This window comes from Gossypium hirsutum, chromosome A01 (genome assembly GCF_007990345.1).
Source record: "Gossypium hirsutum isolate 1008001.06 chromosome A01, Gossypium_hirsutum_v2.1, whole genome shotgun sequence".
Lineage (NCBI taxonomy): Eukaryota > Viridiplantae > Streptophyta > Magnoliopsida > Malvales > Malvaceae > Gossypium > Gossypium hirsutum.
The window spans coordinates 33,313,858-33,385,946 of NC_053424.1; the positions used below are offsets into that span (position 1 = coordinate 33,313,858).

Here is a 72,089-nt window from a genome sequence, read left to right on the forward strand (position 1 = left end):
GATTCGGCTATGATATGTATATATTAATATGAATTATGTTTGTTATGTTACCTTTGGTTAAACTGATTTGATTATGTTTTATATGTGTTAGTAATGATTTAAAATTTAGTTAAAGGTACATTTGAATAAATGTCGAAATGAGTTAAGGAATACATTTGAAAATTGATGAATATGTATAAACGAATTATATTAGTCGAATAGATAAGAAAAATGAAATGAATTTTATATATAACCTTTGGAAATGTTGGTTTTGCTTTTGAGTTTGAGTTATTAATTTGTACAAATATGATATGAATTATTTGAGTGTAATAATACTGATTAATTAAATAAGGTACTTGTTTGATCCGTAGTTACAATTTTGAATACCATAATTATTAAATAACCATATGAGTCGATTGTTAATAATCATGGAGTATGCACAAATTGATGTTAGTATATGCATGAGCAATAGCTATAAAATTGTTTTGATACTCAGATAATAAGTGAATTGATTGATATATGCTTGGTATATGATATATATTTCTAATAATAATAAAAAATCTGAAGTCATTAATAAGATGAGAGTATTCATGTGATCAATTTACGTAGTATAAATTGTTTAATTGTCGGTTTGAGTTGTGTTTCGATCGGTAATGCTTCGTAACCCTAATCTAGCAACGAATTCAGGTTAGGGGGTGTTACAGTGACATACCCCTAAAGATGGCTATAGAGGAGCATACTGGTTGCTATGTCGCGATACAGGTCTTGGTGTGTCGTAACATCGACTTTGGGATGGAAATTAAGCATGAAGTAGAGGTATCTTGGTCCACACAATCAAACTTAAAGCTCAAGAATGTCGGCTGACCTAGGGTTAAGGACGACGACCACCTGAAGGCAATAAATAGGCTCCTTTGGCACATGTTATAGAGACCTTTTCATTAACCTAGTTTCTTTCTTTAGATTTAGTTTCTTTTTGTTTCTTAAGTTTCTAAAGTTTAGTTTGTTTTTTCGTTGTTTTCTTTCAAGAGATCAGGATTGTGGAATCATTCAACTCTATGGATTTACGTTTAATATCAATACAATCAGGCTCTTTTATTTACTTTATCTTGTCGATTTAATTAGCATGCTTTCTCTTTACATCAATTATATATATTGTTTATAAACGCCATGAGGAACTAATCCTTCTCTAGGGGATTCGTGAGTGAAGGTAAGATCTGTTAACTATTTTGTAGGGTTACTCAACAGATTAACTATTTGAGAAAGGGAGAACATGAGACAAACCCCAAGCCTGATGACTCCAAGAAGTTATCAAGGTAGGAATTAACCCAAAATTGCTATTACCAATTCATGAACCCCTTAACCCGAAACCAGTTTGGACTGTGAGGTCGAAAAATAAATAGTTCTTGCTGATTTATTATGTTAGTGGAAGACCGAAAGATCCTGCTAAGGTAGCGACTAGTTGATTGACAAGGAATCCAAAACCATAGTTGATAGAGATTACTAAAATGAGCTAATCACCCATAATTAGATTTGATTTGTTCTTCCTCTTTTAATATATTGAATTTTATCTTTTTATGTTGTTTTTAGTTTTATCATTATAAAAACCCAAAAAATATTTTTATTTTATATTCTTCGTACTATAACTGAATTTAAAGTAATAATTAGATCTTTTAATGCTTAGGTTCGAATTGATCTAGCAACGCCTCCTGTGGGTATCGGAGTACTTACCCACTCAGTTGTAAAACTATATTACAACTAGACCTGTATACTTGCGAATATCGCCTCATAATTCTATATTTTAGCTCAGTATTCACACTCTTAACGTAGTACGTCCGGAGGAAGTCAAGTTGTTGGCATCATTGCCGAGGAGGTAAAGTCACTAGGTTAATTTTAATTTTCATACTTAATTAGAATAATTAGGAAATTTTTAAGTTATAGGTACGATTCACACATAGGTTATTAACAACATGTAGGTTCTGGGGACATTATTTGATGTAAATTAGCTAAGGTCTAGCATTTCCTGGCCTGTTATTTATAGTCTACATTTTGAATTAAGTCCTACTCTACTAACATGGATCTCTAATAATGTCAGGTTTTCCAATCACGTCAATGAAGATCCTATCACGTTCTTGAGGAAATTTAACCTTATATGCAGTATTGTTAGTTATGTGGGAATTCTATCTGAGACTATAAAGTTATTATTAATTCTATTTGCATAAGATGGAAAGGCAAAAATGTGGCTAGAAGCACTTCTTCCAGACACTATCACAATATGGAATAATTTCATACAATTATTCCTTCGTTGGGTGTTGCCTATGACTAAGGTATTAAGTAGTTACACTCAGTTATTTTATTTCTAGTAGGGCATCACTAAAACTTTGGGACAAGGGTGAGAAATATTCAAGGCAATCTTGAGTTCTATATTAGGTGGAGGAATACATTTTGTAGTTCAAATACATCATTTTTATTACGAGTTGGATAGCCAGAGTAGAGGAAAAATTTGATATCATGACGGGGGGAAGTATTTGGACAAAAAACCAGGAGGAAGTAATGGAGATACTAGAAAGATACAACACCAATGAATCAACCTAGGAAGAATATCTTAAAATACGAAATCAAGGATTGAAATCCATGGAACATAGAGAGCAAGAATGCAATCAATTGGAGTTCAATGCGCAAGAATCAATGAGTTATGAAACAGAAGAGGAAGAGGACAGTGAAGAACAAGAGAATCACTGCATGGTAACTCAATTGGACTGGTGGAGACAGAATAAGGAACAACAGGAGCAAATTATCCCAAACTCAGTGAAGATGGTAACATCTATTGTCAAGCCTCCATAGTTAAAACTAAAGCCCTTACCCAATCATTTAAAGTATGGATATTTGGGGAAACAAAATACCTTACCAGTAATTATTGTCGCAAGTCTAGAAGCAAAACAGAAAGAAGCTTTATTAAATGTCTTGAAAATGTATAAAAAAGTAATAGGATGGATAATTGTTAATATTAAAGGAATCAATCATGCATTTTGTCAACACAAGATTAGATTAGAGGAGGGAAAAAGACCTGTGGTAGACTCTTAGCAAAGATTTAATCCAGCCATGAAATAGTAGGTCAAAAAGAAATTGCTTAAATGGCTAGATGCATGAATTGTTTACACTGTTTCTGATAGTGAATGGGTTAGCCCAACCCGGCGTATTCCAAAGAAGGGAGGTTTAATTGTAGTCGAGAACGATAATAATGAGTTAATTCCCACATGGATAGTTACAGGTTGGAGAGTGTGCATTGATTATCTGAAGTTGAATGATGAAACAAAAAAAGACCATTTTTTTCCCTTTATAGACCAAATACTTGATCGGCTAGTAGGAAATGACTATTACTGCTTCCTTGATAGGTACTCAGGGTATTATCTAATCTTAATTCATCCCGATTATCAACAGAAAACCATATTCATCTACCCTTTTGGTACGTATGCCTTTAAGAGAATGTCTTTTGGCTTATGTAATGCTCCAGCAACTTTCATGAGACGCATGACCGCGATCTTTACTGATATGTTAGAAAACGGGTTAGATGTATTTATGGATGATTTTTCCATATATGGGGAACTTTTTCAAGAATGCCTGGCTAACCTTAAAAAAGTGTTAAAAAGATGTGAGGAAACGAACTTGGTACTCAATTGGGAAAAATGTCATTTCATGGTGAAAAAGGACTGTTCTTAGGGCATCAAACATTTGGAAAAAGTTTGGAAGTAGATAAAGCCAAAATTGAATTTATCAAGCATCTTCCAAACCCGACGAATGTTAAAAATGTGCGAAATTTTTTAGGCCATGTAGGATTTTATCGAAGATTTATAAAAGATTTTGCTCATATTTCTAAACCCCTAAATCAACTTCTCTAAAAAGAGACACATTTTATATTTGACCAAAGTTGTGTCAGAGTTTTTGAGGTAATAAAAGAAAAAATCGTATATGCTCCTATAATTATCACCTCAAATTGGTTGGAACCTTTTATTATTATGTGTGATACTAGTGATTATGTAGTATGTGTAGTGTTGGGACAAAAGTGAAATAATTTATTCAGCGCTATTCATTATTCTAGCAAAACATTGAATTCCCTCACAGTGCAACTACACTAAAACTGAGAAACAAATGTTGGTAGTAGTGTTTGCGTGTGAAAAATTTAGGACCTACTTAATAGCGAATCGAGTATATGTGTATACTGATCACTCTGCACTAAAATACGTCATGAAGAACAAAAGAAACAAAAGCCAGACTAATGAGAGGGTTTTCTTACTTTAGGAATTTGATTTATAGATAATGGACAGGAAGGGGACTGGGAATCAAATTGTAGATCACTTATCCATAATTGAAAACCATCTACAAGAGGAAGAAATTGAAGACATTAATGAAACCTTTGCAAATGAACAATTATTCAGAGTAGACATTGACCAATCAAAACCAGGTAAGCATCTAACACTATGGTATGCAGATTATGTTAATTACATTGCAAGGGGGTCTTCCCAGCACAGACGTCTTGGCAACAGAAAAAACAAATAGTTCATGAATCAAAAAATTACGTTTAGGAGGAACCATATGTGTTCCGACAATGTATAGATCAATTAGTCCGACGATGTGTAGTAGAGGAAGAGATATAAGATATTTTTCAAGGTTATCACACATCTCCTTGTGGAAGGCATTTTGGTGGAAAAATGACAGCTTAAAAAATACTACAATCAGGGTTTTATTGGCCAAAAATGAATAAAGACGCTTATGGCTGCGTCCAAGGATATGATAGTTGTCAGAGAATTAGGAATATATCTAAAAGGGATGAAATACCACAAACAGTAATAATTGAGGTCGAAGTGTTTGATGTCTAGGGAATTGTTGCTTTCATGAGACCTTTTATGAGTTCTTTTAGGAATCAATATATTCTCCTGGTTGTAGATTATGTCTTAAAGTAGGTCGAAGCTGTCGTACTACCTACTAATGATACAAAATCTATAGTAAGATTCCTCAAGAAAAACATATTTTCCAAGTTTGGTAATCTACAAGCACTGGTCAGTGACGAACGATCTTATTTTTGTAGCAAGCAGTTTGAAGCAGCATTGGCTATGTACAGCATAAGACATAGGATAACAACGACGTATCACCCACAGGCTAATGGGCAAGTAGAAGTATCTAACCGATAAATAAAGTAGATTTTAAAGGAAACAATAATCCCAAGTTAAAAAGATTGGGCAGCCAAATTAGACGATGCATTGTGGGCTTACAGAACAACATGAAGACTCCATTAGTCATGTCCCTATATAAGCTAGTTTATGGTAAGAACTGTCACCTACAAATGAATTGGGGAGGAAGGCATATTGGGCAATCAATGAGTTAAATTTGGATCTAGATTAAACTAGTTTTCACACTTAAAGAGCCTGAATACAAGCATTTTTATTATATTTTAGTTAAGTTTCTTTAGTTTCACTTACATTCAATAAAAGTGCAAATTGAGTCTTTTATTGACCTTAAGGGTCGAATTAGGCCTAAGGGAGAGCTAACATACTTTGTAAGTGTGCAAGAGACCATTAGAAGGCATTTTAGGTTGATACTGGATGCTATGTCACAACAGGGAGGTCTGATGTCGCAACATAAGAAACAGAATGAAGAAAACTTAAGTCTGCCTTCGATGTCACAACACAGATTAAGGGTGTCGCGACATACGTTTAAAGATGGCTATAGAGGAGTGCTATATAGTGACATATGCCCTGGTGTGTCGCGACAACGAATCTGGGGTAGAAATTAAACACGAAGTAAGGGTATTTTGGTCCACACAATCAAACTTAAAGCTCGAGAATGTCAATTGACCTAGGGTTAAGGATGACGGCCACCTGAATGCTATAAATATACTATTTTGGCACATGTTATAGGGACCTTTTCATTTAACCTAATTTTTTTCTTTAGATTTAGTTTCGTTTTCTTTCTTAGGTTTTTAGAGTTTAGTTTATTTGTTCGTTGTTTTCTTTCAAGAGATAAGGATTGTGGAATCATTCAACTCTGTGGATTTACATTTAATATCAATATAATTAGGCTCTTTCATTTACTCTATCTTGTCAATTTAATTAGCAAGCTTTCTCTTTACATCGATTATATATATTGTTTATGAACGCCATGAGGAACTAATATTTCTATAGGGGATTAGTGAGTGGAGGTGAGATCTGTTAACTTGTAGGGTTACTCAACAGATCAACTGTTTGGCAAAGGGAGAACGTGAAACAAACCCCAAGCCTAAAAACCCCAAGAAGTCATCAAGGTGGGAATTAACCCAAAATTGGTATTTCCCATCTGTGAACACCTTAAACCTAAACCAGTCTGGGCTGTGAGGTCAGAAGATAAGTAGTTTTTTTTTATTCGTTATGTTAGTGGAAGATCAAAAGATCTTGCTAGGGTAGTGACTAGTTGATTGACGAGGAACCCCAAACAACAGTTAATGGAGATTACCAAAACGAGCTAATCACCCATAATCAATTTAATTTATTCTTCATTTTTTAATCTATTGAATTTTATCTTTTTATGTTGTTTTAGTTTTATTATTATAAAAACCCAAAAAATCTTTTATTTTCTATTCTTCATACTATAACTGAATTTAAGGTATTAATTAGATCTTTTAATGCTTAGGTTAGAATTGATCTAAAAACTGCCTCCATTGGGTATGATCCTCGGAGTACTCACCCACTCCGTTGTAAAACTATATTACAACTAGACCCGTATACTTGCAAATACTGCCTCATAATTCTATATTTAGTGCAATATTCACACTCTGGACGTAGTACGTCCGAAGGCGGTAACCCCTATTTCTAAATGAGACAAATTTAATCTTACTCAATGCCCTAAAATTAACCTTGAAATTCAGGAAATGAAAAAGATTCCCTATGCATCAGTTGTTGGGAGTCTTATGTATGTTCAAATATGTACGCGTCCAAATATTGTGTACATTGTTGGGATATTACGTAGATATTTAAACAACCCTGGTATGGACCATTGAATGGCAACCAAGAGGGTTATGAGGTATTTTCATAGAACGAAAGATTACATGATCACATATTGGAGGTCTGATAAGTTAAAGATCATTAGGTATACAAACTCCGTTTTGATGGAATATGGATACGATATTTTGTCACTAATATGCAAATTGTGAAAACAAATTGCAGCTTTTTATTCCAATAACAATAGGAGCACATCAAACTCAAAACACGTAAACTTTAAATTCTTGGTTGTTAAAGTAAGAGTTTAGAGTGACCATGTGTTCATAAAGCATATTGGGACAAACTTCATGATTGTGGATCCGCTTACTAAGGGACTACCACCCAAGGTTTTTCATGAGCACACTGCTCATATGGGTGTAATGTCATTTAAGGATATGTGGTTTAGTGTGAGTTTGTATTTTTAAATTATTTTATGTTATAGACACATTTTCAGTTATTTCAGTTTGTGAATATTAAGTTTATTTTCTGTAGAAATAAAGTTTATTTGATTTATTCACACTTTGATTTTGGTAAAGTTTGATCTCACTAAGATTAAGGAGGACCAGTTGGAAATAGACGTGTTTGGGTCATATTGCATGTAATTTTCATGCTACACATTCATACTTGATTTATGTCATTTGTTGTATTAAATAAATGATGGGTTTAGTTACGATATATGTAAAAAAAAAGTCGCATTGGTTCTATGTTAACATAATTAATGGATGAGATTGTTCAAAATACCTTTCAAATATGGTAGCAAAGTTTTGAGCTCATAAAGTTATATAGTGACTTGTGATTATAGAGTAATTAGTATATATATGCGGTCCAAGTGGGAGATTCTTCAAAATTATGGACATCACATATGTAATAAGAGTAATTAGAAGTTATTATTTACTATAAGAGTAATTACAAGTTATTATTTACTATCATAAAAAAAATTAGCCCAAATTAAAAGTAATCTAATTTGACTAAGGTTTATTGGGTTTTAGTTATTAAATAAACTATTGGTTAAATATTTGTAGATATTCTTGTAACTAATTTCTAATTGATGATGGGCTGATTAAAAATTAGTTTTAATGTGTATATATTAGGGTATGGTCTCTAAATTACACATACGTAACTTTTCTAATATTCCATCTTTAGAAAAAATAGACACTTTTTTCTGAATTATTTGTGTACTAATTTAGAAGATCAAAACCACAAAATCGAATATTCCAAAAAAATCAATAGATTCAAATACGTCTCCACTTTTAATTTTGTTCTTGATAATTTTACATGATAAATTTTAATTGATTAAATTTTGTATAAGAATTGTACCATACCAACAAAAAGAGATAATCCCTTGATGCTTAATCACGAGAGTATTGTGCCGGTAGGAAAGGTGGGTAGCTCATAAAGTTTATGAATGGTGCAGTAGGGCGGTTATATTAATTTGCAAATGCAATTATTTGGATACTATGATAACCACCTTGCATGGTTATGAAAATGGGAAGAGACTAATTTAGTTTTTTTAGTAGGTTTTGCGGACTTAAAAAAATAGGGCTTCCTTGCTTTTAATACACAGCGAAAAGGAAACTAGACACAATACTCAATTATCGTTTTTTGGTTTGGGAAGATAGTGCTGTGAACGTGTGGATAATGAATGTCCTTCCAGATCAATATATCAAGCCATAAATCTAAATCGATCCCGTAATGTCTTAGATATATGTTTAAAATGAATTATCACTGAGTATTCTTAACTGAGGGTTAGTTCAAATGAGTCGAGTTTTGAATAAGGGTGGACTTGAATTCATATTAAGGCTCCTCTAAACAAATAATTCCCGGATCACCATTTAAGCCGACACTTGGCGCATATATGGAAGGAAGAATATTTGGAATATTTTGGGTAAAGTTTAGTAAGAGTGTCTTATAATCTTGTTAGAGAAGTAAGGCATGAAATAGTGGGGGACATATTGGGTGGCCTGCGACTAGGTAAACATAAACAAACACACATCTGATGATGGGTCTTTATCTTAATTTCTATTATTATGAAAATATTGTCTCCTTTGATTTTCTATTGCCTCGAATTCACAATAATTGCTTAGCCATCTGATCATGCCCCTTCTCCCTTTAATTAATCACCACCCTTTTGGTGTTTTAACATTGAAAACAAAGTGATTGATTATGATGACTTATACTCAATGATTTTAAGTTAGTTTTGCTTTATAGTCAGTGTCAAAAAGGTGTGGATTTAAAGGAAAATCAGAAGAAAAGTGCAGGAAAAAAAAAAAAAAGAGGAATTGTTATTCTCTTTTATATTCTCCTATGTAATCCCCACTTTTCCATGCGATTCCACGTACGTAATCCATTTTATGAACCTTTTGCAGTGTATTCTTGGCTGTTGGTGGGATGGATGGGTTTTATTTTGCTATTTCTGGTTTTTTTTAGTTATTTTTATTGATTATGATAATACTCATTATATTTGTAATTTTGATAATAAAAAACGTTAAAAAAGAGGGAGAGAAATTAGAGAGTTTTTGTTATGAATGGTCAACCTATGAGGACATCATTCATAACCCAGATTCGTTAGTACTCTATTCATTTCCTTTTGATTAGTAATATAATTCATTCCACAGTCCCCTAAAATTAACACTTCATCTCCTCCATTTCTCTTTGAAGAAAACCCTTCTTTTCTTGGTCTCCTTAGCAGCTTTTGAGCAACACAATGGGATTTGATGATATTTGCAGCAGTGGTCTTGGTCTTGGTCTAGGTTGGAATGTTAAACGAGAAAACTTTTCACAATCGGATCATCAACAAAAGAAGAGGAAATCGTTGGTGAGAGATGAGCATTTTTTCCCATCTCTGACGTTAGGTCCATCATCAGATGATGATGCTCGTAAAGCACATGGCGACGACCAGCAAGCCTCTTCTGTCACTGCACTGTCTTCGTTTTCCAACTCCAGTGTCAAGAAAGAGGGAGATGTGGAATTCGACAGGGTTTCTTCAAGGGTTGGTGATGAAGATTATGAAGGTTGCCATAGAAAGAAACTTCGGCTTACCAAACACCAATCTGCAATCTTAGAAGATAGCTTCAAAGAGCACACCACTCTCTGTCCAGTAAGTATATCTTTATATTCATTGTTTATACACTTATTATTCAAATATTCAATGCTCTTATTTGGTATTTACTTTTTTTTTTTTTTGTAAACAGAAACAGAAGCAAGCTTTAGCCGCTAAGTTGGATCTAAGGCCAAGGCAAGTTGAAGTATGGTTCCAAAATAGGAGAGCCAGGACAAAGCTGAAACAGACTGAAGTAGATTGTGAATTACTGAAGAAATGTTGTGAAACGCTAACAGAAGAGAACAAGAGGTTGCAGGAGGAATTACAAGAGCTTAAATCATGGAAACTAACAGCATCGTATTGCATGCAGCTGCCTGCAGCAGCCACCCTCACCATGTGCCCTTCCTGTGAGAGAGTTGCCAACGGCGGCCATGGCCCTCCGGCGACGACAACGTCCATCCCTTTTACAATCGGACCCAAATCTCACTTCATCAATTCCTTATCTCACCCTTCAGCTGCCTGCTAGCCATGAAAATTAACACTGCTACCTCTTCTATTCATGGCTTATGTGTTAATTGTAGATCGTTTCATGTTTATATATATATATATATATATATGCATGTATGTAATTATGTATGGATGCATATATAAATTGAATATTAGTATATATAGTTAGCAAAATCTGAGAAGGTTTTGTCCTTCTCACCATCTCTCAAGCTATCTGAAAATTTAGTTAATTAATTAGGTCAAATTTTGTTACTAGTCATTATACTTTGCGAAAGTTGTAAATTTAGTCCTTATACTTTATTTGATCAATTTTAGTCCTGTGCTTTTCAAATTGGTCACTTTTAGTCCTTATACTTTCAAAAATTAAATTTTTAGTTCTAACCCAGACAATAGCAATTCAATTTGTTTAGTTAAAAATTTAATTATTAGTCATGTACTATGCATACAATTATAGATTTAGTCTATTTTCTCTAGGATTATTCTGAGTCTTTATACTTTTCGAATTTTGAAATTTCAATCTTGACGCAAATGATAGTCGTTAATCCATTAACTAGATTTTTAGTGAGGAATATGTAAAAAAAATAAGCTAAAATAAATTACACATATAATAATATGTTTGACGCATCAGATTTTAAAAATAGCAAAATTTTACTCAATAAATTTAACAGTTCCTATTTGGTGAGGACTAAAATTTTAAAATTTGAAAATTTGAAAAGTACAAGAAGTAAAAATGATTGAATAAAAGTATAAAAATTAAATTTATGTTATAAAATAAATAGACAAAGAGTAAAGAACAAAGAACATGGGAAAGCAAAAGAGAGAGCATATTTTATTGATCAACCGGAATGTATACAATGCTTTTCCAAAGTCTCTATTTATTGGCATAAGAAATATAAATGAAGCAGAGATATACTTCTAATGACTATTAGAATTTAAAGTATATCAAAATTTATCTAGATCTTGATGGATATCCACTTAATAAGATATTCATAACACTCCCCCTTGGATGTCTATTTGTACATAATGCATCTGGTTAAAACCTTATTAAGATAAAAAAACTTGTGGAAAAAAAAAAGAGTACACATATCTATAATACGCATAATATGCTGCCTCATTAAAAATCTTACTAGGAAAACCCAATGGGACAAAATCTCGGTTAAGGGAAAAAGAATATAGCGCATATTTACTTCCCCTTATGAAAATATCACATACTTTCTCATATTCTATGTATTCAATCTTGAATACTAGCTTTTCAAATGGCCATTTGAACATATTTGCTAAGTATTTATATCAAAATTCATATTTGCTAAGCATTTATATCAACATTCTTTTGACAGTCATAAGTGAGGAAAAATTTTGGGGGAAATATATTTTGATCTCTTCAAAAGTTTCAACAATAATCATAGCAAACTTTAATTATGATTCTTTTATAAAAACACAAATAAGTATTTTGGATTATCTTATATTCCTCTTTCAACTACTATTTACTGTGTCAAATTTACCATATATGTTCAAATTATTTCAAATCATATAAATGAACAATATCCCGAGAATTTCAATATGCTTCTGGCATACTAAATCCTTCAAAGATTTTAATATAAACTTTACTATATAGTGATTCATAAAAGGTTGTAACAACAACCATTAGACGCAAATTAAAACTTTTATGAACTTTCAATTTAATAATATATCTAAAGGTTATTACATCCACCATAAAAGAATATTATATCTTTTCACAATCATTGCCAAAGCTTAGTGAAAAACTTCATATTTTTATTCTGCTTTTGCAAAACTTCATATCTTTTCACAATCACTGGCTTTATACCTTTAGATATTTGGACTACTAGGCCAAAAACTCCACGAATTTAATTGTACTTGAGTTGTGTCTTTCTATTTTGACAAATTTATTTCATATTTATATTTCTCAATAGATTTATTCAAGATCCTCATTTTATTTCATTATTTCAACAATAATATTGGATACAAAACCATTATCGACAACTTTTATTATCGGTTTCACATTTTCTCAAATTGACATAACGTATCGAGATTTCTTTATTTTCACTATTTTAATCTTTAGTTTCAGGTACCTAAATCTCTTATGGAGTTTTACTTATTAGTTATGTCTTAGGTCTTTTCTGGAGCATCCACTATATAATCATCTAGAAAAATTATTTTTGTTTATGAGAATTTTCATATTTGGAACTTGTAACGATTTATCCTTGTTAAACTTCTGGTTCAAATTACTCTCCCCCTAACTCATTACAAGTTATATATTATTTCTCTCCCCCTAATGTCGGGAAAACTATTGAATCAAAATAGTAATCACAAATCATATCATAATTGAATCTCCAATACATTTAAAACATATAATAATACAAGGAGACTCGTAATTAATATATATTCCCAACTTGCTTTGAGTATTCACTCATCTTTGTTGTGGTGGAGCAATTAGAATATATACGCACATACACAAATTCAAAGATGAGACTCTTGACCTAAAATCAATTGTAATTGAGAGTATTTATAACTTATTGACTTGATATGTACAACACATAAATCAACATAATCTCATGTTGAAATAGAAAGTTTAGTTATCATAAGTAATGGTTTAGACATTAGCCAAAGGCGTTCAATCAATAATTTCTCTAAGCAATTATGCGCATAAATAACAAACCTTTACAAAAGTTTTTCAAACTCAATCAATAAAAGATTGATATATAAACTCATTAGTATTAGCAAGATGAATGTCCTAATTGCATGATCTAAAATTAATTATATAAACAAGCAATCTTGCAAATGATAGGTTGCAAGTTTATAACATATATGTGATTATTTTGTAGATGCATCTACTAAAATCATATAATATCAAAATAATCCACATGATGGATGAATAGGCCCATATTCATTTCAGAAATGCAAGACATTAAATATCAACTTTAGCTAGTGAGTTTCTAGTAATCAATTTTCATTGAGAACAAGCAGCAAATGAGAATTCTTCAAATTAAAGAATCTTCTGGTTCATTAATGAATGTCCATATAAATTCTTGATTAATTTTTGCATCATATATGATCCAGGATGGTCTAACTAGTCACGCCAAGTAGTAAATGCATTTGTATCAGTAAACTTCTTGTAACACCCCAACCCCAGCCTGGATATTATGGCCGAATCTGGCGATGTCAGATGGTAGTGTGTTTAAAAACTGCAGCTGGAGTTGAAAAACCATAACTTAGCTTAAAACATTTCCCGTTAGAACTCGTCATTATCTTTTATTAATTCCAAAGTCGTGGTTTTTATTCAGTCATTAGTTTTCAAAACATTATATGTTTCGGAAGCTTTTAAAAACAGTTTGTGTCCTTGTAGGTATTTTGCTAAAACACATGCATTTAAAAAAACTCGTGTTTTACCTATCTCTAGAAGATATAAAACATAAAGCAGTATAAAATCCAAATTTAAAGCAAAAACCCATAGAGGCCAATATTACAGAAAAATACCCCAAATAAAACTTTTTAAAATCTAATTAAGTACGAAACAGTGTAAAAAGGGGTCGTGTGGCCACCGTTGAGTCCACCGCCACTCTAATTCATCTAAGCCTGGGATTACCTGAATAGATAAAACAGAAGAGTGAGTTTATGAAAACTCAGTGCCTAATTCCCATATAAACAAGCAGACAGAATGCAATCATAGTCTGGGCCTAAGCCCATTTCAGTAACAATTTCAGTTTCAGTTAGGGCCTTAGCCCATTACAATACAGAAGCAGTCATGCATTTGGGCCTTGGCCCATTATAGTATCAATATTTAGTACAGTAATAGATATACAGTATCAAATCCTACCGGGCCAGCCTCTACACTCTAACTTCATCCAACCCTACACTCAATGTGGGGATATAATCAACCCACCCATCCCTACACTCCAAAAAGTACCGAATGCGACACTAAACAGTAGCTGGCAATTGAGCTGCCAGTGAATTAGGCTCGAGCCCTTTCAGTACACTTCCTCCGATTAATATAAACCCCCAACCCAATGTAATGCAATATATAAATATAACATGCTATAACATAATATCATGAATGTAATTAGGGCGTACAATATCAAATCAGTGGGATATCATCATACTTTTTCCATATCAGTCATACAGTCATTTTAGCCAATTAGGGGTCTAGGTAAGCTTACCGACCCTACAGTAGGTTCACAGTCGACTTGGGTGACCCGTGCAACCTTAGCAATCTAACAATAAAAATGGGCCCAAAAGCCCATGTTGTTTGCCCGTGGGGGCCCATAAACCAGTGTGGCCTACACGGCTCAAAATGTCCTTGGCCGTGTGGATCACACAGCCTGGCCCTAAATATCCCACACGCCAGTGTGGTTCGCCCGTTTGGTTCACCCATGTGGTCTCACACGCCCGTGTTGTCCATACGGCCCAATTTGGTTTGACCCATATATCACATGCGACCAGCCTCGTTAATCACAAGCCCGTGTTCGATCACACGGCCTACCACAAGGGTGGCCACACGCCCTTGTGGCGTCGACAGTCACAGTTTTCAGTTTTTCGCCAATTTCCACTTTCAGAGTTGTGTTTACACACTTGAACCGTTTTCAATGCGATTACACTCCTGAGCACTCCAATACCTATCAATTGATCGATAAACACTAGATTAATCCCTTGATATGCATTCAAACTGAATTGAATTCGAAGCATTCATCTTATTACACAATATCCAAACTTACCCTCGACACTTCGAACGCTTCGACTAAGGTTCCACTCGCGACTAGTCTCTTTCTCCAAGATCCACTACTACCTAACAAGATAAAAGAATACTAATTAGAACCCTAACAAATAAAATTTTACCAAACACCAAAAACTTGCTTACTAAAACCATGCGAAGAATCGTCAAGGAAAAGGCAGAAAGTACTATTGTTGTGGGATGGGGAGATAAATTTGAGAATGGGAGAAGATAAAGAACAAAAAGGAAAATTTTGGCACTCAGTAATACAGAACAATATCTCGAGAGCACTTTAGGAAGGGGCGTCCAAGCAGAGCAAAGAAGTAGCTACCAAAATTTAGAAAGAAAACAAATAAGACTCGGCTAAAGAAAAATATGAGAAAAACGTTCAAGATTTTTAACAAGGGGAAGAAAGAATACCAATTGGAATTTCGGCAGCAACAAAGAGGTTGAGGGAGAAAAACGACACAGAAAGTTGGGAGTATGAGAGGAGGAGAGCCGAAACTTGCCACTACCCAAATTGGGATGATTTGAAACTTATCCATCCCTTATTTTTCTCCCCAAATCACTCCAACACCTCCTCACAACCGTCCACTACAATCCCCTCAACAACTGAATTCAAACCCCACTTAAACATTATAGAATTTCAGTCCAACTACAACACTCATACGGCACAAGCAGTAAAAATAAATCTCTTGTTTGCGCAAGGACTCAAACTTCAAACCTCCTACTCATTTGCTCTCTACTTAACCACCAGATCAATAAGCTTATTTTTACATATTTTACCCACATTTAATTATAAGCCTACTGATTAAAGATAGGGCTTTATTCATAAAAATACCAAAATTTGCCCAAACTAAGGCTTGAACTTAAGACCCCTCAGACACTTTCTAGAACACTTAACCACTGTGGTAGACATATATTTATGTCACAAACATACAAAAATAAATATATAAGAGATTTTGGGGCGTTACAACTCTACCCTCTAAAAGAAAATTTTGGCCTCGAAATTTTACCTGATCTGAACAAATGAGAATACTGCTGACGCATCGCGTCCTCAGGCTCCCGCGTGGCCTCTTCAGTGTTATAATTACGCCATATAACTTTAACCAGTAGAATGGATTTTCTTCTTAGAATCTTTACGTCACGATCCAAAATCTGAATTAGCTCTTCCTCGAAATTTAGATCTGGCCTAACCTCGATCTCTTCAATAGGAACAATATGCATGGGATCCTAACGGTAGTACCTCAACATCGAGACATGGAGCACGTTGTGAATCTGATCCAATTCTGGAGGTAACTCCAATTGGTAGGCAACTGGTCCCACTCATTTCAGTACGCGATAGGGTCTGATAAATCTAGGGCTCAGCTTGCCCTTACGACCAAACCTCAGAACCTTCTTCTATGGCTAGACTTTAAGAAAAATAAAGTTTCCCATAGAATACTTGATTTCACATCGTTTCAAATCTGCATAGGAATTTTGTCTATCTAATGCCGCTTTTAGTCGATCTCGAATTAACCTAAATTTATCCTCGGTATCAGAAACTAGATTAGGGCCCAAAACACACCGCTCACCTAACTCAGTCCAACATGAAGGTGTGCGACACTTACGACCATATAATGCCTCGTAAGGTGCCATTTGTATGCTAGACTAATAGTTATTGCTATAAGCAAGCTCTACTAGTGGCAGGTAATCCTTCCAACTGCCTCAGAAGTCAATGAGACAGATCCTCAACATATCTTCCAGTATTTGAATCACCCTCTCAGATTGACCATCTGTTTGAGGATGAAACGCAGTACTGAAGTCTAACCTTGTACCCAGAGCTTCATGTAGCTTCTTCCAAAATCGAGACGTGAAGCAAGGATCCCTATCAGAGATGACTGAAACAGGTACCCCATTTAGTCTCACTGTCTCAGACACATACAGTTTAGCTAGCTTCTGTAGAGAGTAGTCAATATGAACTGGTATGAAATAGGCGGACTTGGTCAACTGATCCACTATAACCCGCACTGAATCCTTCTTAATGGTGTGAGGGGCAACACACTAACGAAGTCCGTAGTCATTCTCTCCCACTTCCAAAGTGGAATCTTAACTGGTTGTAACAAACCCAAAGGTAACTGATGCTCAGCCTTAACCTACTACCATGTTAGGCACTTAGCCACAAATTCGGTAACTTCTCATTTAAGACCTAGCCACCAGTATAACTCACGTAGGTCACGGTACATCTTATTTCCGCCAGGATGCATAGCATAAAAGCTACTATATGCCTCTCTCAATATCGATTGCCTTAATTCAGTATCTTTCGATACACAGATTTTCCCACGAAAATAGAGTACCCCTTCGCTATTCAGTCCAAAATCCACAGTATTCCCACTCTCAACCTGTCGGAAGTAAAGGCCCAAAGACTCGTCCTCTATCGATTTACCCTTAATTTGTTCTATCCATGTCGGTTTAACCTGAAGTTCGGCCAATAGACTACCATCTTCAAATAAACTGAGGCAAGCAAACATTACCCTCATATCAGTCATAACCCTACAGCTCAGTGCGTCGGCCACCACATTGACCTTACCAGGGTGGTATTCAATCATACAATCATAATCTTTAAGCAGCTTAATCCATCTACGCTGCCTAAGATTCAGTTCCTTCTGAGTGAAGAGGTGCTTGAGGCTCTTATGATCAATGTAGATGATACACTTCTCACCATACAAGTAATGCCTTCAGATTTTCAGTGTGAATACCACAACAGCCAACTCCAAGTCATGCGTTAGATAATTTGCCTCATGCGTCTTAAGCTGACGAGACGCATACGCTACCACCTTACCCTCTTGCATCAACACACATCCTAAACTGACATGTGATACATCACTGTAAATAGTAAACTCTTTTTCAGACTCTGGCTGTATCAAAACAAGGCCTTAGTTAGTACAGTCTTAAACTTCTCAAAGCTCTCTTGTTGTGCAACAGTCTAGTTAAATGGCATACCCTTATGTAGCAGCTTATTCAAGAGTGCTGCAATCAGTGAAAAACCCTCTACAAATTGTTGATTATACCCTGCCAGTCCCAAAAAACTGCGAATCTCAGATACAGTCTTAAGCTGCTTCTAATCCAAGACAGCCTCAACCTTTTAAGGATTAACTCTAATCCCTTCAGCAGAAACCACATATCCTAGAAATGTTACTTCACGTAACTAGAACTCACATTTATTGAACTTGGCATACAGTTGTTTCTCTCGCAGAATTTGTAGAACCACTCTGAGATGTTCATCATGTTCATCCTCGATCTTCAAATAAACTAGTATGTCATCAATAAATACCACCACGAATTGATCTAGATAGGGATGGAAAACTCAGTTCATCAGATCTATAAAAGCTACCGGTGCATTAGTTAGTCCAAATGGCATTACTAGGAACTCGAAGTGACCATAACAAGTCTTAAACGCTGTCTTATGCACATCAGCCTCTTTAAGTCTCAACTGGTGATACCCTGATCAGAGATCAATTTTAGAAAAAAATCGAAGCTCTTCAGAACTGGTCAAACATATCATCTATCCTTGGTAGAGGGTATTTATTCTTTATGGTCATCTTGTTTGGTTACTGGTAACCAATACACATTCGCATGGATTCATCCTTCTTTTTCATGAATAGAATCGGTGCTCCCCACGAAGACACACTAGGATAGATGAACCTACGATCCAGAAGCTCTTGAATCTAAGCCTTAAGCTCTACGAGCTCCTTCAGTGCCATTCTATAAGGGACGATGGACACTGGAGATGTATCAGGAAGGAGCTCAATCCTAAATTCTACTTCACGATTCGGAGGTAACTCAGGTAGCTCTTCAGGAAAAGCATCCGGAAAGTCCTTAACTATCCTGATATCCTTAAACTGATGTAGACCAAATACGCCTCACATCCCTTATGAACCAACTTTTTCACCCTCAGTGCAGAAATCACATTCGATAAGTAGTTTCGATGTTCCCCAATTACGACTACCTCGCTATCCTCTCTGTTCTTAGTACAACCCTTTTTGTGGTACAATCTAAGCTCACTCGGTGCTTGGCCAACCAATCCATTCCTAGTATCAGATCAAGCTCTCCAAAAGGCAGTTCTATCAAATCAGCCAGAAAGATAGCCCATTGAACCTCTAGAGGAACATCTCTAAATAGTTTGTTAACCCTTATTGACTACCTCAATAAACTCAGTACAGTGACCTCACTCGTAGTGCTCTCAACCAGTATACCTACGTTTTCAGATGTGGTACAAGCTATATAGAAGTGAGTGGATCCTATATCTATTAGTGCAATATAAGGTACATTATAAATAAAGAACGTATCCGTAATGACATTCGGAGCATCTCCATCCACTCGGCGACGTGCAGCATTAACTAGAGTCGACTGCCTTACCTTAGTATGTGCAGCACCTCTTCTCGGTGCTTTCTAAACACGGCCCAAACCATTCCCACCTCTGGCATGACCACAACATCTCTGTGGCTGCTGAACTACCCTCGGTGGTGGTACAGTATCCATGCCAGAAGCTTGCATCTGATCGAACCTTTGCAGACACTCTCTAATATAGTGCTCTAATAAACTGCACCTCAAACAAACCCCAGTTCTTTTCCAACACTCGCCCTGATGGCGTCTACTACAATCAATACGTGGCGGCTGTCCAGTAGCAACAATAGGAGCCCCAACTCTTATTGGCCCATCAACCCTGGTCTTTTTCTTAGGCCTTTGAACAAAACTTGAAAGCTCCTACTCCCTCTTGCTTCTACCTCTCTCTCGGTTCTGGCGCTTAGCACACTTCGCTTCATCGACGATCTTTACTTTATCAACCAGTGCAGCAAAGTCTCGCTCCCTCTATAGAGCTATCAAAACCCTCAGATTATCCGCTATGAGGCCGAATTTCTAAGACTAAGCCGCTATGCGCGAGGTATGGTGGCGATTGAGTATGAGCGATGTGTTCGCTTCGAGGATGGCTTCAGGGATAATCTGAGGGTTTTTAAGCCCGAACGACTGGCACCCACATACTTTCCCTGGAAAGCGGTCTTAAAATATTACCAGGACAGTCGTTCGGGCTGAGTGCCCTTCTTAACAGTAAGTCACCACTAATATGCCTCATCATGTAGCAGCGATTTATCACCCTTTAATTTTTGCTCGAGGGTGCAGTCCAAATCGTCCATAATCCTCTCTGTGGCCTCTATTTAATACTCAGCCACTTTAGGGGCAACTCTAACAATACCCTTGAAAAGCTCAGCTCTATTAGACCGGAGTCGTTCCGTAACTGACTCGCAGCCTCCAGCTCCAGTATTAAGCCCAGCGACCCTCTCTAAGATCCTTGACATAGCCTGGGACAGTGCTTCGTCCCTAACCGCTCGATCATGAGACTTAGTCTCGGTCATAGGTAAAATCGGCATCTCATTAGTATCCAAATTAAGCAGGTTTTCAGAAGATGAGGACCCTGCTCGAGCCTCTCTACGGCTTCTACCATGGCCTCTTGTACTACGTTCGCGAGTACCTCTGGTGCATCTAATTGCATTTTATCTGTATTAATAGTTTTATGTATCAATTTACAGTTCCATTATTTATTAACAAATATTTTATGAAAATAGTATATGAAGTGTATAGTTTGTTTCATACATCACAGTGTCAATCTATGTCCATCAGTCTTACTACAGTATCAGTATACACTAACTTAAGTGTTTTCAGTACAATCAATCTATAGTAGTTTCGGTACATACTATCTACAGCATTTTCAGTTTATAAATAGATAACGGTTCAGAGAACTTACGGGATCAATGCTGGAGACTCGATGTATCACACATTCGGTAAAAACATTTCAAATCATTAGAAATTAGTTTTTAAAAAATTTAACCTTAAAAACCCAAATCTACAGCTGAGTTTTGCAAACCTGGCTCTGATACCACTAAATGTAACACCGCAAACCTAACCTGAATGTTATGGCCGAATCTGGCGATGTCACATAGTAGTGTGTTTAAAAATTGTAGCTGGAGTTGAAAAATCGTAACTTGGCTTAAAATATTTCCTGTTAGAACTCGTCATTATCTTTTATTAATTCCAAAGTTGTAGTTTTTATTCAGTCGTTAGTTTTCAAAACATTATACGTTACGGAAGCTTTTAAAAACAGTTTGTGTCCTTGTTGGTATTTTGCTAAAACACATGAATTAAAAAAAACCTGTGTTTTACCTATGTCTGGCAGATATAAAACATCAAGCAATATAAAATCCAAATTTAAAGAAAAAACCCATAGAGGCCAATCTTATAGTAAAATATCCCAAATAAAACTTTTAAAAATCTAATTAAGTACGAAACAGTGTAAAAAGGGGTCGTGTAGCCACCGCTGAGTCCTTCCTGCTCCGATACGCCTAAGTCTAGGGATTACCTAAACAGATAAAATAAAAGGGTGAGTTTATGAAAACTCAGTGTGTAATTCCCATAGAAACAAGCAGACAAAATGCAATTATAGTCTGGGCCTAAATCCATTTCAGTGACAGTTTCAATTTCAGTGAAGGCCTTAGCCCATTACAATACAAAAGCAGTCATGCATTTGAGCCTTAGCCTATTACAGTATCAATATTCAGTATAATAATAGATATACAGTATCAAATCCTACCCAGCCAGCCTCTACACTCCAACTCCGTCCAACCCCATACTCCATGTGGGGATATAATCAACCCACCCATCCCTACACTCTAAAAAGTATTGAACACGGCACTAAACAATAGCTAGCAGCTGAGTTGCCAGTGAATTAGGCTCGAGGCCTTTCAGTACACTTCCTCCAATTAATATAAACCCCTAACCCAATGCAATGCAATATATAAGTATAACATGCTATAACATAATATCATGAATGTAATCAGGGCATACAGTATGAAATCAATGGGACATCATCATACTTTTTCCATATCAGTCATACAGTTATTTCAGTCAATTAGGGGTCTAGGTAAGTTTACCGACCCTACAGTAAGTCCCCAATCAACTCGGGCGACCCATGCAACCTTAGCAATCTAACAGTAAAAATGGGCCCACAAGCCCATGTTGTTTGCCCGTGTGGCCCACACGGCCCAAAATGGCCTAGGTCGTGTGGATCACACAGTCTGGCCCCAAAGATCCCACATGTCTGTGTAGTCTACACGGCCCAATTCGGTCTGACCCATGTATCACTCACAGCCAACCTCGTCGATCACACACTCGTGTTCGGTCACAAGGCCTACCACACGGGCGGCCACACGCCTGTGTGGCGTCAACAGTCATATTTTTCGGCTTTTTATTGATTTCCACTTTTGAAGTTATGTGTACACACCTGAACCGTTTTCGATGCGATTGCACTCCTGAGCACTCCAATACCTATCAATTGATTGATAAACACTAGATTAATCCTTTGATACGCATTCAAACCAAATTGAATTGAAGCATTCTTCTTATTACCTAACATCCAAACTTACCCTCGACACTTCGAATGCTTCGACTAAGGTTCCACTCGCGACTGGTCTCTTTCTCTAAGATCTGCTGCTACCCAACAAGATAAATGAATACTAATTAGAACCTTAACGAATAAAATTTTACCAAACACCAGAAACTTGATTACTGAAACCACGCGAAGAATCGTCAAGGAAGAGGCAGAAAATACTATTTTCGTGGGATGGGGAGATAAATTTCAGAGGGGAAGAAGATAAAGAACAAAAAGGGAAATTTTGGCACTCAGTAATACATAACAATATCTCGAGAGTACTTTAGGAAGGGGCATCCAAGCAGAGAAAAGAAGTAGCAGCCAAAATTTAGGAAGAAAACAAATAAGATTCGGCTAAAGAAAAAGATGAGAAAAACGTTCAAGATTTTCAGCAAAGGGAAGAAAAAATACCAATTAGAATTTCGACAACAACAATGAGGTTGAGGGAGAAAAACGACAGTAAGTGGGGAAGAAAAGCAAAAGAAAACAGCAGAGACGATATGGGAAAAACACTCGGCAGAGAAAACAAGGAAGTAGAAGGGAAATCTGACAGAAAGTTGGGAGTTTGAGAGGAGGAAAGCCGAAACTTGCCACTACCCAAATTGGGATGATTTGAAATTCATCTATCCTTTATTTTTCTCCCCAAATCACTCCAACACCACCCCCCAACCGTCTACCACATTCCCCTCAACAACTGAATTCAAACCCCACTCAAACACTACAGAATTTCGGTCAAACTACAACACCCACACGGCACAAGTAGTAAAAATAAACCCCTTATTTGGGCAAGGACTCAAACTCCAGACCTCCTGCTCCTTTGCTCTCCATTTAACCACTAGACCAATAGGCTTATTTTTACATATTTTACCCACATTTAATTATAAGCCTACTGATCAGAGATAGGACTCTATTCATAAAAATACTAAAATTTGCCCAAACTAAGGCTTGAACTTAAGACCCTTCAGACACTTCCCCAAACACTTAACCACTGAGGCAGACATATATTTATGTCACAAACATACGAAAATAAATATATAAGAGATTTTTGGCGTTACACTTCTAGTTTATTTTAACATGCATTTCAATTGTACTAATAATGTCAATATAAATTTGACAAAGTGATACTTTTACTATCATTCATTTTACTTTGTATCCATATATAAGTACTATTATGACATTTACTACTAGAAATGTCAAATGTGAAGTTTATAATGCCACTAAGTCAACAAAATAAATATAATTTCCAAACAATTATATGCAATATTCACTTCAGGGAATATGCCAAAATCTTTAAATGTCTAAAAGTAATAATTATAAAATTTATTATATTTATTGTAGACATTCACTTCAAAGAATGTGCAAAAAGCAATTTAGACAATAATATAAGCATATATCATATTTTTTACCAATAAGATTATATAGATATGATTTGCTTCAAGGAATGATAAATTAGTATAAAGCATTGAGCATTCTGTACTAAGAATAAATGTTTGGCACCATTTTGAATCATCCATCTTCTTCTTATCTATTTTTCAATAATGACAATAAGATAAATTTTCATAATTGTTATGAATTGCTACATTCACTTCAGGGAATGGAGCAAAACTGGTGAAACAAATAACTCATTAATTTGTTTATCCATAATGAAATATGAGATCAATTCAAAATACTTTTAATGCCCTTTTAACAAGAGTTTTGCATAATCAATTAACTAACAAGAATAACTGCCTAGGTCATGTATAGAAACAAGCCTAAATTAAATATATCCATAAAAATCACATCTCAAATATAAAAATATGATATAATTAAAAACTAGCAATTTTTTTCTTTCATAATCATCATCATAAACATGCATGAAATTTAATTTAAAATCCAACCATTCATGCTCATAGAACTTTTCATTTACAATTGCTCATGTCATTTTTCTAAATAATTAACACATGGAATAATATAAAACGTATGAACTTACTACCTTTAACAATTCTTTGAACTAAATCAAATCCAAATAATCATAAAACTCATTGGTTTATTAACACAAATTTGCATACTAGATATGTTTTAATCAAATGTATTATTTAATTATAAAACCTACTATAGTGACATAAACAAATTAGTTAATATTCATTTTCATGAACAAATAAGATGCTTAAAACAATATGTAACTCATGTAATCAAAACTTAAAAAGAAGACCATATCAAATATTTAAACCATATATCAAGTAGATTTAATATTTAGAGATGTGCCTTTTTTTTTTTTTTTTGCCTTGAGTCTTGACGATTTTATCAAGAAGTTAGAAAATTAAACTCTAGTAGTAGATTTGGAATCCAATCAAAATCTATTAATACCAAACTTTGAGAGTGGATCTTATTTTCCAGGTGTCCAACAGGTACATAACCAATGACTTTTCACAAATAAGTTTTCTATCTTGCAAGTTCTCATCAGTAATATTTTTCCACGTAATTTTAATTGAGAACTTATTCTGAATATTGTAGAGTTATACTTACAGTTTAAAAAAAATTGCAACTTCAGGTGCATCCAACCATAACAAGCTTTAGATAGAATTAACATATTCTATTGCTCATAAGTAGATCTTTCACAGTCAAATATTTTATTTTCAATCTCTTAATGGGGATGATGACAAAAGAATATCACAAAGATAGTCACAGTCAATTCAATTTAATAACAAGAGTAATCAATAACTCAATCCTCCTTTTTTTTCATCCTTTCAAAATAGATATTTATAGCAATAGTGATTCATATGAAATATAATATTTTCTTCATTTACAATCTCAATATGATATACATTATAATGAATATTTTTTAAAAGTAATGTATTAACCATCACAAATTTTGTGTTTTTTAGATATTGGTATATTAGCTCTTCTAGGGCTTTCAACTATTTTGTACTATCAAATGTTGGATAAGATTTATTTGTTTCAGTACCAAATAAGATAAATATTTTTTATCTGTAATGATAGAATTCATTACTACATTGTCATATCATTCCTCAAAAGAATATTAATAGAAACAAAATATTTGAGCATACACTACATATGTGGCCAATAACATATGTTATCACATTGATAACATAAATTATATTTATCTTTTGAAGATTTATCTTGAGAACTATTATTATTCTCTTATTTATTACTATATTCCCACTTTAGTGGTCCATGATTATATATTTTATTTATATTTTCATTGATTAATATACATTTTTATCCTTTTTTAACTTTTCTGACTTGTTTTCAGTATATATCAACTTTAAGTATTGCACTTAACGCCCTTAATTTTAGTTCACCTGATATTAACAATCAATTAGAGCACGTGATAAAACTAAAAAAATTTAAAAGTATAATTTTTTCATACATTCACAAATAATTGTTTGAATTCGTTCCATATGATTATTTTTATAACATCTCATTCTTTTATATTATTATTTTGAAATTAAAAATATATAAATTTATAAAATATTATCAATATTAGAACTTAGAAAAATAACTATCAAGATTTAAGTGAACTTATGTAATCATTTGTCTAGATTCATTCTAGACATTCTTTTTTAGTAATTTTATATATTATTAGCTTTTTTATAAAATATCATATTTTATATTTGTAATGGGCCAAAATTGCCCGGACCCATCAGATACCAAAATCAAAACAAAAGAAATAAAATACAGGCCCAAACTAAAAAAACCTAGCCTAGAAAAATAGCCCAAAAATAAAACAACACAGGAACCCTAATACGCCCGAGGCGCCGCGCCTCCATGTGCGCCCTCGGCACGCACGACGCCCGAGATTCGGCCCCGTTACACCAAAACGGCCATCTACAGCCTCGTTGACCTTACCTGCAAGAAAAAAAAAGAAGCAGAAATAGAATAAAAAGGCAAAAAAAGGACAGGAAACAGAAACGAAGCAAAACAGCAACAGAGATTAGACTAAAGCACTTTGTATTAGACTATATAGCCACAAACACAAAAAAAGATGTAACACACACATTTTGGAATCAAAAAGAACAGAACCAAGGTTTGAAGTGGATCTCCGATTTTCTTTTCTTTGTTTTCATTTCATTTTTTTAGTTTCTTTTATTTTTTTTATTTTTTTACTACAAACCTAATAAATAAAAGTGGGTAAAACAATTAAAAGAAAGGAGAGGAGAGGAGAGGGGAATCTCACCGTAATTGCCTGCGGTTACGTCACCGGAGGTCTTTCCTCCGTCGTCGGGATCGAAAAGAAGCGAGGATCTCTTTTTTGTTTCTTTTTGGCTCAGGAAGGCTAGACCTTCGATTTCCTTTTAAAACCGGGCTAAAAAGCCCGTCTTCGCACTTCGTCGGCCACCGGGTACGATGGTGGTACGACGGGCGGTGGGGAACCCTAACCGTCGGAGACAAAAGGGGAAGGAGAGAGCAAAAGCTCTCTGCTTTGTTTTTTTTAAATGGAGCTAAAATGAATTTAAAAAAAATATTGGGTTATATACACCCAGGCGCGACCCGACCCGTATCCAAGGGAGGATCCGCGCGTTTCCCATCATTGGGATATTTATGCGCGAGGTCCTTCTACCTTTATGGAACGTTACAATCCGATCCCTCATCTATCTTATGTATTTTTGTAAATTCGGCCGTATTTTTCACGTGTAGTTCAATTCAGTCCTTGGCATGGTGAACCCTTGGGAATGGGTCTTTAGCCGGATTGGGCCTTGATAGTTTTGGCACGTTCGATTTTGATCCCTTGTGACCTTTTCTGTTATTTATAATTTATACCCAAAATTTCGATTAGGTTTCAATCATATCCTAAAAGTTTTTTAAATCATTTATTAATCCTTTTTTATGAAAAACGTTTTATTATAATGTTATTTTAAATATCTTACAGGTCATTTATTTTATAACTACTTTAACTTATTTTAATAAGCTGTTTATTCAAATGTTTATTATTTATTTTAACTTGCTTTATGTGTATATTTTATCCTAATCTATTTTACATGTATTATTTATTTTATAATCCTTACCTATTATACGTGTATATATACCATTTATTCCAAGTTTTTATATATTTGCTATTCTTTTAAAACTGTTTTGTCGTGCATTTGCTTCAAATTATTTTGTTTATTTTTTAGTTATTACATATTATGTATTTCAAATAATTCTTTATATATTATCTTTGAATCGCTGTTATAAAATATATTTATATTGTCAATTTTTAATGCTTTACATATTACATACTTTAAACTTGTTATATATATTATTTTAAATTAACTTATACATTGCTCATTTTAAAATTATTTTATATGCTTATCTTAAATCTCGTTCATTTATTTTAAATTTCTTTTTTTTCTTTTCGCTATTATTCATATTAAGTTTGTTATTGATCTTATTCTTTTGTATATTATTTAATTAAATTTTATGGGTACATTATTTACATTTTAAATTATTTTACAATTGCTGGTTTCAAAAATTTCGTTCTGCATCATTTGCTTTAAACTAGGTTACCATCATTTTTAATTTTTTTTTTTTCATTCATATTCATTTTAATTGGTTTCACAATATTTCTTTTTAAATTGTTATATATGATGTTTGTTTCATTGCTCTTTAATTATTAGTGTTAATATTTAATTATTAGTGTTAGTATTTATATGTTGCGTGATTATTGCCATTATATGTATTTTAATTCATTTATATCGCATTATTGCATTATTGTCATTTACTTGTGTAATATTAAATTCATGTATTATTATTCTATGCTCATTATTACATTTTTACTTCATCGCATTGTGAATTGATCCAATGTGTTTATCTAAATTGGATTGCTTGATTTTATTCCAAATAAATAAATGTACGTTGATAAATATTATACTTGTTATATTTCAAAAAGAAAATCCTCCAAATGAGGCAATATTTGGCGTTTTAAGAAATTTGAGGAGTCGTGCCCTAACTTACAGGGTTTCGATTTTCTCGTTGGTTCTAAATTGCCAAATATCCTTTTGAGTTTTAAAATACATGGATTTCCAATTAAAATTAAAGACAAACTCGCGCTAGGGAGTTCATGGTGTTGTGTCCTAACTCGTGTCCTAACTTACGGGATGTGATACTCTGATATCTCGAGACGAAGGAATCTTTAACAATCGTTTTGAGCTAATTCTAGCATTTTTCAATATTGACATTAATAAAAAGATCGTATTTTAAATTCGTCCTCGATTTTCAACTTTCGACATCAAGACATTAACTAATCAATTTGGTACCAATTTTGGGCGTGACGAGGGTGCAAATCCTTCCTCGCACGTAACTGACTCCTGAACCCGTTCTTTCAAGTTTCGTAGACCAAAAATGTCGTCATAGTAAACTAAAATGTTTTACTAAAACAAAGGTGATCCGATTACACCTAATAAAGATAGGTGGCAACTCCCATTTTTAATCTTCGCTTTCAAACAAAGTCGATTCCCGTTTTCATGGTTTCGACAATATTATTATTTTATAATTAAAAATTTATAAAATATATATTTTAAAAAATATATATATACATATCTTCATAAAAAAGCATGAAAATTAAAACCATTTAAATTAAAGATAAATTTCCTCTTATCTAAAACATAATAAGGGCCAGTTCTGCATTGCTTTTCAAAAGCACTTCTGGCTCTAAAAGTACTTCTGGAAGAAAAGCTGTGCAGAACAAGCTGCTTTTGGCTGAAATTTTTAGCTTTTCAGAAGTGCTTTTCAAAAGCACTTCTGAAACGGAGAAGTTAAAATTTTTAGCTTTTCCTCTCCCAAAAGCACTTTTAGTGCTTAATTACTTTTTCACCCCTTCAATAATAGAGTACTTCTCTTTTTTTCTTGGTACTTAATTACAAATGTGTTAAAATCTTTAATTAAAATAAAAAAATATTTTTTAAAATACTAATTACAAATATTTAATAGTTATATTTAAATATTTAAAATATAGTTTATATACTCTAATTAAATTTTATAAATAATTAATATTTATTGCTTAAAAATATTTAAAATTTATATTTTATATATTAAAATATTAACAAGAAATTATAATATATTTTTTTATATTCTTACTAAAATATAATAATATTAACTAATTTAAATATTATTTAAATGTATATTTGTTACTTGATAATAACATGTCTAAAATGAACATTTTATTTCTCAAAAGCACTGTTTGACAGCAATGCTAAACACTCAAATTTTAAACCAAATTTTTCAAAAGCACTTCTCAAAAGCACTTCTCAAAAGCACTTTTCCACAGCACTTCTCAAAAGCATTTTTTAAAAGCATTGCCAAACTAGCCCTAAGAATATTATTTACATTTCTAGGGAGTAAATGGTCTTAATTTAAATGAGCTTATCTTTAACTAAAGTTATCTTATTTCGATGGTCTTAATTTTTATATATTTACAAATTTATATATTTTTAAATTATCTTTAATTATTTTATTTTTTAATTTGAATGGTATTTATTTTTATAAATTTTTATATTTTTAGTTTTAGAATAATAATATAAAAATATGATCTTTTATGAAAAATTAATAATATATAAATCAACTAAAAAGTGTTTAGAATGAATTTGGACAAACTATTTTCCAGGCTCATTTGAATTTCGACAACAATTTGTTTAGGTATATTCCAACTTGAAATAATATATATATTATAAATCTATATAATTTTAGTTTTGTTTAGATTTTGTAACTTTTACTTTAATAATAATATAAAAAATAAAAAATATATATATAATTACTCTTCCCTTCAAAAGCAAGGTGGCTACAATTAAAAGTAGAGTAAGACAAATTGATGAAATTGTGAAAAGTTTGATGACACCTAGTGAATGAAGAAAAGAGGAAGTGGTAGGAAGCCAATGCATCCTTGTTAGACTCGGGTTTTAAGAATAGAAAAAAGAGTGATTCTTAAGGAGACCATGGAAATGGTAGAAGGGAAAAACTACTGGGGTAATGAGTTGAGGAGGATCAGGAGGAAGCAGTACTACAAGAATTGGCCGCAATTGAGATGCAACCATCGAGGATTGATTAGAGCTTTGTTGTTGAGGTGAGTTAGTAATTTATCATCTCTTGATGGGACAGAAGGGGATTGTGCTTGAATGTGAAGTATTTAGTTTTGTGGTATGTTTGTCTTGAATGTGATTAGAGAAATTTTGCTTTATTATCAAAATAATACTAGATGCCATCGTGTATTGATAGTTAATAAAAAAAGAATTAGATAATGAGCTAAATAGAATAATTAATAATAAAATAATAATAATAATATAATGGCATGGAGTCTAATAATAATAGTGGGGCGTTTGTGAAGATGGTGAAGGTGGCTGGTGGTTGGTGCGGCGAAGGGTGGAATGAAAGGTGGTTGTGGCTTTGTTGCTAGAAGCAAATAGTGGGGCTGCAAGGGGGCATTGTTGAGGATGGGAGAGCTTGGAAAAGAACCATGGTGTGCAGCTGGTCAAGGAGCTGTTGGCTGGCAACTTGGTCCGCTGCTAAGGGTCATGAAACGGTGGCTCTAGAATTGAAATAGAATTAAATAAAAATAAAATAGTAAATACGTAATACTAAAATAATTAGAAAATTAAAATAAATTGAATTCTCTCTCAAACAGTTTATTTATTTAACGTCTTTGGCTAAACATGGTTGCTCTTCATAATTTTTCTAAATTATTTAACGTCTTAGTGTTGTGGAAAATTTTTATAATCTTTTAAAATTGAAATTTCTACTAAGTGGCACTTTTAATCCAACATCATCACTAAATTCGAATGGATCGGTTACATTCATATCAAAAACATAATATTCATCACCATTTTGAGGATTTTAAATCCAATTACATAACCATCAAATTGCATAATCATTGTACCATCATACACATCATCAATTTTATTTGTATTCAAATTCTAAAACAAGTAAATAATCTCTTTTTATTTAAAAAAAAGTAACAACACTGTAATAGGTCAATTTTGGCCTGGGCCCAAATTACAAAATAAAACAAAAATCCAAACCCAATAAATAAAATGTCCAAAATTAATAGTCCATTACAAAACATTATCCAATCTACAAACTCAATACCCAAGCCCAACAAGATTAAAACCCTAGTAGCCCAAAAAGGTCCAAAACTAAACCATTTCAAGCAAATAAAAAAAAAAGAGGCAGAAACCCTAGCCTCTTTGCGTTGTCGCTCCTCCCATACGAGCTAGCACCGCCGCACGCCATCCTCCACGCGTCTGACACTTGCAAAAATTGAATGCAACAAGAGAAAGGAACATGCAAGCAACAGTGGTAGTAAATAGTAAAGAGACAAACAATAGAAGCTAACAGTCTGTAACTCGGTTATAAAAGCCGAAATATTTCATTTGTAATTTTTTTACGCACACAAGCAAATCAAAAAAGAGAACTGAAGTTTAAAAGGTGTTTGTTGGTTATTTTCTAATTTTATTTTATTTTCTGTTTATTATTTTTTTTTGCAAATCTATTTTAACAAAAAAAAAACATAAATTAAAAAGCGAATGAGTCTAAAAGGGCATACCTAAGGATTGGTGCTCCACCGTTGTGGGTGACTGAGGTAGCCACCTCCGATGAAAGGTGGTCAAAGTCAAAGGGTCTTTCGTTTGTTCGGGGAATTTTTGTTCGAATATTAGAATTTTGACCTCAAATCAGACTTAGGGAAATCAAAACGGCCTTAAGGACCTCTTTTTTGAAATTCGGCTGCCGTATACGACGGCCACCATTGCCGACGGCTGGTGGCCGGAGTGGACGGACGGTGGCCCGACTGGCCGGAGAAAAGGAGAGGTTGAGAGAGGCTGAGAGTTTTTTTTTCTTTCATTTTCTTTTTAGAGAATGGGCTGCAAATGAAAACTTTTAAAAAAAATTTGGGCTTAAATATGCAGCATGAAACGGCACCGTTTCATTCCCTCCCCGCAGATGCCAAAACGACATCGTTTTTGGGGGGGAACCCGTAACCCAACCTGATTAGTGGGGGATCTGCGTGTTAAGGCCCAAATAGGCTATTTGCTATTTTAATCCTTTCGATCTTCTTGTATGTTTTAATCTAATCCCATTATAGTTTGATATGTTTGAGATTTATCTGCATAATTTATTTTTTATTACATTTGGGTCCTATATTGAAACGTCGCGCACAGGGGTTGGGGAATAATTACCCAGTTAACCCCTGTTCCTTCGCGCGTGTTCTATTTTAGGCCCTGCTTCCATGTTTTTGTGTTTTTTAGATGTGGCCCATAATTTTAACCTTTTTTAATTCAATCCTTACCCTTTTAATATCAAACTGTTTCATATATTTTACTTATTATAATTTTTTTATATTATTTATTTGAAATAGTGTTATATATTATTTATTTTAGACTTTTTACATATTAGTTCATTTAAACTGTTTTATGTATTATATATTTAAAATTACTTTATAAATTATTTATTTCAAATTGTTTTATGCTTTATTTATTTTAATTTTTTTATATATTGTTTATTTTAAACTTTTTCATAAATTATTTATTTTAAATTGTTTTATTATTATTTATTATGTATTTTAAACTATTATCCATTTTAAATTTTTTATATATTATTTATTTTAAACTGTTATATATATTGTTTATTTTGAATTATATATATATATTATTTTTTTAAACCGTTTTGTATATTATTTATTTTAAATTTCTTTTTACATGTTATTTATCTTAAAACTCTTTTTTTTATGTATTTTAAAGTGTCTATTATATTATTTATGTTAAATTTCTTTGTATGTTATTTATTTTCATTTCTTTTACATATTATTTATTTTAAATTGTTTTATACTATTTCTTCAAATTGTTTTATATATTATTTTGCTTCGTTTTCTTCGATTGTTAGTTGTGGTATTAAAATGGTGTATTATGTGAATATTGCCATTATATGCTCTAGGAATTATTTATTAATATTTTCATATTGTTGACATTCATTAACATAACATTTAATTCATGTATTATTATTCATGCTCTATATTACCTTTTTATTTTATTTCGTTTAAATTGCATTGTGTATTAAGTTCTATTATATTTATCCAATATAAGCCGTCATATTTTACTCCAACTAAATAGCACCTATCGTTCCGGTTTTGTAATCACTATTACTCAAAAATTTAAAAAGTGAGGCAATGTTCCATTTTTTTGAAAATTCGAGAAGTCATACCCTAACTTATGGAGTTTCAATTTTCTCATTAAATCTAAACAACCGAGCATCCTTCTAAATTTAAAATACCTAACTCTTAAATAAAAATTAAAAGCAAACTCATTCTCGAGGGCTCAAATGTCGCATCCTAACTTACGGGATGTGGCATATTGTTATCGCGGGATGAGTGGGGCTTTGATGTTCGTTTCATTTTAATTCAAACATTTTTAAAATTAACATTAATAAAAAGGGGATTGTATTTTAAAATCTTTTCAAATTTTCAATTTTTGACATTAAGACGTTGATGAATCAATTAGGTACCAATTTTGGGCATAACGAGGGTTCTAATCCTTCCTCGCATGTAACCAACTCCCGAATTCGTTTTCTCGAATTTCATAGATCAAAATCGTTATTTTAGTAAATCAAAATATTTTATTAAAACGACCAAATTACTAGGTGATCCGACCACACCTCAAAAAAAAATCGGTGGCAACTCCTATTTTCGTTTTTAAGTATTAAAGTTGACCCCTTTTAAAAAAATGGTTTTCATAAACACTTTTCAAAGTAATAAAAATAATTATTATATTGATTTATCCAAAGTAGGTGGCCTAAGCCTCTAGGCTAATACATTGCTTTTGAAATACAAAATAAACTAGTTTATTTTAAAAAAAAACCTTAATTATCTAAGATAAATAGTTTAAATTTTAAAAAAAAACTTATTTATCTAAGATACAACCTAAAAAACTAATTTAAATTCAAAATATTTATTTATCTAAGATAAATAAATAAAATAGTTAAAAAAAAGAGACTATTACACACAAAAAATATTTGTCTAATTATTACAAATAGTGTCCAAAACTCAAATATACTTGGATCTCATGTAAAATGTCGTTCCTATCCATACTTGTATCGTTATCCATACTTGTATCGTTCTCCCCTTATTCAAAAAGATTTGTTCTTGAATCTTAGACTTGCTTTAACAAGCAAATTTTTTGTTGTAGGTGGAGTAATGTAATTGAGTTATCCACCATAGATCTTGAATTAAAAAAACATCATTGGACAAATATGAATTATGGTTAGAGAATTCTTATAAACAAAGCTCTAGTCATTTACTTTCTTCTTCATCACGAAATACATGTTCGCTACCATAAATTTTACAAATCTCTTCTTTAACACAATGTCTCTTTAGTAACTTCAACATTAAATTTGGAACAAGATGTTATCTCAACCCTTGTTTGAACAATTACATTTTAGGTCTTTTTCACCACAATATCCACATTTTAGAAATTGCTTATGAAGAACTCATGGAAAAGGCTTCTATCAACTTTTGGTAATTATCCACGTATATCTTCTTTTGTTGGTTAAGAGATTTAGGGCTCTTTTGGTTTGGCTTTTAACGTCAGTGAGGTGCAGTTGGGGTAGCAACCTCACTGATATATTATTTGGTTCAGCAACACAGTGCAGTGAAAGTTGATTTCAACCACACCGCTATGCGGAAAAGGAGCTGGAGGTTTCAGCAGCAATTGAAGGCAGTGGTGTAGTAGGTATTTTTAACATATAAAAATACCCTTGCTTTTATTTATTATTTTACCATTTTATCCTTAAAAGTTAAACTAATTTCTTTCCCAACCTTATTTTTTTTTCAGATTTGGGAAGAAAACAGTCGTTTTGTTTTTTCATATTTGATAACTGAAACAGTGATTGAACCTGGTTTCTCCCCTCTTTTTTGCTTTGTTCTTGGTTGTGGCTACTACAAAACTGAAGTAAGCAAGATCAAGTGTTTCCAGGTATGCCCACTTTCTTCTCTCTTTTTTTCTTGTCTGAATATAAACTGTGTTGAGTTTGCTCAAAATGAGCTACAATGTCATATCTTGTTATTGCTTGTAACTAGTAGCTTGGATCTTCACAATTTTGGGGTTTCCTGAAATCCACGACTTTTTTGGGGTATTATTTGAATAAGACTCTGTTAAAAGTTGAGAAGTTTCAAAAAAATGGGTAAATTGCATGTAATTTGTTCATCTTTGGGAAGTTTTACAGATTTTTGTAAAGATTTTGTGATTTCTAAGTTTCTGTTGAAAGTTGGATAAGGTTAGCCATTTCAATTTGCTTTTGGTTATTGGATGATAGGAAAGGCTAACTTTGGTAGGGTTGACTCATTTTAGTTTTAACCAGAGTGACCATAAATGTTGGGAAATAATGCAAAATTTAGTTCTTGAAAGGAACAAAGAATAATGTACTAATTTATAAACCACCAGCATTGGAGCCTATGGGAAAAAAACAGCAAAGAGATTGAAACAAAATCAATCTAAACCCATTTGTGAAACAAAGAATCTATGGAAAATAACAAAAAGAAAAGCAGAACAAGTAAAAAGAAAAAGAGAACATACCCGTTTTTCTTGCATGGTTTTCTGATATGAGTAGACTATGAACTAATGTATTAGATAATACTTGATGCTTTAAAACCATGATTATAATTCCTACAAACCCTGAAAAAATAACTGTTGACCCAGAAATACCAAAAAAGAACCATAGGGTGGTCCAACTGACCAGTTTCCCATTTGCCATGGAGAGGATTTTAGGGATTAAGGTGTCGACGATGATAATCCCGTAGGTTTGGAGGATAGATTACCTTGTCTTTAAAACCCCTTGAAATTTACCAAACCGAACATACCAAGGTGATGTTTTACAGGTCCCATCAGGTTGTTCAACTATAATTATATCAGCAGCACCACCAAAGGGATGAAATGGACCAGACACAGTATAAACGCCACGAGACATATAGCTACCTAGTCTCCCCACAGCATACATCCTCTTCCCTTTGAAAATTCTAAAGACACACCCAGATCTTCAGTTGAAAATTCAACCATAATTTAAAATCCCAATCCCAAAAGATTGCCTTTTTGTCAATTGGGATTCTTCAAATCTCACTCCAAAAAGTATAGAACTTACAATTCTGCAAATACCTAGATTATAAAACTCAAAACCAATAAATAATTCAAGAACACGATCAATTAAAAAAATGCTTTTTCTTAGCTAAAGAAAAAATAACGCACCAGTTAGAAAGTTACAAAACTGATGAACAGAGCAATAGTGAGACAATAACGTATAAATTTGGGAATTGTTCAACGCTCAGTGAACTCCACAAAAAAGAAACAAGAAAAACATGAATCAAAGCAAACCAAACAAGATTAATAAAAAAAACAGCTGAGAAACTCTGGGTTTTTTTTCTATTTTATAGTATATTTCTCAATTGTAAATTCAAAAAGAAAAAAGAAAAAAAGGGATTTGAATACTTGATTGAACCAATCAAAATAAAAATAAATAAATGGGGAAAAAAGAGGGCAGTTGATAGAATTAAAGCATATTCGTTCTTTTGATCATTAGAATGTATCCAGAAAGAAACAAATTATATCATTAAAAACCCAACAAATAAAAATTTTTAGAAAAATATATATAACAAAAAATTAAAGAAAACGAAATGAACCTGGGAAAGTTCAAAGCTTATAGAGTGAGGCTTATGAGCAAAATAGAGAGAGATTTTGTATATTAGGTGTGTACCTCGGAAATGTTGAGACTCGAGTGAGTAAGAAAAAGAAGAAAAGAGATTAACAGCGAAAGTTCATTTTGCTATTCTAAGTAAAGAGTCAAATTATGGTTTTGGTCCTTCTCTTATGCTCAATTTTTGTGCTTAGTCTATATGCTTTCTTTTAAGGGTAAACTACACCATTAGTCACTAAACTATGGGTAAGTTTTCGTTTTGGTCCATTCGTGATGTATTATTCTTATTTTTTATGAAACTATATTATTATATCTAATTATATATTTATGGTTTTATGTCGGTTGACATTTAAAATCAAAATAATAATAATAGATGGTAAAGACACGAAATTTTAAGGTTTTAATAAAAATTTTAATTTGCCAAAAAAAATCAAGGTTTTTGCTTCCATTATAAATTAATTACAATTTATATTAAATATAGAGTGTTGAAATAAATTTATAAATAATAGTTATATTAGCTCATGAAAATATAATTGCATCACCAACTATAATTGCAACTATAATCATAATTAACATGCTAATAATAAATTATTAGAGTAAATGTAATAATTTTAATTTTAATGTATGACCTGTATTGTTTCATTATTAAAAAAAAGAGAGATTTATGTTTTTTTTATTATACTTCTATTTTATTTGGTAAAAAAATAAAGACTAAACTAATTAAAATAATAAAAACAAAAAATTAAATCGATCCAAAATTTAAGATTACTCAATGAATGAGTTAATTGCACTAGAAATCTTTAGACCATGACATTTATTCTAAGTTGGTCCTCAAATTTTAAAATATTCTAATTACATGTTTAAATTATTTATATTATATAAATCAAACCTTTTCGTTACTAAAATTAAATGTGACATAATTTAAAATAAAAGCTTTAAAGAATATTGATATTGTAAAAGTGAATGTTATGAAAATCTTGATTATGAGGTTTTTTGAAGTTTTTACAGGAAGCATATTTCACTCTTATTCTTAACTTCATTTTTAGTTATAAATTTTAAAAATTAAGCAACATTTTACTTTTATGTCATATGATTTTGCATGTCATTGAATGATTAAATTAAAAAATAAAAAAATGAAAATACCTAATTGATATAACATAAATAGTTTGAGAATGTAATTAAAATGTAACCAATTTAAAGAATGCTTTGGTGCAATTAGGTCTTTAAAGAAAATTGTCTGAAACCTTATATGTTAAATACTATATTTTAACTTTCTTTTTTTGTCTGAAACCCTCCCGTATCTAGTAAATTGAATCAAGTTGAACCTTTAAACGAGATAAATATTTTTTTCTACAGTCTCACACCTATCTCCCAAATACCAATCATCCATTAAATAATAAATTCAATTATCAGCTCAATAGCAATTGACACTTAAAACATAGCTGTCAAATAGATTATAGGTCATAGCTCATAATCAGTTATCTGTTGATCATCACAGTTGTTTCAAGAAAAGAAATATCTTATGGATGTATTGGACAAAGCAATTCTTGATGACTAGTGTTGCTAAGAAAAACATAAGGAATGAAGTTTGCTTACACTTTTGAAAAGATAGTCATAATCAATTATCCTTTCTATATCCTCGTTATTGTTTACCATAGATCTTTGAGAATTTTTTCTTTAGTGTTCATCTTATGGCTTTCATCTTTTTGTGATGTGTTATTCTTAATTTTTTATGAAACTATATTATTTTATCTAATTATATATTTATGGTTTTATGTCGGTTGACATTTAAAATCAAAATAATAATAATAGATGGTAAAGACACGAAAATTTGTGGAGGGAGATAGTACCTTAGCAACCAAAGTTGTTTGAAATGATGAGCTGACGTTGATATTTTGTGAACTTTGCGTGAATGAAGTCAATGCTGGTAATAGATCGACAACTCATCTAAACTCAAAAGGATGGGAAAATGTCATTGCTCTTTTTCAAGCAAAAACAAAAAAAAAAATTATGGAAAACCTCAATTGAAAAATAAGTGGGATACATTAAAAAAGGAATGGAGGTTATGGAGGGAGTTGCTTAAGGAATCTACAAGTATTGGATGGTGTCCATCTAAAAAGACGGTCGATGCTACCGAAGAATGGTGGGTTGAAAAAATAAAGGTTAGTGTTAACTTTATCATTATTTTAATGCATAAAGTTTATTGAAATTAATAATTTACAAATATAAAAATCCGAGTATAACATTTAACATTTAACATTTAACATTTAACATTTAACATGTTTTGTAGGAAAATCTTGATTTTAAAGGATTTAAGAAAAAAAGAATTGAACCACAATTGAATGATTTAATGTGGCAAATGTTTGGTGGCATTTTAGCCACTGGAGAGAATGCATGGGCACCTTCGTCTGGTGTTCTTCCAAGTGGGGTTCCTATGGGAGATGATACACCTAATGAGGGATTTGGTGATTCAGATGAAAATAGTAATGAGAATGAAGGTATCCCTCCTAATGAGGTACCATCAAACCCTTCTCATGAAACTCCTAATCAAAGAACGGAAACACTTGGGGTTGTACACGGTAAAGGAAAAAAATCAAGTTCAAGTAGAAAATCATCAAGAAATTCATTAGCTACTCATATTGAGAAATTGTGTGAGAGTATGGCTAGTCCAAGAAAGTCAGTGAATGAAATTATTTTTCCTCACTCTCAATATACTATTTCAAATGCAATGGATACTTTGCATGATTTGGGAGATGAAATTCCAAAAAAAGATGAATTGTACTATTTTGCCATCAAAATGTTCCAAATACATGTGAAACGAGAAGTGTTTTTGAACTTAGATCCAGATGTTAGGGTTTGGTGGCTTCGACGTGAGTATGCTGAACAAAATCCAATTGCATCATTTTCATCCTTGGTAGCAACATCCTCATTTCCCTTCCAACCGTACCGTCCACCACTTCCACCATAAACTCCTTAGAATTATTATTGTGATATAACTATACTACTTTTTTATATGTAAAACTAATGTATGATCTACTTTTTTATATGCAAAACTAATGTATGATCAACTTTTTTATATGTAAACCTAATGTATGATCTACTTTTTTATATGTAAAACTAATGTATGATATTTTTTATGTTCGGTATTTTTATGATATGCTTTTATTCAATTTTTTGTGTTGTATAGAATGTTACAAGTTATTAATTTATTTTCATTGGATTACTTTTTCAGGTTATGGATGAATTTAACAATATGTATAATAGGTTTTTTATGAATTATGATACCCCTGAATTAAGTGAAGAAGCTCAACGAAGAATAGCCACAATTGTTATACAAGCTGAGCACAACAATTATCATGAAGAGGAAGAACAAGTGTTAAGCAGTGTATTGGTACACCATGAAACTTATTTCACTATGCAACCGTATATGGATTTAAATTATACAGGTCAAATGTGGGTGGACGAAGTATTAAATGGGCATGATGATCGTTGCATGAATAGTTTTAGGATGCCAAAAAATATATTTCACAGCTTGTTGCATGATTTGCAAACAAATTATGGCTTAAAGCATGGGAAGGTATCTGCGATGGAGAAGTTAGCATTATCATTGTATATTCTTGGAAATAGAGAATCAAATTCAAATGCAGCAGAGCGATTTCAACGATCTGGGGAAACTGTTAGTCGAATTTTTACTGATATGTTGTATATATTTGCTTGAATGGGAATAGACACAATTAAACCCACTGAAGGTCAATTCGAGGAAGTACCGAACTATATTCGACATGATACAAGATATTGACCTCACTTTAAGGTAAAATTTACACAATCTTTATATTTTTAAAATATAAATTATTTTTAACTTTTATCTCATTACTTGTATTTATTTTAAAAGATTGTATTGGTGTCATAGATGGAACACACATAAAAGCATGCATTTCGCCTTCTTGTCAAATACCTTATATCGGACGGAAAGGTGAACCAACTCAAAATATTATGGCAGTTTGTGACTTCAACATGTGCTTTATTTTTGCATTTCCTGATTGGGAAGGAACAACACATGACAGTAGAATTTTTTTGCAAGCACTTAGAAAACAAAAGTTAAAGTTTCCACACCCTCTACCAGGTTGAACTTTAATTTTTTAATTAATCTTTACATAAAAACAATATTAAAATTTTTAATTTATTTTTAAACTTGATATTATGTTTTACTTTTTTGTAGGAAAATATTATATTGTGGATTCAGGATATCCACAAATGGCAGGTTTTCTAGGTCCATATAGGGGGGAACGATATCATTTATCTGACTTTCGTCGAGGAAATCATCGAGCATCTGGAAAAAAAAGAAATCTTTAATCATGCCCATTCTTCGTTACGCTCTGTGATTGAACGAACATTTGGAGTGTCAAAAAAAATGGCCAATATTAAGAGATATTCCAAGCTATTTATTCGACAAGCAAGTTTTAATAGTTATTGCAACAATGGTTTTGCATAATTACATTCGAAGACATGCTTGGTCAAATGATGATGATTTTCGACAATTTGAGAATATATCCGACATGCCAATCTCTTCAGGCCATTTTGATAGAGGTGAATCGAGTTCTTCTAACAGTGAAAGTGACCTTGAAATTGCAATGTTAAGGGAAACGATTGCAAATAGTTTAATGAATCAATATTTGTAAAAACAATTTTGTATCATAACCTAATTTCTAGTAATAATGAAACTTCTTATGTCTTATGTTACTATTTTTTTATTAAAAATCATTCGTTTAGATACTTCAAAATTTGATCCAAGTATAATGTTACTATTTGCGAAAATAATATTTATCATTGTTATAAAAGAATATTTAACTATAAAAAATAAAAAATAATTATCATTTTATCTAATAAATAATTTAAATTGATTATATAATTCATTAAAATATTTATAATAAAATATTAGAAGATAAATTTTAATATTTTATTAAATGAATTTATAAATTCACATATTTTAATAATTTTATATATGTAAAATAATTTAAAAACTTCTATTATATATCAATTCTAATTTGATGTATTTAATAGTCATTTTTTATTTTTATCTCACCGCTACAGCTGCGTTTGAATCTAAACACACACTTCACCATTATTTCTAATCTCACCGCTACAGTAACTAATTTCACTGCCACCGTTATTTTTAACCTCACCGGAAGTAAACACACCGTCCATCCAAACTAAGCCTTAGTGAAAAATTCTCTTGACTAGTGAGAGCCTCAAGCACTAAGGGTTGGAATCCCCTTAATTAGATTGAGTTGAGGATTTAACTTTACCAACACCGAATTTAGCCAATATGGAAATACGAATGTGCAAGTCCTTTCTTGGTATGTTTGAATTTCAGCAAATGACTTTAGATGGTGATTTTTAAAAATGGACTCAACACCAAAATGCATTGGAAATTGATACAAAATAATGTAGAACCCAAGATAAAAAAAAACAAAGAGAGAAAGAGATAAGAAAAGCCTTATGAAACCCTTGAACTACTTGAGTTAGAAAAGTCGATCAACGAGCGAATCTGTCTACGAAACTGCCAATTGAAAAACATAGAGGTCGATAAGAGGGATTTATAAGTTGAAGACTTCATCAACTCAGCAAAGTAACTTGAAAGAAGATCTCAAACTGTAAAAACAAGTAAAGAATTCCTCCTTACTCAAAAAATAACAACACTTTTCAAAGTATGAAAAATAATTACTTCATTGATTGATGCAAAGTAGGTGGCCTAAGCCTCCTATGTATAGGCTAGCAATGGTGGAGTCGTGTTGTGGCGTCAATTGATCCCACGAAAATTAAAAAGAACAAATATTACTCACAATTTTTTATAATTGACGTATTAATTCACAAAAAATTGATCCATAAAAATTTGAAGAAACTCCCACAATTTTTTATAAAAGATTTATTTTATAAAATAAACTATTTTATATAAAAATAAATAAATCTCTTTTCAACCACTAAAACTCAAAAATCCCAATTTTTTTTTATTTTATTTTTGGATACTCATCACATTTTTCTCAAATTTCTTTCATTCTTTTACTCTCGATAAATTTTCAAGATAGATATTAAATCTTTCAATACTTTCATGTTAGTCTCCCAATTTGGTAATAACTATCCTTTTCTTTTCATGCTTTATTGATTAATATCTAGAAAATTAAGATTGTGGCTTTTCTTATAATAGATTAGGAATTTTATGCAAGATTTTTTTTATTGAATGATTTTAGAATCATTGATTTTGTATGAGACTCTTAACATCATGATTGGGTTACAATTTTTAGAGGTTGTTTAATACAAATTTTTGAAAAAATTAGGACTGATTAATACAAACCCTTGAAGAAATTAGGATTAATTAAAAATTTAACATTTTTATTTAGACATTATTGTTGCTAGTGTGATTATTGCGAATCATGTGTTTAAAAAGTTGATATTATACATTCCTATGATACCAAAAAGCACTTAAGTAATTTTTATTTTCGTGAAAGAAAATTACTAATGAGATGTTGGCTTCATGAAAATCTTTAGTGTTTAAGGCTTAAATTTATTTATTCTAAATATTTAATAAAAATATAAAATATATTTTTTTTAAAAATCTACTAATAAAGTATAGAAAGAACAATATGAAAAGAAAAATATGCATTAATTTATATACTTTTTATAAACATTTTATTTAAAAAAAAATTGACTCACAATCTAAATTTCTTGACTCTAAGGCTATAGTTAGTATATGTCTTTTGAAATACAAGATAAATTGGTTTAAATTAAAAATATAAAAACTAGTTTAAATTAAAAAACCAATTCTCTAATATAAAAGCTTTATCTAAGATACACAAAAAGAAAGATAAAAACTAGTTAAGAATTATTTATTTTAAAATATATTAAAGATATTATTACAACCACAAAAGATATGTATGTAATAATTATAAATGGTACGCTTGAATCCTATGCAAAAGTTGTCTAAAGTCCACCTATCGATTCCCTTTCACAAGCAATTTTAACCTCAAGCATTGATTAGATCCATTTCACCATTTTGGCAGCCCACCTCCACAGCCTGGTTTTCAAATTCATACCCATTATCATCCTTGATTATTTGTTTATATTAATTATAGAGTAAATTTTGAAAAATCAAAATATACGCAAGATTTTTAGAATTGGATTGATGGTCAAACTGGTTAATTCAATAATTTTTATGGTTCGATTGAATAAATAATTAAAAATATATTTAAAATAAAAACAAGTTCAGTCGTGTTTTTATTTTGGTTTAATTGATATGTACTAGTTTGGAAGTCAATTCATATGATGCTTCTCTCTAGACTAGATCGATACCTTGACAGGTTCAGTATAGTTCAAACAACAATAACTCTAAGTCTCTACAGTTTGTACATTTGGAATTTAGTCCTCTTATTTTTTATTTTCAAGAATTTAATCCCTCGATTTTATGGATTTATAAATCTACTTTCAAATTGTATATAACCAGATGATATTTTAATTGAAAAGTTAATACTATTAACTATTTGAACTAAATAATTATATTATAAGAATATATACATCAAATTATGTTTGAAATTAAAGCATAAGAATTTAATATTTTATAAAGTGAAAAGAGCATAAAAAAGATGGTTTTAACCTTTAATGTATATAGAAATAAACATGCATGTATCCTTCCTCATGTATCTCAAACAAAACCATGGGGGCTCAAGTGATATTATTGGAAAAATTTTTCTTACAAACGCAGCTAAACAACATGAGCCTTTCTTCTCTTTTCAATTCCAATTCCAATTTTTGTTCCTCTAAAACCTTAATAATTCAGTTTAATCCCTTCCAGCATTTTGTTAAATCAAAAATTTGTATTTTGACCCTTCCTAGAAATTGATAAATCAATTTAAACCATATTTACATAAAAATTTCAGCATTGGTCCCCTAATTTTTCTTTTCTTTTTTTAATTTCTTTAGAATTAAAACTAAATTGACAAATTTTGTAAACATTGAAGGCTAAATTTTTTATTAGGTCAATAAAAGAAGTTCATACTAACTTTTCGTTACTCATCTAAAGGCAACTAACGAGAAAGTGATTAAGATATTTGATTTCGAAAAATAGAGTAACAAAATAAAAAATAATAAAAATAGAAATAAAAACATAGTTGGGTGATTCTTAGCACCTGCAGATGAGTTTACAATAAAACTACCAGTTGGCAGGCAATTGGAAATATCCTACAGTATATTAGACATAAGAAACAAACAAGACGGCACTCCAGAAACAAAGAACTAGAGATACAAAATAAAATTTTTAGTTGAACTTTAAGGCTCTAGAAATGGACATATTGAATTTCAAAGTAAAATGACAAGAATCACAAGATATTAAACCAGCCTATAGAAGCTAGCACTGAGAAGACAATCAAAGAAAACAAGGGAAACAGATACATGGACAAAGAATGTAGTGTTCTGAACACAAGCAAATTCTCATCAAGAAGTGACATTTATCAGAACACATTAAGCGATAGTTTGACCAGTTGGAACCCTTGTTATTTTGAATGATACAAGGCGTTGCAGGTTGAACTCATGAATGCAGAACATGAAGGGAATATAATTCCTGCCTAATAACCTGGTAAAAAACTTGATTGATCTTATCAGTAACCTTTCATGTTAAAGATATTATGATTCTGGATTTACTTTCTCTATAGCATTTTCAATCAAAACATGCAATGATTGTACAAGTAAAGACTACATATATCTGGAATATAATATTTCAAGAAAATGGAAAGACCACTCATTCTGTCGATGGCATGTTTCTGGCAGAACAAGAACAATAGTCAACTTCATTAGCTAAACCAATCTTCTTCCCCCATTTAATAACATAAACAAAAAAGAGTGTTAGGTCAACAGAACTACTTGAAAGTCAGATTAGGAATCCTGCATGCATGGTCCTAAATGCATTTTCTATACATTCGTATATAAATAAAAAATGACATAAATTGTAAAGTCAATCAAATTTGTCTCCAGACATGACCTGAAAATCTGTCAACTATTAAGTTTATATATCTACAATGCCATGAATGACCAACTAAAGCAAGTATCAATACACACCATAACCAAAAAGAATAGATAAAAAAGAAGAAGAAGAAGAAGAACACAATTTCCTCTTCTATATATATAGACCTAATCAAATTCATGCACCTTTCTAACTTTCAGAGGAGACATAATTTTGTGAAGTTCAAATATGATTTTTAGAAAAGGGAGAGTAGGGTTTGTTTAGAATTGATATTAATTGAATATTTTTTTCGGTGGAAAAACCTAACTAAACTAAATAAACATCACTAGACTTCAATTGCCTTATTATTCCAATATTCCTCCTAATGAATGCTCAAAATCCAAATTATGTTCTCTGGACCTATGGGTAGCTTTGTACTACTTTATCTAACTCACTACTATCTTAATGGTTTCCATAAAACTCCATTATAATCATTGGAAAACAAAAAGGTTTCTATTCTTCTATAGGCGTCATGCTAGCAAGCCAAAGAGAGAAGCCCAAGGAACCTCAATATCCTTGGCACCCACTCATGATTTCCCACATTTGTCCCAACCCAATCTAAGAGATTCCTTGAGAAGAACAGAGGTTGACAACTTTTAGGCACAAAATTCATCCAAACCTCTTTAGCGGCCGGAGAATCCCTAAGGACATGCAAGATATCTTCTATATTGTGGTGGCGTACTGAACAAGATGTATTTTGGCCAATTCTTCTTCACACGCACTCAAGATTAGTAAACAATCGTTGCTTGCAAACAAGCCACAAAAAGAAACGTACATGGTGCGATCCTTGATATGTCCAAATATTCTTCCACCTAGTGTCTCGTGTGTTCCATGTATTTTCTTTTATCATTTGATATGCACTCTTAACCGAGAAGCCTCCATTTGATGTTCAAACCGAAAAGATTTTGTCAGACCTTGTTAAAGGATGTGGGGGAGGTATGTTCACAATCCTTCTAATGATTTCTTCTGGCAACTTTTCCCTAAACGCGTCTAGATTCCATGCTCCTTCCAACACCATATCTCTAAGTTTACAGTTAGTTGTTGGTCTATCCATAGAGGGTACATATAGTATCAATAACCCTGCTTTTGGAACCCAAGAATCTTCCCAACAACGAACCACTATTCTTGTCCCAACAAACCAACATAAATTCTCTTTCAACAAAGGCCATAACTTCACAATTACTCTTCACACCGCTGAACAACTTCATCTTGTAATACTCTCAAGAATTATCTATTTTATCCTACTTTGATCTCAAAACATGAACCTATATAGCACCATCGTTGGAGACGAGATTAAACCTCAATTTTAATAAAAAAGAAGCATTTTGATCCTCCAGATGTGAAAGACCCAAGCCTCCACATGCACGTGATTGACATATTGACTCCCGATCAACTAATACTATTTTTATCCTCTAGTGGTAGACCCCCAAATGAATTGTCTTGCCAAACATTCAATCTCTTCGCAAACTCCTTTCGGAATTCGTATGGGCTGCATGAAATAATTTGGAGTAGAAAGAAGAACTGATTGTGCAAGGGTGAGTCTATCTGCCATAGAGAGTTGTTTCGCATCCTAATTACATAACTTGGATCGAACCTTCTCAACCACAAACTGTACCGTAGAATAAGTAATTCTTTTGTGAAATAGTGATACTCCTAAATACTTTTCGAACTTTTGAACCTTTTGAAAGCCCAGTAGCCTACTTATTCTAATACTTAGATTTTTTTCCACTCATCTAGAGAATAACATGTTGGTTTTCCTTACATTAACACGTTGACATAAGAAACTGCAGAACTGATCAAAAATATTTTTTAGCAACAAACAATGATTTATGTCTGCTTTTAAGAAAATCACCAGATCATCTGCAAAAAAATAAACGTGATAAAGTTGGCCCTGTTCTTGACTACCTAATAGGACTCTATTCACTTGAATTCATGGTCAATTCAATGATGTTCCCTAACCATTCCATACATAGCATGAACAAGTAAGGCGATAAAGGGCATCTTTGCCTCACTCCTCTCGTAAGCCTGAACTTTTTAGTGGGTATCCCATTCCACAAGACTTGCATAGTAGAGGTTGAGATAACGAACATGATTACTTTCCGTTGATAGTCTACTTTACAGATTGCTTGAATAGAGCTATCAATGAAATCCTATCTGACCTTATCATATGCTTTTTCCAAGTCAATTTTAACTGCCATCCACTTTTTATTCTTTCCTTACATAGAGTGGACAACCTTTTGAGAAATGATAATATTATCAGAGATGTTTCGGCCAGCAATGAATCCAACTTGCTATTGTGCAATAATTCCGGGAAACATTATCTTGAATCTGTTAGTTATAATCTTCATAACCAGTTTATAAAGGATAGTACAAAGGTTGATAGGTCAAAATTGAGAGGTTTCCTCAGGTTGTGCAATCTTTGGACTTATAACAATGAATGTATTGTTTAGCCCTTGGTTAATGGGTCGTCCATTGAACACTCCCTTGACCCAGTCGAAAATAGCACTCCCAATACTGTCCCATTGATTCTGAAAGAAGAATTCATGGTACTTATCACTTTCGGGTGCTTTTAATGGAGCCATATCAAATAGTGTCATTTTGATTTTGTCATTCGAGACCTCATTCCTTAAAAATTCTTTGTCAATTTCTAGTTGAGGAAAACAATTAGAGGGTAGCTCCCTCATCCTACTTGGCTTTTCCCCATACAACTTTTGAAAGTAGCTAATTGCTTTTAATTGAATTTCGTCTGGGTCATATAACCAATCCCTATTTATGTTGCGCAGAGCATTAATACAATTAATCTTCCTCATATATATTGTACGATTATGAAAGAATTTTGTATTTCTATCCCCTAATTTGAGCCAATCTCACCTAGATTTTTGCTTCCAAAACATTTTTTTATGATTAAGCACTTCTTCAAGCTCCTCCCCAATGCCCATCTCCTTCCCAGATAAGGAGTGTGAATTTGACTTTTCCAACACCCTTTGAACCCGACTCAAGGATTTTAATAGTTTTTGTTTATGAACCCTAATATGCCCATATACATTTTTGTTCCAATCTTTAAGTCCCACAATGAGTTTTCCTAAAGTGTCACACATATCTCCATTATACCTTCATAAATTTTTAATGGTGTTTGAAAAATTCTGGTGTTGCGTCCATCTGGCCAAAAATCTAAAAGGACGCCCTTTAGTTAAATTGAAATTCGAGCTAAGATTTATGAGCAAAGGCCGATGGTTTGATTTAATTCTCATTACGTGCGTCACCAAACACTTTGGAAAAGTTTGAACCTAAGCCACATTACCTGTGACAACCCTAATTTGACCCTAGTCGAAAAGTGGTTTCGGGACCACAAAATCGAGTCATAAAAATAATTAACCGTTATATTTTATGCTTATTGTATGTGAACATGCATGTGTGAAAGATACATACCTTAATTTTGTTATTTGAATGTGAAATTTATTAAATAGGACTTATGTGAGACAATTGTGAAATGTGATAGCTAAATTGTAAAGTGGTCTATTAATGCATGTTGTCAAAAAGGTGGACTTGCATGTCAAATTAGCCATTTTTTTTAGTGGCCAGCCATGATATTGATTAATATATATTATATGTGTTTTATATTAGCATTTTAATATACAAAATAAATAAGAAAATAAGATAAAGAGTTAGTGGGAGGAAAAACCAAAGTGAATCCATTTTTACTCCTCCATTGCCGTAGCTTGAAGTGAGGAAGAAGGAAAATTTTGCTTAAACTTTCAGCTTAGGTGATGGCTATAATGAGGCAAGTACTAAGAAATTCTTGAAAAATTATGCATAGTTTGGATGATTGGTTTGAATGCTACCTATTCCATGTTTTAAATTTGGGTTATTTGGGGTTTGAAATTTGGTCAAGAAGCTAGAACTCTTAGTATATATATATTTTTCTTTATTAAATTGGATAGTAATGTGGAGAATGATGAATTGTTAAATTGCTTTTAACTTGAAGGTAGAGATTAGAATGTGTTTTAGGGAGATGCCGAATGTGGTTATTGTAGGTATCTTAAGAAATAATATTGTGGCTTGAGTTGCTAACAATCGGTTAAGGACTATGAGGATTAACAATTTCGGTATGATGTATAGGTGTTAATTACCATGTATTTAGATAATTTGAAGATTAAGTAGTGGCTTAAATTCTTAGTGGCAAATGGCTATTATGGTGAAATGCAAATGTTAATATTTAGTTGCTAGTGTTTATATGTGTGTTAGCCGAATTTGAACTTGAATAATGATTTGAGCACAACGTGTTGTATTGATATTATACTTAAGTAAAATTATAGATATATATATAATGAAATTGATTGGTGATACACATGTTTAAATAATACGTATGCAAAGGATGTGTGAAAGAGTGAATTAGTAATAATCTGTTTGGGACAGCAGCAGTAAAGTGATTTTGGAAAATCACAATAAATTGTGGGAGTTGAGTTAGAAGCTGAATAAATTATGTAATTAAATCTTGATGAGTCTAGTTTCTTATAAAAGAAACTATAAAAGCAAAAGAATTTCCGATAATGAGATATTTGAAGTAATGTGGGACAGAGTCAAAATGACTTCTAGATCCCCTGTTCTGTTTTTATAAAATCACTATAAAACGTATAAAAATAGTCAAATGATGAAATTTATATTCTTAGACTCCTTAATGAGTCTAGTTTCAAATTAAACAAACAAGAACATGTTTTACATTCTGTACAATGAGAAATTTATTTCGTAGTGAAGAGTGGTCAGATTAGTCAAACAGTGAAACAAGAGAAAACTTTAGGAAAAATCTGGTATTGATTGGCTAAACTAAAAAATATGAAAATTTTATGGATAACATATAAATGAGTCTATTTTTAAGGAAAATTTACGAAAATTAATTTGGAGTTTCGTAGCTCTAGTTATAAATAATTTAGTGACTGTTGCTCAGGAAGTCAGCTTATAGTGAAATTGTGATTATATTGTAAACATTGATAAAAATTTGCTAATGAATTGCTTATTGATTTCTTATAAGCTTACTATAATATGTATGTATGAAAGTCAAATATATATGTATTATATTCTAAAAATAATATTTAAATAGTCGATTAATGATTAGTTTAAAATTTGTTGAATTAAAGCTCAAGAGCATAGGGGGCAATTTCGAATAAGGGAAAAGAGAAAGTAACCGAGTAGCCATTTCGCAACCGTTCAAATATATCCGAGGTAAGTTTTAAGTAGTTTCCTTTAGTATATAATTGACGATGCCACTATAAGAGTATAGTAGGTAAATTGTGATCTTTGGCTTACACTTGAATTAAGATGTGTAATAGATAATGCATGTATATCACTTATAGTTTGATGGCCACTTTGAATTTAAGATTAAATGATGAAGAGAATGAGTGATATGAGATATAACCATTGAGCTGAAATGTGAATGATGATGTGCGTATCGAGTTTATATTCGAATGTAATATACGACTATTAATTGATAAGGTGACTGACATGTGTTATGATCAAATGTGTATGAGATTGAAAATATCCGGACATGAGGTCCGCAGGCTATATGCTAGAAAAATATCCGGACATGAGATCCGCAGGCTATATGCTAGAAATATATCCGGACTTGAGGTCCGCAGGCTACGTGCTGGAAAAATATCCGGGTTAAAGACCCGCAGGCTACGTGCTGGAAAAATATCCGGGTTAAAGACCCGCAGGCTTATGCTAGTAATGTATTTCGAGCTCTAAAATTTGACAGAACCAATGCCAGTAAGTTAAATAAGATTTCGACTTCGAATATCAGTGGTAAACATCGTTGCGTAAGTATTATATGTTTTAGATGTTAAGGTTCGTGTTATGTGCTTATATTTGAATTGATTTTTAAGTGATTTACTAGCATCAAGGCACGATATATATATGTGTGTGTGTGAATGAATTCGGTATTTGAGGATAAGACAATGATATAATTGGTTAATGTAAGTCACCATATGAAAGAATGTGATTATAGGTATTAGTATAATCTATGTAAATAGTGAAATATGTACAAGAAGTCTTGTGTATAAATGCATACATATTCGGCCAAGGGTTTTGTAACTAATGTACTAGTGTATATTTGGTCAAGTGAATTACAATTAGAATACAAGTTTTGTGATACTCAATGTTCAATTTTAATGACAAGCCTAAATAGTATGAATTGCTTAAAACTTACTAAGCCTCGAAAGCTTACTCTGTTTCTTGTCTCTCTATTTTCTAGATCGTTGATTTTTGGCCACCGACTCAGGGATCGTCAGCAGTTCATCGTACTATCGAATTTGTTGGTACAGTTATTTTGGTCTCGATATGGCATGTATAGGTTGGACTGTTGACAAAAATTATATTTTGTAATTTTTAAATATCTTGGCCGTATGAAAATGACACTTATGACTTATAAATCTGTATGTATTCAGTTCGATTTATGCTTGAGTTGGTAGATTATGTGATTGAAATTAAATGTTTAGCTTGGTAATACCTCATTGCCTATACCGACGATCGGACATGGGCTAGGGGTGTTACATTTTATTGGTATCAGAGCTACGGTTTAGTCAATTCTAGGACTAACGTAGAGTGTTTGAGTCTAGCTATACATGCCATATAGTATTAATACGATAGTATGATGAATTCTGACAGTTGGAAATGTGTTTTCGTATAGTAATGGGTCCCGATCCCAATCGAGCGGTAGCCGATGATGTTGAGAGTGTAGCGCATTCTCCCGCGCATGGGACAGCGCCGATGGACTCTCAACCTATTGCAAGCAATCAGAACGACGAGGCTAGACAGGCTTTTTATAGTGTGATGAATGATTGGTTCAACCAATACAATCGAACTAATACGGCTGTCCTACAACCCCCACTCCCGAATAATACGCCCCCTACACCTACGATACCTCCGGTAACTGATCAGACGAGGTTAAATAAGCCTCTGGTAGACAGAATCCGAAAGCACGGGGCTACTGAATTTAAGGCTACAGATAGTGATGATGCTGAGCAAGCTGAATTTTGGTTGGACAATACTATCTGAGTATTCGATGAACTATCTTGCACACCCAATGAATGCCTGAAATGTGCCATATCTCTGCTACGTGATTCTGCCTATTATTGGTGGAATACATTGGTTTTTGTTGTGCCCAAAGAACGGGTGACGTGGGAATTCTTCCAATTTGAATTCCGAAAAAAGTATATTAGTCAGAGGTTCATCGATCAGAAACGAAAAGAATTTCTTGAGCTTAAACAGGGTTCCATGTCAGTTACTAATTATGAACGGAAGTTTGTCAGACTTAGTAGATATGCTCGGGAATGTGTATCGTCTGAGGCTATTATGTGTAAACGTTTTGAAGATGGGCTGAATGAAGATATAAAAATGTTTGTTGGCATTCTTGAAATACGGGAGCTCGTAGTACTTGTCGAGCAAGCTTGCAAAGCCGAAGAGCTTAGTAAAGAGAAAAGAAAAGCTGAAATGGGAACAAGAGAGTTTCGTAAGAGATCTTCGAAAAAGCCCTTCCAGTAGTCACTGAAGAAATTTAGAGATGATACAGGCCGATCTAAAGACACTTCGGGCTTTTCCAGACAAGACCATAATCGACCCCCAATGAGTACACGAGCCACTTCGGTTGCCAGTGTTGAAAATGAACGTCGGGATAGAACCGAGTGCAAGTATTGTGGTAAATGGTATTCAGGGAGTTGTAGATTTCATGACCGCTCCTGTTATAAATGTGGGTCAGCCGACCACTTTATCAAAGATTGCCCGAGGTTATCCGAACAAAATGTGAATCAGAGTGGGAAACCGAGTAATACTACAGCACGAGGTAGACCACCTAGGATTACGGGGAATACTAGCGGTGGTCAGAGAGGGTCTAGAGATGTTACAACCAGATCCGAGGCTCGTGCTCCTACTAGAGCTTATGCTATACGTGCACGCGAGGATGCTTCTTCGCCTGATGTTATTATCGGTACTTTCACTCTCTTTGATACTGATGTGATTGCATTGATTGACCCTGATTCTACTCATTCATATGTATGTGAGACTTTAGCATCCAGTAAGACTTTACCTATTGAGTCTACTGAGTTCGTAATTCGAGTGTCGAATCCTTTGGATCGATATGTGCTTGTCGACAAGGTATGTAAGAAATGCCCCCTAGTAAACCGAGGTTCCTGTTTTTTGGCCGACTTGATGCTTTTACCGTTTGATGAATTTGATGTTATTCTTGGTATGGATTGGTTGACCGTACATGATGCAGTTGTGAATTGCAAAAGGAAGACCATTTATTTGAGATGTGTAAATAATGAGATAATCCGAGTTAAGTCTATTGACTCGAACGGATTGCCAACAATAATATCCTCGATGTTGGCTCAGAAATATGTAAGAAAGAGGTGTGAAGCATATCTTGCGTACGTACTTGATGGCAAAGAATCAGAAAAGAAACTCGAATTAGTGCTAGTGGTTTGTGAGTATTCAGATGTTTTTCCTGAAGAGTTACCGGGATTACCACCCGTTCGAGAGGTAGAATTCGGCATCGAACTTGTACCTGGGACTACACCAATTTCGGTAGCTCCATACCGTATGGCACCAACAGAATTGAAAGAATTGAAAACTCAGTTGCAAGAGTTGACGGATAGAGGTTTCGCTCGACCGAGTTTCTCACCTTGGGGTGCACCAGTATTGTTTGTAAAAAAGAAAGATGGAACCATGAGATTGTGCGTCGATTATCGTCAGTTGAATAAAGTGACAATAAAGAATAAATATCCGTTACGGCGTATTGATGATTTGTTTGATCAACTGAATGGAGCCTCAGTGTTTTCAAAGATAGATTTAAGATCGGGTTATTATCAGTTGCGAGTTCGAGACTTAGATATACCTAAAACTGCTTTCAGAATAAGATATGGTTACTAAGAGTTCTTAGTGATGCCGTTTGGGCTCACTAATGCTCCTGCGGTATTTATGAACTTGATGAATCGAATCTTTAGATAGTGTTTGGATCGATTTGTAGTTGTGTTTATCGATGACATTTTGGTTTATTCGCGAGATGAAACCGAACATGCCGAGCACTTGAGATTAGTGTTGCAGATTTTACGAGATAAACAGTTTTATGCTAAGTTCAGTAAATGTGAGTTCTGGTTGAGAGAAGTCAGCTTTTTGGGGCATGTGGTATCCGCATCGGGTATTCGTGTTGATCCGAGTAAAATATCGGCCATACTTGATTGGAAGCCTCCGCGAAATATTACTGAAGTTCGAAGCTTTTTGGGACTTGCCGGTTACTACAGACGATTTGTAAAGGGTTTCTCGATGATAGCCACACCAATGACGAAACTACTTCAGAAAGATGTTAAGTTTGAATGGTCAGAAAAATGTCAGAAAAGTTTCGATGAATTGAAAACTTGTTTGACTGAAGCTCTAGTACTAGTGCAGCCCGAATCTGGTAAAGAGTTTGTCATTTACAATGATGCATCCTTACTTGGGCTGGGCTGTGTGTTGATGCAAGAAGGTCAAGTGGTAGGTTAAGCATCGAGGCAATTGAAGCCGCATGAGAAAAACTATTCGACTTAAGATCTCGAATTAACTGCCATCATTTTCGCTTTGAAAATATGGAAATATTACTTGTTTGGAGAGAAGTGCCATGTATCTTCAGATCACAAAAGCCTCAAATATTTGATGACACAAAGAGATTTGAATCTGCGAGAAAGACATTGGCTTGAGTTGTTAAAAGATTATGAGCTTGTCATTGACTATTACCCGGGAAAGGCCAACGTGGTTGCCGATGCTTTAAGTCGTAAATCACTATTTGTTTTGCCAGCAATGAATGTACACCTGTCCGTTTCACCCGATAATATGTTAGTAGCAGAATTTAAGGCCAAACCATTATTGATTCATCAAATACGTGAATCCCAGAAAGTTGACGATGAATTGGTTGCTAAACTAGTTGAATGTGTTTCAAATATGGAATCAGAGTTTTAAATTGATGACGACGATTGTTTGAGGTTCAAAAGTCGACTATGTGTTCCAAGAAATTCAGAACTTATTTCTTTGATTTTAAGTGAGGCTCATAGTAGCCGCATGTCAATCCACCCGGGTAGTACGAAAATGTACAACGATCTGAAACGTCAGTTTTGGTGGCCTGGTATGAAACGAGACATTTCTGACTTTGTTTCGAAGTGTTTGATATGTCAACAAGTGAAAGCGGAACATCAAGTGCCTTCAGGGTTACTTCAGCCTATCATGATACCCGAATGGAAATGGGATCGAGTCACGATGGATTTTGTATCTGGGTTGCCATTGTCGTCAAGCAAGAAAGATGCGATCTAGGTTGTTGTTGATAGTCTGACAAAGTCGACTCATTTTATTCCTGTACGTACGGATTATTCCCTTGACAAGCTAGCTGAAATGTATGTTTCTAAGATTGTAAGGTTACATGGAGTACCTATTTCTATTGTGTCGGATAGAGATCCGAGATTCACATTGCGATTTTGGAAGAAATTGCAAGAAGCATTGGGTACCAAGTTGCATTTTAGCACCGCTTTTCATCCCCAGATTGATGGTCAATCCGAGCGGATAATTCAGATACTCGAGGATATGTTGAGATGTTGCATCCTTGAGTTTAGCGGTTCATGGGAACAATATTTACCTTTGATTGAATTCGCTTACAATAATAGTTTTCAATTAAGCATTAAGGTGGCACCTTAAGAGGCTTTGTAAGGTCGTAAATGCCGTACACCGTTGTTTTGGACTGAGCTTAGTGAAAATAAAATCTTCGGGGTTGATTTGATTAAAGATGCTGAGCAGAAAGTAAAAGTAATCAGTGAAACTCTAAAAGTAGCTTCAGATCGTCAGAAGTCGTACGCGGATTTGAAGCGAAAAGACATTGAATATCAGGTCGGAGACAAAGTGTTTCTTAAAGTTTCACCTTGGAAAAAGGTGCCCAGATTTGGCCGTAAAGGAAAATTGAGTCTGAGGTTCATCGGGCCGTATGAGATATCCGAACGAATTGGGTCAGTCGCATACAGATTGATTTTACCCCTAAACTTAAAAAGATTCACAACGTTTTTCATGTCTCGATGCTTCGACGTTATAGATCCGATCCATCACACATAATTAATCCATCAGAGGTTGAAATTCAATCTGATTTGAGTTATGAAGAAGAACCGATTCGTATCCTAGCTCGCGAGGTGAAAGAGTTGCGAAACAAAAAGGTTCCGTTAGTAAAGGTTCTATGGCTCAAACACGGGATCGAAGAAGCTACTTGGGAAACCGAGAACTCTATGAAAGAACGATACCCAAATCTATTCACTGGTAAGATTTTCAGGGACAAAAATTCCTTAAGTGGGGGAGAGTTGGGACAACCCTAATTTGACCCTAGTCAGAAAGAGGTTTCGGGACCACAAAATCGAGTCATAAAAATAATTAACCGTTATATTTTATGCTTATTGTATGTGAACATGCATGTGTGAAAGATACATACCTTAATTTTGTTATTTGAATGTGAAATTTATTAAATAGGACTTATGTGAGACAATTGTGAAATGTGATAGCTAAATTGTAAAGTGGTCTATTAATGCATGTTGTCAAAAAGGTGGACTTGCATGTCAAATTAGCCATTTTTTTTAGTGGCCAGCCATGATATTGATTAATATATATTATATGTGTTTTATATTAGCATTTTAATATACAAAATAAATAAGAAAATAAGATAAAGAGTTAGTGGGAGGAAAAACCAAAGTGAATCCATTTTTACTCCTCCATTGCCGTAGCTTGAAGTGAGGAAGAAGGAAAATTTTGCTTAAATTTTCAGCTTAGGTGATGGCTATAATGAGGCAAGTATTAAGAAATTCTTGAAAAATTATGCATAGTTTGGATGATTGGTTTGAATGCTACCTATTCCATGTTTTAAATTTGGGTTATTTGGGGGTTTGAAATTCGGTCAAGAAGCTAGAACTCTTAGTATATATATATTTTTCTTTATTAAATTGGATAGTAATGTGGAGAATGATGAATTGTTAAATTGCTTTTAACTTGAAGGTAGAGGTTAGAATGTGTTTTAGGGAGATGCCGAATGTGGTTATTGTAGGTATCTTAAGAAATAATATTGTGGCTTGAGTTGCTAACAATCGGTTAAGGACTATGAGGATTAACAATTTCGGTATGATGTATAGGTGTTAATTACCATGTATTTAGATGATTTGAAGATTAAATAGCGGCTTAAATTCTTAGTGGCAAATGGCTATTATGGTGAAATGCAAATGTTAATATTTAGTTGCTAGTGTTTATATGTGTGTTAGCCGAATTTGAACTTGAATAATGATTTGAGCACAATGTGTTGTATTGATATTATGCTTAAGTGAAATTATAGATATATAATAAAATTGATTGGTGATACACATGTTTAAATAATATGTATGCAAAGGATGTGTGAAAGAGTGAATTAGTAATAATCTGCTTGGGACAGCAGCAGTAAAGTGATTTTGGAAAATCACCATAAATTGTGGGAGTTGAGTTAGAAGCTGAATAATTTATTTAATTAAAGCTTGATGAGTCTAGTTTCTTATAAAAGAAACTATAAAAGCAAAAGAATTTCCGACAATGAGATATTTAAAGTAATGTGGGACAGTGTCAAAATGACTTCCAGATCCCCTGTTCTGTTTTTATAAAATCACTATAAAACTTATAAAAATAGTAAATTGATGAAATTTATATGCTTAGACTCCTTAATGAGTCTAGTTTCAAATTAAATAAACAAGAACATGTTATACATTCTGTACAATGAGAAATTTATTTCGTAGTGAAGAGTGGTCAGATTAGTCAAACAGTGAAACAAGGGAAAAATTTAGGAAAAATATGGTATTGATTGGCTAAACTAAAAATTATGAAAATTTTATGGATACAAGATAAATGAGTCTATTTTCAAGGAAAATTTACAGAAATTAATTTGGAGTTTCGTAGCTCTAGTTATAAATAATTTAGTGACTGTTGCTCAGGAAGTCAGCTTATAGTGAAATTGTGATTATATTGTAAACATTGATAAAAATTTGCTAATGAATTGCTTATTGATTTCTTATAAGCTTACTATAATCTCTATGTGCGAAAGTCGAATATATATGTATTATATTCTGAAAATAATATTTGAATAGTCGATTAATGATTAGTTTAAAATTTGTTGAATTAAAGTTCAAGAGCATAGGGGGCAATTTCGAATAAGGGAAAAGAGAAAGTAACCGAGTAGCCATTTCGCAACCGTTCAAATATATCCGAGGTAAGTTTTAAGTAGTTTCCTTTAGTATATAATTGACGATGCCACTATAAGAGTATAGTAGGTAAATTGTGATCTTTGGCTTGCACTTGAATTAAGATGTATAATAGATAATGCATGTATATCACTTATAGTTTGATGGCCACTTTGAATTTAAGATTAAATGATGAAGAGAATGAGTGATATGAGATATAACCATTGAGCTGAAATGTGAATGATGATGTGCGTATCGAGTTTATATTCGAATGTAATATACGATTATTAGGTGATAAGGTGACTGACATGTGTTATGATCAAATGTGTATGAGATTGAAAATATCCGGACATGAGGTCCGCAGGCTATATGCTGGAAAAATATCCGGACATGAGATCCGCAGGCTATATGCTAGAAATATATCCGGACTTGAGGTCCGCAGGCTACGTGCTGGAAAAATATCCGGGTTAAAGACCCGCAGGCTTACGCTAGTAATGTATTCCGAGCTCTAAGATTTGACAGAACCGATGCCAGTAAGTTAAATAAGATTTTGACTTCGAATATCAGTGGTAAACATCGTTGCGTAAGTATTATATGTTTTACATGTTAAGGTTCGTGTTATATGCTTATATTTGAATTGATTTTTAAGTGATTTACTAGCATCAAGGCACGATATATATATGTGTGTGTGTGAATGAATTCGGTATTTGAGGATAAGACAATAATATAATTGGTTAATGTAAGTCACCATATGAAAGAATGTGATTATAGGTATTAGTATAATCTATGTAAATAGTGAAATATGTACAAGAAGTCTTGTGTATAAATGCATACATATTCGGCCAAGGGGTTTTGTAACTAATGTACTAGTGTATATTTGGTCAAGTGAATTACAATTAGAATACAAGTTTTGTGATACTCAATGTTCAATTTTAATGACAAGCCTAAATAGTATGAATTGCTTAAAACTTACTAAGCCTCGAAAGCTTACTCTGTTTCTTGTCTCTCTGTTTTCTGGATCATTGATTTTTGGCCACCGACTCAGGGATCGTCAGCAATTCATCGTACTATCGAATTTGTTGGTACAGTTATTTTGGTCTCGATATGGCTTGAATAGGTTAAATTGTTGACAAAAATTATATTTTGTAGTTTTTAAATATCTTGGCCGTATGAAAATGACACTTATGACTTATAAATTTGTATGTATTCAGGTCGATTTATGCTTGGGTTGGTAGATTATGTATTGAAATTAAATGTTTAGCTTGGTAATACCTTATTGCCTATACCGACGATCAGACACGGCCTAGGGGTGTTACATTTTATTGGTATCAGAGCTACGGTTTAATCGATTCTAGGACTAACGTAGAGTGTTGGAGTCTAGCTATACATGCCATATATTATTAATATGATAGTATGATGAATTCTGACAGTTGGAAATGTGTTTTCGTATAGTAGTGGGTCGCGATCCCAATCGAGCGGTAGCTGATGATGTTGAGAGTGTAGCGCCCGCTTCCGCGCATGGGACAGCGCCGATGGACTCTCAACCTATTGCAAGCAATCAGAACAACGAGGCTAGACATGCTTTTTTATAGTGTGATGAATATTGGTTCAACCAATACATTCGAAATAATACGGCTGTCCCACAACCCCCACTCCCGAATAATACGCCCCCTACACCTACGATACCTCCGGTAACTGATCAGATGAGGTTAAATAAGCCTCCGGTAGACAGAATCCGAAAGCACAGAGCTACTGAATTTAAGGCTACAGATAGCGATAATGCTGAGCAAGCTGAATTTTGGTTGGACAATACCATCTGAGTATTCGATGAACTATCTTGCACACCCGATGAATGCTTGAAATGTGCCATATCTCTGCTACGTGATTCTGCCTATTATTGGTGGAATACATTGGTTTTTGTTGTGCCCAAAGAATGGGTGACGTGGGAATTCTTCCAATTTGAATTCCGAAAAAAGTATATCAGTCAGAGGTTCATCGATCAGAAACGAAAAGAATTTCTTGAGCTTAAACAGGGTTCCATGTCAGTTACTAATTATGAACGGAAGTTTGTCAGACTTAGTAGATATGCTCGGGAATGTGTATCGTCTAAGTCTATTATGTGTAAACGTTTTGAAGATGGGATGAATGAAGATATAAAAATGTTTGTTGGCATTCTCAAAATACGAGAGTTCGTAGTACTTGTCGAGCGAGCTTGCAAAGCTGAAGAGCTCAGTAAAGAGAAAAGAAAAGCTGAAATGGGAACAAGAGAGTTTCGTAAGAGATCTTCGAAAAAGCCCTTCCAGCAATCGCCGAAGAAATTTAGAGATGATACAGGCCGATCTAAAGACACTTCGGGCTTTTCCAAACAAGACCATAATCAGCCCCCAGTGAGTACGCGAGCCACTTCGGTTGCCAGTGTTGAAAACGAACGTCGGGATAGAACCGAGTGCAAGTATTGTGGTAAATGGTATTCGGGGAGTTGTAAATTTAATGACCACTCCTGTTATAAATGCGGGTCAGCCGACCACTTTTATCAAAGATTGCCCGAGATTATCCGAACAAAATGTGAATCAGAGTGGGAAACTGAGTAATACTACAGCACGAGGTAGAACACCTAGGAATATGGGGAATGCTAGCGGCGGTCAGAGAGGGTCTAGAGATGTTACAACCAGACCCGAGGCTCGTGCTCCTGCTAGAGCTTATGCTTTACGTGTACGCGAGGATGCTTCTTCGCCTGATGTTATTATCGGTACTTTCACTCTCTTTGATACTGATGTGATTGCATTGATTGACCCTGGTTCTACTCATTCATATGTATGTGAGACTTTAGCATCCAGTAAGACTTTACCTGTTGAGTCTACTGAGTTCGTAAGTCGAGTGTCAAATCCCTTGGGTCGATATGTGCTTGTCGACAAGGTATGTAAGAAATGCCCACTAGTAATCCGAGGTTCCTATTTTTCGGCTGACTTGATGCTTTTACCGTTTGATGAATTTGATGTTATTTTCGGTATGGATTGGTTGACCGTACATGATGCAGTTGTGAATTGCAAAAGGAAGACCATTTATTTGAGATGTGTAAATAATGAGATAATCCGAGTTGAGTCTACTGACTCAAACGGATTGCCAACAATAATATCCTCGATGTTGGCTCAGAAATATGTAAGAAAGGGGTATGAAGCATATCTTGCGTACGTATTGGATGGCAAAGAATTAGAAAAGAAACTCGAATTAGTGCCAGTGGTTTGTGAGTATTCAGATGTTTTTCCTGAAGAGTTATCGGGATTCCCACCCGTTCTAGAGGTAGAATTCGGCATCGAACTTGTACTTGGGACTACACCAATTTCGGTAGCTCCAAACCGTATGGCACCAACGGAATTGAAAGAATTGAAAACTCAGTTGCAAGAGTTGACGGATAGAAGTTCCGCTCGACCGAGTTTCTCACCTTGGGGTGCACCAGTATTGTTTGTGAAAAAGAAAGATAGAACCATGAGATTGTGCATCGACTATCTTCAGTTGAATAAAGTGACAATAAAGAATAAATATCCGTTACGGCGTATTGATGATATGTTTGATCAAATGAAGGGAGCTTCAGTGTTTTCAAAGATAGATTTAAGATCGGGTTATTATCAGTTGCGAGTTCGAGACTTAGATATACCTAAAACTGCTTTCAGAATAAGATATGGTTACTACGAGTTCTTAGTGATGCCGTTTGGGCTCACTAATGCTCCTGCGGTATTTATGAACTTGATGAATCGAATCTTTAGATAGTGTTTGGATCGATTTGTAGTTGTGTTTATCGATGACATTTTGGTCTATTCGCGAGATGAAACCGAACATGCCGAGCACTTGAGATTAGTGTTGCAGATTTTACGAGATAAACAGTTATATGCTAAGTTCAGTAAATGTGAGTTCTGGTTGAGAGAAGTTAGCTTTTTGGGGCATGTGGTATCCGCATCGGGTATTCGTGTTGATCCGAGTAAAATATCGGCCATACTTGATTGGAAGCCTCCGCGAAATATTACTGAAGTTCAGAGCTTTTTGGGACTTGCCGGTTACTACAGACGATTTGTAAAGGGTTTCTCGATGATAGCCACACCAATGACGAAACTACTTCAGAAAGATGTTAAGTTTGAATGGTCAGAAAAATGTTAGAAAAGTTTCGATGAATTGAAAACTTGTTTGACTGAAGCTCCAGTACTAGTGCAGCCCGAATCTGGTAAAGAGTTTGTCATTTACAATGATGCATCCTTACTTGGGCTGGGCTGTGTGTTGATGCAAGAAGGTCGAGTGGTAGGTTAAGCATCGAGGCAATTGAAGCCGCATGAGAAAAACTATTCGACTCAAGATCTCGAATTAGCTGCCATCATTTTCGCTTTGAAAATATGGAAATATTACTTGTTTGGAGAGAAGTGCCATGTATCTTCAGATCACAAAAGCCTCAAATATTTGATGACACAAAGAGATTTGAATCTGCGAGAAAGACATTGGCTTGAGTTGTTAAAAGATTATGAGCTTGTCATTGACTATTACCCGGGAAAGGCCAACGTGGTTGCCGATGCTTTAAGTCGTAAATCACTATTTGTTTTGCCAGCAATGAATGTACACCTGTCCGTTTCACCCGATAATGTGTTAGTAGCAGAATTTAAGGCCAAACCATTATTGATTCATCAAATACGTGAATCCCAGAAAGTTGACGATGAATTGGTTGCTAAACTAGTTGAATGTGTTTCAAATATGGAATCAGAGTTTCAAATTGATGACGACGATTGTTTGAGGTTCAAAAGTCGACTATGTGTTCCAAGAAATTCAGAACTTATTTCTTTGATTTTAAGCGAGGCTCATAGTAGCCGCATGTCAATCCACCCGGGTAGTATGAAAATGTACAACGATCTGAAACGGCAGTTTTGGCGGCCTGGTATGAAACGAGACATTTCTGACTTTGTTTCGAAGAGTTTGATATGTCAACAAGTGAAAGCGGAACATCAAGTGCCTTCAGGGTTACTTCAGCCAATCATGATACCCGAATGGAAATGGGATCGAGTCACGATGGATTTTGTATCTGGGTTGCCATTGTTGTCAAGCAAGAAAGATGCGATCTGGGTTGTTGTTGATAGACTGACAAAGTCGGCTCATTTTATTCCTGTACATACGGATTATTCCCTTAACAAGCTAGCTGAAATGTATGTTTCTCAGATTGTAAGGTTACATGGAGTACCTATTTCTATTGTGTCGGATAGAGGTCCGAGATTCACATCACGATTTTGGAAGAAATTGCAAGAAGCATTGGGTACCAAGTTGCATTTTAGCACCGCTTTTTGTCCCCAGACTGATGGTCAATCCGAGCGGATAATTCATATACTCGAGGATATGTTGAGATGTTGCATCCTTGAGTTTAGCGGTTCATGGGAACAGTATTTACCTTTGATTGAATTCGCTTACAGCAATAGTTTTCAATCAAGCATTAAGATGGCACCTTATGAGGCTTTGTAAGGTCGTAAATGCCGTACACCGTTGTTTTGGATCGAGCTTAGTGAAAATAAAATCTTCGGGGTTGATTTGATTAAAGATGTTGAGCAGAAAGTAAAAGTAATCAGTGAAACTCTGAAAGCAGCTTCAGATCGTCAGAAGTCGTACGCGGATTTGAAGCGAAAAGACATTGAATATCAGGTCGGAGACAAAGTGTTTCTTAAAGTTTCACCTTGGAAAAAGGTGCTCAGATTTGGCCGTAAAGGCAAATTGAGTCCGAGGTTCATCGGGCCGCATGAGATATCCGAACGAATTGGGCCAGTCGCATACAGATTGATTTTACCCCCTGAACTTAAAAAGATTCACAACGTTTTTCATGTCTCAATGCTTCGACGTTATAGATCCGATCCATCGCACATAATTAATCCATCAGAGGTTGAAATTCAATCTGATTTGAGTTATGAAGAAGAACCGATTCGTATCCTAGCTGGTGAGGTGAAAGAGTTGCGAAACAAAAAGGTTCCGTTAGTAAAGGTGTTATGGCTCAAACACGGGATCGAAGAAGCTACTTGGGAAACCGAGAACTCTATGAAAGAACGATACCCAAATCTATTCACTGGTAAGATTTTCGGGGACAAAAATTCTTTAAGTGGGGGAGAGTTGTGACAACCCTAAGTTGACCCTAGTCGGAAAGTGGTTTCGGGACCACAAAACCGAGTCATAAAAATAATTAACCGTTATATTTTATGCTTATTGTATGTGAACATGCATGTGTGAAAGATACATACCTTAATTTTGTTATTTGAATGTGAAATTTATTAAATAGGACTTATGTGAGACAATTGTGAAATGTGATAGCTAAATTGTAAAGTGGTCTATTAATGCATGTTGTCAAAAAGGTGGACTTGCATGTCAAATTAGCCATTTTTTTTAGTGGCCAGCCATGAAATTGATTAATATATATTATATGTGTTTTATATTAGCATTTTAATATACAAAATAAATAAGAAAATAAGATAAAGAGTTAGTGGGAGGAAAAACCAAAGTGAATCCATTTTTACTCGTCCATTGCCGTAGCTTGAAGTGAGGAAGAAGGAAAATTTTGCTTAAATTTTCAGCTTAGGTGATGGCTATAATGAGGCAAGTACTAAGAAATTCTTGAAAAATTATGCATAGTTTGGATGATTGGTTTGAATGCTACCTATTCCATGTTTTAAATTTGGGTTATTTGGGGGTTTGAAATTCGGTCAAGAAGCTAGAACTCTTAGTATATATATATATTTTTTTCTTTATTAAATTGGATAGTAATGTGGAGAATGATGAATTGTTAAATTGCTTTTAACTTGAAGGTAGAGGTTAGAATGTGTTTTAAGGAGATGCCGAATGTGGTTATTGTAGGTATCTTAAGAAATAATATTGTGGCTTGAGTTGCTAACAATCGGTTAAGGACTATGAGGATTAACAATTTCGGTATGATGTATAGGTGTTAATTACCATGTATTTAGATGATTTGAAGATTAAGTAGTGGCTTAAATTCTTAGTGGCAAATGGTTATTATGGTGAAATGCAAATGTTAATATTTAGTTGCTAGTGTTTATATGTGTGTTAGCCGAATTTGAACTTGAATAATGATTTGAGCACAATGTGTTCTATTGATATTATGCTTAAGTGAAATTATAGATATATAATAAAATTGATTGGTGATACATATGCTTAAATAATATGTATGCAAAGGATGTGTGAAAGAGTGAATTAGTAATAATCTGTTTGGGACAGCAGCAGTAAAGTGATTTTGAAAAATCACCATAAATTGTGGGAGTTGAGTTAGAAGCTGAATAAATTATGTAATTAAAGCTTGATGAGTCTAGTTTCTTATAAAAGAAACTATAAAAGCAAAAGAATTTCCGACAATGCAATATTTGAAGTAATGTGGGACAGAGTCAAAATGACTTCTAGATCCCCTATTCTGTTTTTATAAAATCACTATAAAACATATAAAAATAGTCAAATGATGAAATTTATATGCTTAGACTCCTTAATGAGTCTAGTTTCAAATGAAATAAACAAGAACATGTTTTAAATTCTGTACAATGAGAAATTTATTTCGTAGTGAAGAGTGGTCAGATTAGTCAAACAGTGAAACAAGGGAGAACTTTAGGAAAAATCTGGTATTTATTGGCTAAACTAAAAATTATGAAAATTTTATGGATAAAATATAAATGAGTCTATTTTCAAGGAAAATTTACAGAAATTAATTTGGAGTTTCGTAGCTCTAGTTATAAATAATTTAGTGACTGTTGCTCAGGAAGTCAGCTTATAGTGAAATTGTGATTATATTGTAAACATTGATAAAAATTTGCTAATGAATTGCTTATTGATTTCTTATAAGCTTACTATAATCTGTATGTGTGGAAGTCGAATATATATGTATTATATTCTAAAAATAATATTTGAATAGTCGATTAATGATTAGTTTAAAATTTGTTGAATTAAAGCTCAAGGGCATAGGGGGCAGTTTCGAATAAGGGAAAAGAGAAAGTAACCGAGTAGCCATTTCACAACCGTTCAAATATATTCGAGGTAAGTTTTAAGTAGTTTCCTTTAGTATATAATTGACGATGCCACTATAAGAGTATAGTAGGTAAATTGTGATCTTTGGCTTGCACTTGAATTAAGATGTATAATAGATAATGCATGTATATGACTTATAGTTTGATGGCCACTTTGAATTCAAGATTAAATGATGAAGAGAATGAGTGATATGAGATATAACCATTAAGCTGAAATGTGAATGATGATGTGCGTATCGAGTTTATATTCGAATGTAATATACGACTATTAATTGATAAGGTGACTGACATGTGTTATGATCAAATGTGTATGAGATTGAAAATATCCGGACATGAGGTCCGCAGGCTATATGCTAGAAAAATATCCGGACATGAGATCCGCAGGCTATATGCTAGAAATATATCCGGACTTGAGGTCCGCAGGCTACGTGCTGGAAAAATATCCGGGTTAAAGACCCGCAGGCTTACGCTAGTAATGTATTCCGAGCTCTAAGATTTGACAGAACTGATGCCAGTAAGTTAAATAAGATTTCGACTTCGAATATCAGTGGTAAACATCGTTGCGTAAGTATTATATGTTTTACATGTTAAGGTTCGTGTTATGCGCTTATATTTGAATTGATTTTTAAGTGTTTTACTAGCATCAAGGTACGATATATATATGTGTGTGTGAATGAATTCGGTATTTGAGGATAAGACAATAATATAATTGGTTAATGTAAGTCACCATATGAAAGAATGTGATTATAGGTATTAGTATAATCTATGTAAATAGTGAAATATGTACAAGAAGTCTTGTGTATAAATGCATACATATTCGGCCAAGGGGTTTTGTAACTAATGTACTAGTGTATATTTGGTCAAGTGAATTACAATTAGAATACAAGTTTTGTGATACTCAATGTTCAATTTTAATGACAAGCCTAAATAGTATGAATTGCTTAAAACTTACTAAGCCTCGAAAGCTTACTCTGTTTCTTGTCTCTCTGTTTTCTAGATTGTTGGTTTTTGGCCACCGACTCAGGGATCGTCAGCAGTTCATCGTACTATCGAATTTGTTGGTACAATTATTTTGGTCTCGATATGGCATGTATAGGTTGGACTGTTGACAAAAATTATATTTTGTAATTTTTAAATATCTTGGCTGTATGAAAATGACACTTATGACTTATAAATCTGTATGTAATCAGGTCGATTTATGCTTGGGTTGGTAGATTATGTGATTGAAATTAAATGTTTAGCTTGGTAATACCTCATTGCCTATACCGACGATCGGACACGGGCTAGGGGTGTTACATTACCCAATGCTCAATCAAGCCTCTCAAAAACCCCTCCTCTCTACCAAGTGAATAAAGGTCCTTGAAACTCCAAGTCATGAAGGTCTTTTGACTCAACAAATTCACCAAAATGAGGACAATTTCTCCTTACAAAACTACCACATTTTTTTTTATCAAATTCAAAAAGAATAGCGTTAAAGTCCCCTACTAACATTCAAAGGGTCAAGTCAAAAGGCATAGTTTTCTTTTAATGGTTCACATAGTGCATTCCTCTTCATTTTATTGGGACTATTATACACAAAGGCGTTTAAAACAGATTTCATGGGATCACCACAAAAAACCTTTGCTGATGGTTTTGAATAACTTCAAGACGAACCGTATCCTTCCAACCAATCCAAATACCACCAGAAAAATAACTTGCTTCAAACCGATGTGAGTAATGAAACCCTAATTTTGCAATTATTTAATCTGTTATTCAACCATTGACCTTTGGTTCTAAAAGGCTAACAATATCAGGCTTGTATTCAACATTATATTCTCTAGGAGTGCGATAAAATTTTACATTCTCACACCCTTGACAATTCCAAAAAAATATGGATAAATTTGAATTCATCTTTAAAAAATTGAAGAATAGTAAAACAAACCTAATTTTATTATCGCGCATTTTCTTGACTTCCTGGATTTGTGCCCAACTCCTTATTAACCTTACTCAGCAATCCTTGATGAAACTGATCCTGTAACAATTCTATTATGTTATTAATTGATTCAGCCAAGGGAACTCTAGGGGATGAAACTTTGAAGGGATTGCCTTTCTCCCTAATTGTCTTTTTGAGATTCTGACCCTTTTGGTGTCCATATAGTTTTCCCCCTCCAATGCACAAGACTGAAGCTTCAACCCGGTGACCCAACTCCTCTCTTTGACTTGCTCGCACATCCTTCTCACCCTCTAGGAGACACATTTTCTTTGAATAGGATAACCAAATGCTTTACGAGTCTAGCACTCCGTCCTCTGGGGCATCGCTACCTTCATTAGCCCTTCGACTTTAGAATGCTAGTTGATCAATTTTCAAAATTCGTAACAACCTTTGCACCACGGTCATTTGTTACTTCACCCTCTTCTTGTACACCAACAGACTCCTTAGTTGCCATTTGGCCATCTATTCTCGCCCCAATGTATTTCCCTAACTCCAATTTTGCTAGATTTGATGGTACTCGTGAGTCCCCCAAAATTCTATCGTCATTCACCAGGTTGGTAAACCCTAACTAGTTTACCCTAGAAGCCAAACAATTCTGGCCTTTCCCTCCACGATTACTTTTCTCTATATCGGACCCTCTTTGGTTTCTTTTCGTTTGTTTATTGGGCGACTTTTATTTTAGCCTACTTATGCTAGCCTGGTCTAATATACATCTTGGCTGTTTTAGCAGGCCTTTGTTTGCCCTGGCCCAACTGTGTTGAGCCCACTTCTTTCCCTAAATCCACTACTGATGAATCCATTCCCCTCTGGCCCACTGGCTTCCAACCCTAACCCTTGCTTTAAAATACTTTATTCCTCATTTAGGGTTTCTAGTGCCTAAAATCTTGTGTTAAGTTGCACATTCTCCTAAGCCTTGTCGATGTTTCTCCTCCACCCTTCAACTAGCATCGACATTTTTTTCTACTAACATCCAAGGGTCATAAGTGCCAAAGGTTGTTGAAGACTCAATTTTACTTGATTCTGTACCTATCACCTGCTCATCCTCTCCACTCGAAATACCTCATTCCATCCCTTTTTTGCCTCATTTTTTATTTTAGACAAAATTTCTTGCATGTGTCCGTAGTGACCACATGAGAACCATACGATGGGCAAGTACTCGTATTCGATTCTTTGCAGTACTTCATTAACCAAAACTTAAGAAATCAAAGCCTTTTCAAGATTTAGATAGACCATCATTCTTGCGGATCTTCCCCAAACTCCATTGTCTGTGTTAAAATCTAATTTTGCAACCCTCCTTATCACCCCTCTTATTTCCTATAGGATTTTTCTTTTGTACATATGTCCTAGCAACTTAGAAGGTGAATCCATGCCATGACCACATTTGAGTAGGGCTATGAAGAATTAAAACCATACTCTATGGTTGCACCGTTAGGTATTGCCTGTATACAATCCAAGGTCCCTAGCATAGCACATTCTCAAAATCCTCAAGGTTCTAAAACTTGGCTAGGTAATAGCCATTCTCGATGTCCATTAATCAGAACGATTAAGATGGCCTTCATAACGAATAAATTTTGTTTTGGAGTGCAGCGTATTTGATGTTCCTTCCTAGAAGTTTAATTCCCACTGTATATGCCATGTCCTTAATGAGTATTTGATTTACCCATTCACATAAATTGATTGACAGGATGTCGTTAATTGAAGACTTCACGACATCTACATTCAGTAATTTAAAATCTCCATCATTGTCAAAGTTGTCCGCTGTTGCTACTTTCCTTTTAGCCCAAAAGCCAGTCCCCACCAAGTAGTCCTTCCAAGACCGAGGCTTCTTTAAAGCGAAAACCGCCTCCATTATGACATATGTATCACCCTATGTACCCTTGAGGTATACTTTCTTAGTCAATTGATTTTCGACTCCTTTTTCTTTATTGCTTTCTCGCTCCATAGACTTCATCATAAAAAATTTTTATTTTATTAATTGAAATTTTAAATACAAGTTTTTTACTAATTCAATTATAATTGAGAATTGACTTAAAAAGAACAATTCAAAATAAAGACAATAAAAATAGGAAAAAGAAAATGCTCAAGAGTCAGACACGGAAAAACTGTTAAAAGAGAACATACCATTCATCCTTTTAGAAAGTGCGTCCCACCAATTAACAGACCGTTCTATCTCAAAAGAAGCAGAGGCATTTTCTTCAAGTCTCTTCTCTACTTTTCCTCTCTTCTTTAACCCTCTTGTAGGACCCATCAACCATTGAATCAAACATGGAAATGATTTTTAGTGGTTAAGGGAGGAAAGTACAGGCTATTTTGGTGGTTTCCGAAAAGGAAGGGGCTGTCAAACGATGGTAGCCTTTTATGGTGTGATTTGGGTAGGCTGATATGGGCCAGTGTCCAATGGCTCAGTTTGGTTGCGTGTAGAGACTG

General features: G+C 33.6%; 3 protein-coding genes and 2 long non-coding RNA genes across 5 annotated transcripts; 3 read left to right on the forward strand and 2 right to left on the reverse strand.

The window, feature by feature from the left end:
- Positions 1-9,013: 9,013 nt before the first annotated feature.
- Positions 9,014-10,847, forward strand: LOC107917541 (homeobox-leucine zipper protein HAT22). Its single transcript, XM_016846870.2, has 2 exons — positions 9,014-10,083; positions 10,178-10,847. The coding sequence occupies exons 1-2, from the start codon at positions 9,691-9,693 to the stop codon at positions 10,550-10,552; spliced, it is 768 nt and encodes a 255-aa protein (XP_016702359.2). The 5' UTR covers positions 9,014-9,690; the 3' UTR covers positions 10,553-10,847.
- Positions 10,848-26,238: 15,391 nt separating this feature from the next.
- On the reverse strand, positions 26,239-27,170 carry LOC107916850 (uncharacterized). The gene is made up of 2 exons (XR_001689622.2): positions 26,899-27,170; positions 26,239-26,570 (listed from the first exon to the last, which is right to left on the reverse strand). It is a non-coding gene; the product is annotated as an uncharacterized lncRNA (long non-coding RNA).
- An 8,366-nt stretch (positions 27,171-35,536) lies between these two features.
- Positions 35,537-41,265, forward strand: LOC121228175 (uncharacterized). Its single transcript, XM_041111429.1, has 2 exons — positions 35,537-35,653; positions 40,597-41,265. The coding sequence occupies exon 2, from the start codon at positions 40,600-40,602 to the stop codon at positions 41,080-41,082; it is 483 nt and encodes a 160-aa protein (XP_040967363.1). The 5' UTR covers positions 35,537-35,653; positions 40,597-40,599; the 3' UTR covers positions 41,083-41,265.
- On the reverse strand, positions 36,079-37,745 carry LOC107917116 (uncharacterized). Its single transcript, XR_005925708.1, has 2 exons — positions 37,351-37,745; positions 36,079-36,829 (listed from the first exon to the last, which is right to left on the reverse strand). It is a non-coding gene; the product is annotated as an uncharacterized lncRNA (long non-coding RNA).
- LOC121228172 (L10-interacting MYB domain-containing protein-like) lies at positions 38,675-40,474 on the forward strand. Its single transcript, XM_041111425.1, has 2 exons — positions 38,675-39,526; positions 39,655-40,474. Exons 1-2 carry the CDS (start codon positions 39,326-39,328, stop codon positions 40,330-40,332), a joined length of 879 nt encoding a protein of 292 aa, XP_040967359.1. The 5' UTR covers positions 38,675-39,325; the 3' UTR covers positions 40,333-40,474.
- Positions 41,266-72,089: the final 30,824 nt, after the last annotated feature.

Bases quoted from the DNA above. Each gene is read 5' to 3' on its own strand.
- LOC121228172 (XM_041111425.1), top strand. From the start codon at position 39,326: ATGGGAAAATGTCATTGCTCTTTTTCAAGCAAAAACAAAAAAAAAAAT. The intron at 39,527-39,654 runs GTTAGTGTTAAC...CATGTTTTGTAG, and splicing joins GGTGGGTTGAAAAAATAAAG to GAAAATCTTGATTTTAAAGG.
- LOC107917541 (XM_016846870.2), top strand. From the start codon at position 9,691: ATGGGATTTGATGATATTTGCAGCAGTGGTCTTGGTCTTGGTCTAGGT. The intron at 10,084-10,177 runs GTAAGTATATCT...TTTTGTAAACAG, and splicing joins AGCACACCACTCTCTGTCCA to AAACAGAAGCAAGCTTTAGC.
- LOC121228175 (XM_041111429.1), top strand. From the start codon at position 40,600: ATGGATGAATTTAACAATATGTATAATAGGTTTTTTATGAATTATGAT.